Source organism: Helianthus annuus, chromosome 12, assembly GCF_002127325.2.
Source record: "Helianthus annuus cultivar XRQ/B chromosome 12, HanXRQr2.0-SUNRISE, whole genome shotgun sequence".
Classification (NCBI taxonomy): domain Eukaryota; kingdom Viridiplantae; phylum Streptophyta; class Magnoliopsida; order Asterales; family Asteraceae; genus Helianthus; species Helianthus annuus.
The window spans coordinates 117,674,753-117,746,841 of NC_035444.2; the positions used below are offsets into that span (position 1 = coordinate 117,674,753).

The following is a 72,089-nucleotide window of genomic DNA, read 5'->3' on the forward strand; positions in this document are numbered from 1 at the left end:
AAGATACTTTTTACTGGAAGCTATAAATCTGTATAGAAGGTTTAATTATCTATTAGGATGCTAATGGGTCTTTACTTAAGTCAAGGACTTAGACCGACTAGCTAGAAAGAAACCTTACGGTCCTAACCGGTAGATTAAACGGAAACCGGGATAGAATGTGATTTAGACCCGACAAGCTTAGATACTTGTATAATATGGGTAAACTAAACACATTCTGGAAAATGAGGTTTTAATGACTAGGTTAAGCCCGTTTCGGCTATTTTACGTAAACTAGTCACGTAAACCGATCCGAACGCGTAAATGCGTAATGGGTAACCGGACAAACTATAAATAGGTCTTAATCATTATTATGCTCATAATGTGTTAATATATCAGTAGTATATCAACATTTATGCCCAAAAACTATTTAAACCAAAATAGGTCCCGTAAGGGTATTTTGGTAATTTTGCATAGGCTTTTAAAGGTTAAAAATAGATTTCTGAGTTTAAAACATTAGCTTACTGTAATATTATGTAAATTAGTTTAAAACATCAGTAGGTTATGAGTTTTAAATGATAAATATAGTTTTGACCCAAACTAGGTGCTAAAAACGCTAAATATACGATTTGAAGGGCTAATATTATAAAAATAGGAAATCTGATATTTTAGTCAGTTTATAAGGCTCAAAATAATACATTTATCATTTATGGTTAGTAGTAAAAAGTTTGGCTTCAAAAAGTTATGTAAAACTCATTATATGTATGAAAAGGGTAAAATCGGTAATCACCGAAACTAGGCTATAATCCTATGTTAAGTTCAGCTTAAAAAAATAAATAAATAAAAATCTTTAAAAATCCCAAAATATTATTTAACATCAGTAGGTAGAAAGTTTGGTGACAAAAATCGGGTTTAGATAGGCCTTATGCTAATTACGCTTTCTAATTACTAAGAAGTCTCTTAATTACGCTATTGAACATAATTCCCATTCTAGACCTCAAACTGATGTCAAATTTTCGGGACATGTCTAAATATCAGTAGCAAAATGTGAGTTTTTGAAACTCAACTTCAAGACCTATTTATACTATCTCATGAACTCTTGGATCATTCCCAGCTGTTATGGAAGGCCCTAGGATCACCACAGGTGTCCTAGTGGTTTATTTTTACCGCTCAATCATCCATAGTATTGAATTTTACATGTTTAAGTCGGTTAACAGCTTAACTCACACCTATCCAAAATTTCTGCCCAGCGACGCTCTTACGGACCGTAAAGGAATCCTCTTGCGGTCCGTAACCATTGCTTACGGACCGTATGTCTAAACGCTTACGGTCCGTAACCGAACCTGGTTCGCATCGCCCAGATACGTCCTTGCGGACCGTAAGCCTAGGGCTATACGGTCCGTAACCGATGACCAGAGGACAAAATTTTTACAACTTTCACACACTTCATCATGCATTTCAATGTCTGAATCTTGACCCTTAATTCAGTACATTAGTCCAAATGACCAGTTCTGAATGCCCAATAATAATGCCATGCACTTGTGTTCCCTTGCTTTAAGAAAATTGTCCAAACATGAAGTTTTGTCGGCTCTTTGCATGAATTTCAATTTTCTTGAATTGAGTTTATAAACTATTATTTGCAGCCGAGGTTTAATCTCCATAATAGCCATGTATCAATGTGTTAATATAATTTTATAAAGCTTTCGGGAATTTATTCAGAATGGTCATTCAGAGGTAAGCTTAACATGTTGACACGTTTAATTCCCGTAGCCTTATTTTTCATATGTACACACGAAATGGCTTCTCGTATTCACTTAACCTTTCGATTAAAGACAAATCTTCCACAAAGTGTCAATCAGAGGCTCAAGTTTTGGCATGTTGACCTTTTAAGTCCTTCACGAGAATATACTTGTTTAAAGTTCGGGATACGTGTCTTTATATAATTGGACATGTTTTTACGTGGTGTTACATGTCATCATGGTGTTCTTGAAGAACATCAAACTTTGGCCTCATTCAACCATGAATAGCTTAGATCTAACCGATTTCCACATAAACAAGTTAAGATCTATCAAAGATCTAAACATCCACAAGTTGTGAAGGATTGAAAGAAGGAATCCCAACTTTCTTTCAACTCTTTTACACTCAATGCCTTCAAACCGGTAGAAACGGAGCCTGAGCCAACCCACCGATCATTCCAATGGTTGGATGGTTCAAGATCCGGGTTCTATCTACGAGGTTCACCGACAACGGGTTAAACTCTAAGCCGACGTTCCGAACCGCTCAACGGACGGATTTGGGTGATTCCTGTCCGAGCCGGAGAGACAAGTAAGAACGAAGGTATCATAGTTCAACTCGTTATCAAACTACCTCGATATAATGACAAGCAACCAAACAGCCAAGTGTTAGACGAAAGGCCGACCAGGTCAGAGATACTGGCCGAACGGCTAGGCTGTTCGAACAGCCCAGCCGATCGGACATACCAGCCGATCGACCGGGCCAGCCGGTCGGCTAGCACATGGTCCCACACTTTAAAATTTCATGAAGCATAGTATTGAGGAAGGGATGTTCGATCGAACTGCGTTTGGTGAACATTACTCTTCGGATCATGAGATACTACTCTTCAACACTTAATCGTTTTCACAACTCGTTCGTAGTAGGGAATGCCAGCCGATCGAACAGACTGTTCGATCAAGTGACATTCAGTTGAGGACTAATTCTGAAGTTCCTAGCCGATCGAGTGAGCTAGCCGATCGAGTGAGCTAGCCGATCGAACGAACAGTTCGATCGATCGACTTGAAAGGTAGGAACACTTCAGTGTTCTCAAATGCTGCAACGAAAACTTCAAAAGTTCAAATCCTCAAACACAAACACACCAGAGGAAGAAACAATCCACTCGAATGGCCCAGCCGATCGAGCCTACCGGCCGATCGAACAGGACTGTCCAACCGGACATACCAGCCGACCGAACAGCCCGTTCGATCGAACCTGTCGTTCGATCGACCAGCCCATTCGATCCATTCACACTTGTTTACTTTTCCGCGTTACTTATCGTTATGCTATCGAACTATTCAGGCTAATCTTACTCTCAGCGCTCCCTTCAATCCACAATCAATCACTGTGAGTATACTCGATCCCTTTTTGCTTTTAGCACTTCTGGGTGTTACATACGTTACCTATCAAATCACAATCAAACACAAACTATTTGAACGCTAACTATTTGCATGTGCTACTTGACTAAATGAATGCTGTTATTATGTTTACACGTGGAGTGCTATCTACCTGCCTTAGCAACATAGTACTATAGTTTGGACTCAGCACCCGTTCACACGGGGGTTGTTAAGGACAATTACTTGCATGGATTACGGTGGTAATCATGTATTGCGAACCGTCTCGGACGGTCAACCCGTGGTCGTTGGTATCGATGGTCCCATGTCGATAATTAACATGCATCGTTTTCCTCTGTGTACGTGCCTGGTTATGCGTAAACTATTCGAACTCTATATGCTATTATCAAACTTGTGTGCTCACTTTTACATTTTATGTATTGACTTTATTTTAACGTATGTGACAGGTGCTTAAGTTGCTAGGATGCTTAGGCGTGTGGTGATGAAATCGAGGCTAGGGAGTCTAGTAATAATAAACAATTGTCTGTAATAATAATTGAATCTGAGTTGTCGGAACGGAATTATTTGCCTAGTTGCTTTCTATGATAACTTGTTTATTTATTTGGGATACGGTATGGGACGTATCATTTAACTGAATTTGTAATAATAGTTGTTGTGGAAACTTCTAGACAATCTGTTTCGCTCAGTGCCGCGCCCCGATGATTCCGCCATCGGTTGGGGTGTGACAGATTGGTATCAGAGCCATAACTATAGGGAATTAGGCAGACACGACCTAGTCCGGGTCACTGTCTTAGAGACCTAGACTATAGTTAGGAACCAACAGACCGGGTTTATATGTTTATTCTGCAATCCTTCACTATCACTGCACTCGAAATTTTCAAATAAAGTCGGAAGATTTGGCTAGGAATAGGTGTGAAAGCCGCAAACTCCTGACCAAACTGCCTGACTTATGCTGATTTTATTCGTTTATTCATGCTTATCTCGTTATTTTCACCAACAAACAAGGGAGATTATACCAAATCAGGAGTGAAATCCATATTTTGATGAATAATCTCCCTTATTTTATTAAAAACAAGGAAGAAATTGCTAAGCCAAGGGGTGAAACCCTAACCTTGGAAGTTTGTTCTAGACTTTATTTATCTCACCAAGGCCTCGATGGTCTCCAATGACCTGAACTCACAAGTATGACCTAGGAAGCGTGTGTGGAATGCCCGAGAATCGAGGCAGAAACACGACCTCTAGAGTCGAAAATGATGACAAGCCTATTGTGAATAGTCGAGTTGCCTTGGGTAGTCGATGTCTAGTAGCCGTAGACAATCTATCCCTCGATTTTAAGTGTTTCGATTCTGAGAACCGCAACCGCGTACTCTGATGACTCGTTGATTTTTATGTGTTTATGTGTGCTTTCTCTGTTTTGTGCTTATGTTTTGGGATGTTATTCGATTTCGCTATCATTTCAATCGACACGCACGACTCGTACTGTTATTCTATCCCTAATCGATCCCCAGTTGCTGCAATCTAAATGATATTACGATATGATGTGCTATAAGACTAAGTAGGATGAATACGATATTATTCGATATGTTATACGAACGACACGCAAGCTTTGAATGATAGGATCTTGAGGCAGTTAGAATGCTATATGTGCTTATAGGGAAATTACGTGACATTACTTGCTTCTGTGATTAAATGGTTACGTGTTTTCGTGTTTATGTGACTTTGTGCTTATGTGCTTCTGTGCTTACGTGCATCTGTGGTTTTGTGCATATGTGTTTACGTGATATTGTTTCGACGTGATTCTAAGCTTAGATAATAGTAGACGTGTGAGGTGAGATTCGATTCTGTTGTGTCTGAGACCTACGACGATGTCTGTTGCAGACCATGTCGTCATCCAGATAGCAAACCCCACTTACCCGCCAGGAAAAGAGGGACAGACGCCTCGCTGCTATCATCTCCAAGCAAGTGGCGAAAACCGTAAGTGAGGTGTATGAAAATGCCAGCAAAACGTCTGAAGAATCCCGAGCTGAAAACCCTAAGGATTCAAGCAAGGCTGCTTTCAGCTTCAAGTAGTTCAAAGCATGCGGACCAAAAGAGTTCACTGGCGAAGATGGTCCTACAGCCATGTTTCACTGGTTCGACTCGGTCGAAGTCACTCTGCGCCAGAGCGGATGTCCTAAACATCTCCGCACTCTCAATGCTACAGGCGTCTTCCAGTCCCGTGCTCTAGACTGGTGGACGGCCGAACGAAACAAGCGCGGAAATGATGCAGCTTACGAGCTAACATGGGAGGAGTTGAAGGCAATTATGATCGACGAATTCTGCCCTCCTCATGAACGCCAAAAGCTGGAGGACGAGTTCTGGGGAATCAAGCAGAAGGATGGAGACAACGCTGCTCTCACTGCTCGCTTCAAGCAGCTTAGCATCATCTGTCCTGATCAAGTCAAGACCTCAGATCAAGCCATCAAGAAGTACATTCGAGCTCTACCCGACTGTGTAGCCGACTTTGTTCACGCCGCCAAGCCAGCAACGATCGAAGAAACCTACCTGCTAGCCGCTGAGATTAATGACAAGCGGGTAAAGTGTGGTTTCTGGGACAAGCAAACCAAGTCTCTGCACCAAGCCACCGCAGCACCCACCGACTCATCTGCTCAATCCTCCAAGTCATCAAGAAGGAAGAAGAAGAACAACAACAGCTCCAGCAACAAGAGCTGTGCTGCCGCGACAAACGCCACTCCTCTACAAGTTGTACCAGCTCAACAGCAGCAGCACCCTTGCTCAGCTCCAGTGATCAATGCACCGCCAGCAAAGCGTGCATACACAGGCCCTCACCCACTCTGCCCGACATGCTCGTATCATCATCCAGTGGGTCTAGCTTGTCGCTTTTGCGCTCACTGCAACCTTTACGGCCATTTCACTGCGAACTGTCACTATGGTCCCCGTCAAGCCCCAGTTCAAGCTACTGTCAACCAAGCTCTACTCCCCACCCCTCAAGGCCAACAAACAGCTCCAGCACCTGCAGTCAATGCTCGAGTCTGCTTTGCATGTGGTGACCCTAACCACTTTGCAAACAGGTGCCCGAACAGGGTGGTTAAGCAAGAGCCCCAGCAGCAACAGCAACAATAGCAGCCTCAGCAACAGCAGCAAGCAGCCCATGCCCGAACCTTCAACATCAATGCCCTCCAGGCTCAGGCGGATAACAACGTGGTTAATGGTACGTTCCTTGTGAATGGTATTTATGCATCATGTTTGTTTGATACTGGAGCCGATAACTGCTTTGTGTCGTTTGAATTCGAGAAGCTCCTTAGTCGTAAGCGCTCCTATCTATCCTCGTCATTCGAAGTCGAAGTTGCTACAGGAAGAACTATTGCTGTTAACTCTGTACTCCGTGATTGTACTCTCGAGCTCAACAATCACATCTTCCCGATCGACCTTATTCCAATGCAACTCGGAAGCTTTGATGTCATAATAGGCATGGACTTTCTTCGCGAAAACCATGCCGAAGTTGTATGCTTCGAGAAGATGATTCGATTCTCACTCGCGAATGGTGATTTATTGTGTGTGTACGGTGAAACAGCGTCGAAAGGTCTCAAGCTTATGTCGTGTATTCAAGCCAGCAAGTATCTCCGCAAGGAATACCGAGCTTTCTTGGCCAACATCGTAGTAGCGGAGAAGGGAAAGAAAAAGAAAGTTGAAGTTAAAGATGTTCCAGTGGTTCGTGAATTTCCTCAGGTGTTCCCTGACGATCTTCCCGGACTACCACCAAGTCGTGATATCGACTTCCGCATCGACCTCATTCCTGGAGCTAACCCCGTTGCCAAAGATCCTTATCGACTCGCTCCATCCGAAATGCGGGAACTCTCGAACCAACTCCAGGAATTACTCGAAAAAGGCTTTATTCGCCCAAGCACCTCTCCTTGGGGCGCGCCAGTCCTTTTTGTCAAAAAGAAGGATGGATCGTTCCGGATGTGCATCGACTATCGGGAATTGAATAAGCTAACCATCAAGAACCGATACCCCTTACCCCGAATTGACGATTTGTTTGATCAGCTACAAGGTGCAGCATGCTTCTCTAAGATCGATCTACGTTCAGGATATCATCAGCTACGAATTCAAGAGGAAGACATTCCTAAAACCGCTTTCCAAACCCGTTATGGCCATTACGAATTTGTAGTTATGCCCTTTGGTCTAACCAATGCACCTGCGGTTTTTATGGACCTGATGAATCGTGTGTGTAAGCCTTATCTTGACCGTTTCGTCATCGTGTTCATCGACGATGTCTTGATTTATTCCAAATCGAAAGCCGAACACGCGCAACATCGACGTTTGGTTCTCGAGTTACTCCAGGGGAACCAACTCTATGCCAAGTTCTCCAAGTGCGAATTCTGGTTGGAGGAGGTTCAATTTCTGGGTCACATAGTGAATAGTCGGGGTATCCATGTCGATCCTGCGAAGATTGAAGCTGTCAAAAGCTGGATTACACCTAAGAACCCGTCAGAAGTTCGTTCTTTTCTCGGACTAGCGGGCTATTATCGACGGTTCATTGAAGGATTCTCCAAATCCGTTAGAACAAAAAGAAGACGGCGCTTACTATGTAATCGGGCGCATATGGGTTCCCTTAGATCCGCGTTACTTATCGTTACTACTCAGGAATCACCCAAATCCGCGTTACTAGCCCATTCGATCCATTCACACTTGTTTACTTTTCCGCGTTACCTATCATTATGCTATCGAACTTTCAGGCTAATCTTACTCTCAGCGCTCCCTTCAATCCACAATCAATCACTGTGAGTATACTCGATCCCTTTTTGCTTTTAGCACTTTTGGGTGTTACATACGTTACCTATCAAATCACAATCAAACACAAACTATTTGAACGCTAACTATTTGCATGTGCTACTTGACTAAATGAATGCTGTTATTATGTTTACACGTGGAGTGCTATCTACCTGCCTTAGCAACATAGTACTATAGTTTGGACTCAGCACCCGTTCACACGGGGGTTGTTAAGGACAATTACTTGCATGGATTACGGTGGTAATCATGTATTGCGAACCGTCTCGGACGGTCAACCCGTGGTCGTTGGTATCGATGGTCCCATGTCGATAATTAACATGCATCGTTTTCCTCTGTGTACGTGCCTGGTTATGCGTAAACTATTCGAACTCTATATGCTATTATCAAACTTGTGTGCTCACCTTTACATTTTATGTATTGACTTTATTTTAACGTATGTGACAGGTGCTTAAGTTGCTAGGATGCTTAGGCGTGTGGTGATGAAATCGAGGCTAGGGAGTCTAGTAATAATAAACAATTGTCTGTAATAATAATTGAATCTGAGTTGTCGGAACGGAATTATTTGCCTAGTTGCTTTCTATGATAACTTGTTTATTTATTTGGGATACGGTATGGGACGTATCATTTAACTGAATTTGTAATAATAGTTGTTGTGGAAACTTCTAGACAATCTGTTTCGCTCAGTGCCGCACCCCGATGATTCCGCCATCGGTTGGGGTGTGACAGCTACAACTTACCATCCAGTCTAACCTCCCTACTCAGATTCAAAATGCTCAGGTTGAAGCATTGAAATCAGAGAACATCAGGGCTGAGTCCCTGCGAGGATCAAGGCAGGGGTTAGAACAAAAAGAAGACGGCGCTTACTATGTAACCGGGCGCATATGGGTTCCCCTTTATGGAAAGTTACGCGAGCTCGTGATGGACGAAGCACATAAGTCCCGTTACTCAGTACATCCTGGTTCGGACAAGATGTACCACGACCTCAAGACTACTTATTGGTGGCCTGGTATGAAGGCCAACATAGCCACTTATGTTAGTAAGTGCTTGACCTGTGCTAGAGTTAAGGCTGAATACCAGAAGCCGCCAGGCTTGTTACAACAACCAGAGATCCCGAAATGGAAATGGGAGCAAATTTCCATGGATTTCGTTACTAGCCTACCTAGATCTCAACACGGAAATGACACCATTTGGGTGATAGTGGATCGATTGACCAAGTCCGCACACTTTTTGGCTATTAAAGAAACAGACAGTTCTCTACCTTGGCAGACATTTACTTAAAGGAAGTTGTTTCGAGGCACGGAGTGCCAACCTCCATTATTTCTGATCGAGATGCACGTTTCACTTCTGAGTTGTGGCAAGCTATGCACAATTCCTTTGGCTCACGCTTGGACATGAGAACCGCTTATCATCCACAGACGGATGGGCAGTCTGAACGCACCATCCAAACTCTGGAAGACATGCTTAGGGCATGTGTGATCGATTTTGGTAAAAGTTGGGAGAAGCATCTACCTCTGGTGGAATTCTCGTATAATAACAGCTACCACACCAGCATTCAGGCAGCACCCTTTGAGGCATTGTACGGTCGTAAATGCCGATCACCTCTTTGCTGGGCGGAAGTTGGTGACAGCCAAATCACGGGCCCAGAACTGGTGATGGACACCACGGAGAAGATTGCCCAGATCAGACAACGCATGGCGGCAGCTCATGACCGTCAGAAAAGTTACGCTGATAAGCATAGGAAACCGCTAGAATTCCAGGTCGGTGACCGAGTTCTACTTAAAGTCTCACCCTGGAAGGGTGTGGTTCGTTTTGATAAATGGGGCAAGCTGAATCCGCGATATGTCGCACCATTCGAAATTACCGAGAGGATTGGTAAGGTGGCTTATAGATTGAATCTGCCTGAAGAACTGAGTGCGGTACACAACGTCTTTCACGTGTCTAATCTGAAGAAGTGTCTGTCAGATGAGACACTCGTAATTCCCTTCAAGGAATTCACTATTGACGAACAACTACACTTTACTGAGGAACCGGTTAAGATCACGGATCGAGAGATCAAAACCCTCAAACGTAGCCAGATACCTCTCGTGCGAGTTCGTTGGAACTCGCGCCGTGGCCCAGAGTTTACCTGGGAGCGGGAAGACCAGATGAAGCGCAAGTATCCCCAGTTGTTCCCAAATGAAACCCCCAGCACTGAAGCTACAACCGAATTTCGGGACGAAATTCCAAATTAACGGGGGGATGATGTGACACCCCGTTGAAACGTTCTCACTTATACTAGCTTGACAGGGGCTGCCTTAACTTTCGGGACGAAAGTTCTTAAAACTTGGGGATAATGTGACACTCTGGGTTTTCCCGAGCAACTATCTTGTATTGAAATTATGTGTACATATTTTTATTAAATGGAAATTTGTGAATTACCTTGGTATGCTATATGATCCTTGTATTAAGTTATATGTATGTAATAAATATATATATAGGTGTATAAGTTCTACTGAACCGAGACCATGACTCGAGACCACCCGGTCTCGAGTGAACAGTAAACAGTGGGCCGGTTGGGCCGTGGACCTCCTTTAGTCCACCCGAAAGCCCCTTTAGGGTGCATCATTTCATATAAAAACCCATCATCCACCTTTACCTTACATTCTCACACACTCTCCTACACTCTCTCTCCCTCACTAAAACCCTAGAACACCACCATAAACCCTCCTTCTCCACCTCTCGGATCCAACCGGTAGCGGCAAAGCTCTCGGAACAGCTTGTGTTCTTCACTCGAGGATTATCGGACAACAACCTACTCACTTCTACATTCAAAATCCTTAGCCGGTTAGTGTTTCTTTGTAAACACATGCAAATGCATGATAAAAATGTTGATTATGTGATAATGTGCATTGTGGCTAGTGTTTAAGTATGATGAAAGTGGTTGTTCGGTTTAATGGGTTCATGTTTGTTAATGATACATGTTTGGTTCCAACATCTAAGATGAACATGATCTCCTTTGTAAAAAGTGTGCACTTTTGTAGGGTAACATTTTGTTGAGATGTTTTGAATGGCAAAAGAATGATAGTTTAGGATTGTTCATGACCATCTGATTTATGCTAAATATTAGAGAACAAATGGTTTTGTTTGATGATGGTTTGCAAAATAATCTTGGTATCTAGTTTATGTGTTACGATTCTTGTCCATAAAATGCATGATTATGTAAGATGAACATGACTGATTTAATATGAAAACTTAAAAGATGAACTACTTGAAGAAATCATTTGAAAATGAAAAACATTTGAAAAATGCTTGTTTTGATCTGTTTTGATGAAGTGTTAGACAAGAAAACATGTTGGTGAAATGGTATTGGTTAGTACATAGGATCATGAAAATGAAATTCTATTGGATAGTACAAGTTGGACAGGTTCTAGAAGGAATCGGTCATCAGGGGTGCAAGTCGAGACCTCCGGTTTCGACTCGAGACCATCAAACTACAACTCGAGACCGCAGTGATTGCGACTCGAGACCTTGACCAAACAACTCAAAACAGACTTCAGGGACTCGAGACCATCAAGGTCTCGACTCGAAATCTCATGGTTTCGACTCGAGACTGGACTCGAGACCTCTGAAGTTACGACTCATGCCTGCACTACTCGAGACCAGAAATCCATGACTCGAGATCTCGTGGTTGCGACCCGAGACCGCGTGTTCTCGAGTCGAGACCACCTTGTCTCGACTGGGCTGCCTACTTTGGTTATTGGGCCACAACGTGTTTTTAGTTTGGGCTGACTGTTGACTGGACTATGTGTTAACTGCTATTGTTTGACTGTGCAATCGTTGGAATAGGCCCAATAACCCAACAATAACTGTATGTATGCTATATGTTAGATACGTGTAGGATATACGTGATTACTTGTATCCGAGCCTAACCCACACTGGTAACCATATTAGGACGTGGTGACCAGCATACTTAACCAAGTAAATTAAACTGCCGAGCAACCCAAGGTGAGTTCACAACTTAAAGCATGTGTTCCCGGTGGTTTGGGAAACGGAAACTTAAACAATGCTATCCCCCTCGTAAGGGATACAAACCTACTTTTCTCCCCTTTAACGGGACTCTTAGTTAATTACAGTTTATACGGAATGCAACGAGCAACACTAAACAAAACTCTATCACTCAAGTCCCTACTACTTAATACCGATTAGTCGCCAGGGCCAGGCGAACGGGTTATTAGTTGATAGCGCTATTTAGGTCTTATCAGCCTCACACCGTGCCCGTGTATGGGATCGGGAGTGAACTAATGTACTCTGGCAAACCATCAATGACGATAGAACATTGACAAACGGGGCACTGCGGAAACGTACGGTCACCTAGTATTCGGTATTGGAAAATAGTTTAGTCGCTTACTTATGGGGTAGCTCCCCACGGCATGTATAAACGGATAAATTAACTGGTGAAACAAGTTTTTGGAAATTAAAAACTGGACAACTCGTGAACTCGCCAACATTTTTGTTGATACCCTACTGCATGCTTTGCAGGTAACCAATGACTCAGGAGCTTGCAGCTTGGGGAGGTGTAGTGGTCGTCTAACCCTAGTGCTGGGTTCTAAATAAACATGAACTATGAACTGTTTTGTCTATGCTTCCGCTACTTATTTAAACTGTTATCTGAACTTAAACTTTTGAACTTTAAACTGTGTTATTTATTAACCATTACGGTTGGTGAATATTATCTCTACTAACCAATGATCAACATAATTGGTGGCTGGATCCTGGTCAGTCACGCCTCCAATCGGTGGTACTCCGCATGTGGATTTTTGGGGGTGTGGCATAACTAGTCATATGACAAGTATTATATGCCTTAACATGTCTAATAATGTTACCTAATCAGTTTAGATGTAAAAATTTAAGTTACATATGCTTAAAATGAATTTATGCGTGAAAAGGGCATTTTGGTCATTTTCCTAAGGCATATAAATTACCTATCATACAACTACTTAAACGAAGTGACCATAAGGTATAACCTCGGAATGTTATTCCCTATACAACTATGGTCACAAAATGTGTTTGGTCGGATCCTAATGATCGACCAAACGGGTCGGGTTCGAAAGTGTAAGCGGTTGTTTATATCGCTCATCTTACGACCCTATATAAGCACTAAACTAAAAGTGACGAGTTAAACATGTTAAAACATGCTTAACGAAGTTAGAAAACAACTTTGATATCAAAACAAAGGGTTTTGATACCCAAGAATAGTTTGGTTGTAAAATACGCATAAACGCGCATTTTGACCGAAACTATAACTCGTCACTATGCGTAAATAAAGTGGTAATCAGTAGGTATAGTCACAAGGGATTATAACCATTGTGATTACGCTCACGTTGCGAAGTTCAACCGAACTTAGTGGTAATCAGTAGGTATAGTCACAAGGGATTATAAACATTGTTTGACTTTCACGCTTAAAAACGCATAAAAGCATGAAAGAAACTTACAAAGTGTTAGGACCGGTTTCGATACCGTTCGATTGCGTAACGTACGTTCGACGTGCGGAATCCGTGAACGTATGTGATCGAACACACAATAACGTACAAGAAAACGTGATTCGATTAAGATGACGTCTTGTACAATGTCGAGAATCACTTGGAGAGACTTTCTCTCTCTAGACTTTCTCTCTCTACAACTAGATCTCTAATTCTCCAAATGAGCTCCAAGTCTTCCAAAAGTCTTCTAATTTACAACTTAATGAGCTATTTATAGGCACAAGGATTATAAGGATTTCTCCTTATTTACAAGTTTGCCACCTTGCCCTTTTTAACTAATTGTAACCTAAAAGCTTAAAACTCTTCGATTTCTTTGATTTCTGCTACGGAAGACCGGTTTCGATACCGTTCGATTGCGTAACGTACGTTCGACGTGCGGAATCCGTGAACGTATGTGATCGAACACTCAATAACGTACAAGAAAACGTGATTCTATATAGATGACGTCGTGTACAATGCCGTGAATCACTTAGAGAGACTTTCTCTCTCTAGACTTTCTCTCTCTACAACTAGATCTCTAATTCTCCAAATGAGCTCCAAGTCTTCCAAAAGTTTTAACCTATACAACTAAATGAGCTATTTATAGGCACAAGGATTATAAGGATTTCTCCTTATTTACAAGTTTGCCACCTTGCCCTTTTTAACTAATTGTAACCTAAAAGCTTAAAAACCTTCAGTTTCTTCTATTTCTGCTACGGAATAGATTGACGGAGGCGATAGACAGATATTGCACTAACACAAAGGGTCCAAGCTAGGAAGATCTTGATCCAAAATACTCAGGTATGAAATTTTGAACTTCAACTTAGAGCAATTCAGATCAAGTGTGAGAAATGAGAGCAAATCAAGTGGGTATTTATAGGATTTCAATAACCGCTAGGATCATTTCTTATAACCCGTGCTTTGATCAAGACCATACATGTGTTACCCACTAAAAAACAATACTATGGGTGCCCAAAACAAGCCCATAAAGTTGGAAAACCAAGTGCAAAACCAGAAACCAACTGCTGTAAATGAAAAAAACTGATTTTTGCTGTTCTGGGAGGCTCTCGCGCCCCGCGTAGGCTGAGCCTACTTCTTACGCGGCCCGCGACCGCCTGATAACTCAGCAACAGTTTCACAAATTACAAATACAGTCCCTGCAAGCTAAGCAGTTAAAGCGGTAAAATAGCGGATAGCGGTCAAGGTCCGCTATACGATATATAGATTATAGCGGTGGTATAGCGGTGATATAGCGGTAATTTTTATACCATGCATAATTTATGTATTTTTATATATATTATATACATATACCATTAATTTTATATTTTTTATAAATAAATTCACAAGTATGAGGACTAAATATAAACTAATGAAGATGGAGGGGGTTATATGTTAAAATACCCAAACTTAAATAACCCTAATCATCCCCACTTTCATTATACGCCGTTTTCCCACTCCCCTCCTCTTCTTCATCAGGCAGACTACCCAGTTATCTCTACAATGGTTCAAAATCATGGAGCAACAACTGATTTTTGTTCGAATGAAGGTAACAATTCGTTTCACTTAACCGATTTGGTCAAATTTTGACTAATATCTGATCTAATTTTGACCGATTTGGTCCGATTATAGGTGACTTTTGATCGATTGTTTCAAAATTTGACCTAATTTGACATTGACCGCTATACAGGTTTCCAAATAGCGGCCAAATAGCGGGCTATAGCGCTGCTAATAGAGGAACCACTATGAGCCACCGCTATTTGGACCGCTACAAACCCAGACGTCCGCTAACCGCTATAGCACCGCTATAGCGCCGCTATTAACTGCATAGCCTGCAAGCATATAAGGCCCTTTTTGACACGTTTAAGGCCCGATAAGTCATTTTCAAGGCACTACAATGATGCCAAAGTGTAGGGGACATGAAACATGCTCAGAAACATCTCGGATGTCGGTTCGTTTGGTCGTATGGTTGCGTTGTTCGGTTAATTACAACGAAACTCGAACGAACGCGAAAAACGATCCAAATTACGCGACGAATGGAATTTTAGCATGCCAATCACTAAAATAAAATATTTTAATGATTACATAAATTTTTTGATGTCCGGATATATTCAAAACGTAAGATATGCGCAAAAATGCAAACTTATGCACTTTTTGACACTTTTAGTCCCTGATTGACCAAAAAAGTTTATTTTAGCACACCGAACCCCTCAAAGCCTATTTCTAAGCTATGAAAAGGATATTTAGGGTATGTTTAACTTATGATCATATTCCAGAAGGTTCGATACCATACGAATCGGCAGACTTTCGCAGTTTGACGCAAATAGTCCCTACGATCGAATAAACTTGATTTCGACACACCAAACCTTCCAAAACTTATTTATAAGTTATGTAAAGGTTATTTAAGGTATGTTAAGCCTATTTCACTGTTCCGGAGTGTTTTTCGCATTAAATTGATTACGTTTACGCATCAGTTCGCGTATAACTTTCTAGAAAGTGATTTTGAGCTTGAAATCGAACAAGAATTGATATGTGCAAATGATACACATGTTTATACAAATCCCAAGTATGAAACACAATATTTCATTGATTTGGTATTTGTTTGATGGTCGCAGAGGCACAGATGTCACAAAGGGTGTTTTTAGTTTTAAGAATAGGTCCTTGAGAGTAACGGGTCGGGTCTGTTTATTGCTTTATGGATGATGGTGTATGGTGGTTGTGGTTTATGATGGTGGTCTAGTTGGGGATGTTTTAGACGGCAACAGCCCGGATCTATGGTTTCGGCGGTGGCGGTGGTAATAGGCGACAGTAGTGGCAGGTGGTGGGTTGTTGGTTGCTGGAGGTTAGAGGTGGCGGCGTTGGATTGTGGCTGGGATAAAGAGAGAGGGGTGAGATATGGTAGTGCTGGTTATTAAAGGGTTTTAAAAGGAGATAAAAGAAATAAGTTAAATGACATTTTTGCCCTCTCATGATGTGCACGTGACCACTTAGATATTGTTTATTATGTAGGAATGAGAGGTGGAATGGAATGGATGATTACGTGGGAATGAAGAAAAAGGTGTTTGGTTGTTAATGGAATGGAATCACCCATTCCAAAAGGCATTCCATTCCCTCAAAATCATTTCTTCCACCCCCATGTTTTTTTTCCATTCCATCCCTTCTTGCACCATTCGTCAACACCACAACCCACCACCTTCGCCACAACCTACCACCATCCACCACCGACGCCATCGCCGCCACCCGCCACCACATCACCCCGACAGCCATCGCCACCGCCACCCACTCGCCACCGTTATCACCCATAGCTGCGATGTCACACCCCGACCACGTAGAACATACAAAACGTGGCGGAAACGTCGGGGAGTGTTGCAACAGAATCAATTGTTTCAAATCCATGGCAATTAAAGTTTCGTTTTATTGATCAAATATGAAAGTATACATTGTTTAAACAAGAACCAAAGAGTACATAACATGAATTACTAGTTCTTGTCTCGTTTTAAGTCACTAAGGCACAGGTCCGCCTAAGTATGTCTTGATAAGTCCTACGCATCATCTCCTGAAAACACATGTGAAAATAGGTACGTCAGCATAAAAATGCCTGTGAGATACATTGGTTTTGTGAAAACAGGATTCATGACTTATGTTTGAGAAAATGTTTAGTCATGAACCTTGTAATTTGCTTTGTCTTGTAAATCATTTGAAAAATGGTAAGATCAGATGATATGTATAAATAAGGGAACACTGTATGGTTAAACGGATAACCATGTAAAATGAGTTTGTATAAGATAAGTCGTTTGTAAAACAATGTCTCGTGAAAAGTGTGTTATTTGTATAAAATGTCATATGTCTCAAATTGAAATGATTCAAATAACGTTACGATATGTAATACCATACAAACACTTATATATAGGAAGTACCAGCGGCGTATCCACCATGCTTGTATCATATTACACACGCCTCGTTACTTAATCACTTACTCAAACCGAACCATCAAGATGAAATGTTTAACAACGGTAGAAATGTTTATGTATAGTCAAATGTCTATTGTCAAATGTAAATCATGTCAACGGATACAACTGGTTCACACGGTTCAATGGTTACAAACGGTTCACATAGTCAACTGGTCACAACGGTTCAAAATGTAGCATAATGTGTTCATATGCTGGATGAGCATATGCAACAGAAATGCAATGTAAAACAATGTACTAAGTACGCACACAATGGGCATACATAGCATGTAATGTAAAGCAATGTACTAAGTACGCACACAATGGGCATACATAGCATGTAATGTAAAGTAATGTACTAAGTACGCACACAATGGGCATACATAGCATGTAATGTAAGGCAATGTACTAAGTACGCACACAATGGGCATACATAGCATGAAATGTATTGTAAAGTGATGTACTAAGTATGCACACAATGGACATACATAGCATAAACACAATGAAATCATGTACTATATGTGTACTATCGAGCATAGCAAGTATATGATGTGAAAACCGGAAAGCATGAAAGTAACAAGTAGGCACATGTGTTTCACCCCAAAACAGTTTGGAAAACAGTAAAAGAGGGGTTCAATGTACTCACCTGAGATTGCTTTGAATTCCTTGTATAATAACCAGATAATGCTAGAGATCACGGAATATCAAACGGCACCTAATAGGTAGCTATATTAATATACCGGACCAAAATCGGAAGGATCGGATAGTATGCGGGTTTGTAAACCAAACGAGTATGGAGACTCGTGTAATATGGTTTAACAAAGCCTACATACTAAATGAAACCTAACCTAAGTGCTTGCGACCCATTACGACCCGTTTAGGTAGCTTATGCTACCTTACGCGTCGTTCGCGTAGAACGCGTCTGGAACGCCTAACATCGTGACCACAAGGTATAACCTTGGAAGGTTATAGCTATGGTCACCTAATGTGTTTGGTCGGATCCTAATGATCGACCAAATGGGTCGGGTTCGAAAGTATAAGCGATGGTTTAGATCGTTTATCTTACGACCCTACATATGCACTAAACTAAAAGTGACGAGCTAAGCATGTTAGAACATGCTTAACTAAGTTTAGAAAACAGGTTTGGCATCAAAACAAACGGCTTTGATGCTCACGAGTAGTTTGGTTACAAAATACGCAAGAATGCGCATTTTGGCCGAAACTACGACTCGTCACTGAGCCTAGATAACGTGGTAATCAGTAGGTATAGTCACTACGGACTATAACCATCGTGATCACGCTCACGTTATGAAGTTCCAACGAACTTCGTGTTGACCATAGGCTGGTCAATGCAGAAAGTCAACAAAATGTTGACTTTCGAACTCGAAAAGCGAATAAAAGAACGAAAGAATACTTACGGAGGGTCCCCGAATGCTAATCTAGATCAAAATGGCTCAGGTATGAAACAATGGTTCCAACTTAGAGCCTTTAGATCAGATTGTGTGAGTTTTTAGCAAAATGGGGGGGGTATTTATAGGAAAAGCAAAACCGTTAGGATCATTTCTTGAATAACGTGCCATGATCTCGCCCGTACACTTGTCACAATGTTGTGGTACCTCTGTTCTTGCCCCTTATTGGCTGGAAGAGACAAGGGAGCTTTGATCTTTCACTACTTGAAGAGGCAACAACATTAAATGTTGAATCTGCTGTTCTGGGGAGGCCTTACGGACCGTATGGGTTTTGGCTTACGGTCCGTAAGCCCCTAGTTTGGCAGATTTACAGTTTTAGTCCCTGTTATGCCAAAACTTGGTATTTGATGCATTTTTGACATGTTTAAGCCCCGTTAACCCCATTTTAAAGCTCTAAAATGAAGTAGGGAACTTAAAATGTGCTCAAAAATATCTCGGATGTCGATTCGTTTGGTCGTACGGTCGCGATGTTCGGTTAATTACGACGGAATGCGCATAAGCGCGAAAGACGATCCAAATTGCGCGACGAATGGATTTTTCTCATGCCATACACTAAGGCATAATATAAGGATGTTTACATAAATTTTTGGATGTCCGGATGTATTCAGAACGTAAGTTATGCGTGAAAGTGCAAACTTGTGCACTTTTTGACACTTTTAGTCCCTGAATGACCCAAAAGTTTATTTTAGCACACCGAACACCTCAAAGCCTATTTCTAAGATTTTTAAAGGATATTTATGGTATGTTTAACTTATGGACATGTTCCGGAATGTTCGTTACAGTTCAAATTGGCATACTTTCGCAGTTTGTCAAGTTTAGTCCTTGTAAGCGAATTAACTTGTTTTTTCCATACCAAAGCCTTCAAAACTTATTTCTAAGTTATGTAAAGGTTATTTAAGGTATGTTAAGTATATGTTGATGTCCCGGAGTATTTGTCGCATTAAACTGGGTACGTTTTCGCACCAGTTTGCGTTTAATTCTCCAGAAAGCGATGTAAAGTTTGAAATTGAACAAGAACTGATATGTGCAAAAGATACACGTATTTATACAAGATCCCAAGTATGAAATACAATATTTCATTGGCTTGGTATTTGTTTGATGGTCGCGGTGGCACAGGTGTCACATGCGACCAACCGCCAACGCCACTCGTCGCCGCCGCACCACCACCATCGTCGACGCCGCCACCACCATCACCACCACCAACCGTCTTCGTCGCCACCCACCGCCACCTCTGCTGCCACCCACCACCAACGGCCACCTTGCCGCCATCACCACTCGTCGTCACCGCCGCACCGCCACTCGTCGCCACCACCACCACCACCACCCATCGCCGCCGCCAACACCCACCACTGCCACCTACAACCACCTACAATCACTAGCACCGACCACCACCACCACTCACCGCTGATTTTATTACTCCATTTTTCTTGCCTACCGAACAATACACAATAATAATAATCAGTGTTGTAAAAATCGCGACTAGGCGACGATTAGTCGGCGATTAATCGCTAGTCGTCCAGTTACTGAGTAAATTTCTTAAATCGGTCTATTACCCGACTAGGCACGACTAGGTCCGACTAGGCAAGCCAAAAGTCGACGATTCCAGCAAAAAACCTGTATATTCCGGCCAAAACCTCTAAATTCCGGTCAGTTTCCAACCAAATCATTTGAATTCCAACAATTAATCATGTATACTTAAATAAATGAGTTGAGTAAGATTTAAAACCTAGCTACTTAAAATATTTACCTATAAAAATGTATATATTTATACATAAAACTGAAAATTACATATAAAAAACCCGATCCGATTAATCCTGATTAATCCCGAGTAATCCCGAGTAGTCGCTAGTCCCCACTTCACCGGCCGACTAGCGACTAGCGAGTTCTCCAACCTTGATAATAATAATAATAATAATAATAATAATAATAATAATAATAATAATAATAATAATAATAATAATAATAATAATAATAATAATAATAATAATAATAATAATTCATTCCATTCACACATGGTAACCAAACAAGACATGAAATGGTAATCATCCATTACATTCCCTCGTCCATTCCATTACCTCGTCCATTCTATTCCTTCGTCCATTCCACTACCCCATACCAAACAGACCCTTAACGTTTAAAGCTAACCTGGTTAGTACTAAAAATGATTGTGACTGTAATTATTGAACACAGGACGAAAAATGTACCCAATAAATTAATTCAATACGGAGATATGGGTTATCCTGACGGACTTAATAATTTTATGAAATGAAGCCGAGCTAAATGAATTCGAGTTTTTAACAACTAGTTGATAGGGAAACTCGGGAGTAGCCAAAAGTTGGAACATATAATTTATCTAACGTCGTTAAACGAAGAATCCACATCGGAACGAAACTAAAAATGAAGTAAAAAGCAAAATTGAAAAGAAAACGATAGTAACGAGAGGGATGTTGGTGAAAACTTGGAATAGATCTACAGTATTGACCACCTTTTGTCTGCTTTCTTGACTTCCATCCTCTCCATACACCAGCAGTCAGTCAGTCATTATAGCTAATCTGTAAGTTCCAGTTCCACCCTTACTTACTTTTATGGTAGATTTCCACTTGATTTCTCTGATTGGATTCAAAGGGTGGTTGTTGATTTCAGTCTGTTAGCAGTTGAAAATGTCTGTTAGCTGAAGCTTTGATCAATGCTAGTGAATGTAGATTAGAGGGTTTTTGGTTAGAATTTAGAAATCATGAGGAGAACATTGTCCCCCGTGCCTAGACCAGGGACTTCATTAGGAGGAGGAGGAGAATCAACTTCAGTTGCAGTTGCAATTGGTTCTCCACTCTCCAAGTGCAATCATGACCCTTCTTCATCTTTTGCATCAACACAATACGGTTTCTTCGTGCTAAATCTTTTCCCCAAAACTAGTTCCAGATCTTTAGAGAAGCAAAAGCCCAAAGGGAATGCTTGGAGGAGGCCATTTTTCCATTTCTTTTTATGTTTTCTTGTTGGGGTTTTTCTTGGATTTACGCCTATTGTTTCATTAACAACGTCCACCTATGTCCACTCCAGAAGCCAAGCGTTTTCGTTTCAGCAACTTGGGAAGGTTCAGTTGTATGATGTTGTTAATCATGTCATGTCTGCAAACATGTTGAAGAATGATTCTGTGAAGCAAGAAAGCCAGACGCTTGAGACGGGTTTTGGAAAGTTTTTGATAATTGTGACCACTACCCCGACGAGGGGGTATTACCTTCATCGTTTGGCGCATACGTTGAAGACGGTAGAGCCGCCTTTGTTGTGGGTGGTTGTGGAAATGACGAGGCAGTCAAGGGAAACGTCTGAAATTTTGAGGAAAAGTGGTGTTATGTATAGGCATCTTGTATGCACAAAGAACGCAACAGAGGTTAAAGATCCGAGGGTCCACCAGAGGAATGTGGCTCTTTCTCATATTGAAACACACCGGCTTGATGGCATCGTCTACTTTGCAGATGATACTAATATCTACTCCACTCAACTTTTCCAACATTTGAGGCAGATCAGGTACATTGCTTGCTTTGCTTTAATTGCTTAGTGTGAAATATGAACAAGAACTTTGAAAATGATGTGCCAAATGAGTGTTTTTAATAGGGCTGTCCAAAAAGCTCGTGGCTCGGAGCTTGCTCGAAGCTCGCTCGGATTTAGCTCGGAAAAAGCTTGCCCGATATGGCTTGGTTTGAAAGTGAGCCGAGCCGGCTCGGCTCGGTTAGAAAGTGAGCCCAGCTCGGCTCGGCAATTGGCTCGGTTTGGCTCGCTTGGTAGCTCGAATTATTTTACTTATAATATATTTTATTTTAATATACATATAATATATTACAAAAAGTTGATTATTATTTACATGTATTTAGGCTTGTAGTTTGATATCTATGACATATTTAAAGGTTGATTGTCGTGCTAATGAACAAATATTGTATTTACTTGAAATATAAAACTTATTTTGCGTTGTTAAACGTGATTTTGACTTATAATGTATTAGGTTGGACTTATTTTGAATATGTTCTTTTGAAGTATTGGATAATATTTTAGAATACTGAATTTTGAGAGCTATATATTAGTTTTTATTTTTAAAATCGAGCCAAACCAAGCCGAGCTGAGCCAGCTCGGTTTAAAACCAAGCCGAGCCCGAGCTTGCCCTAGCTCGGCTTGGCTCGACTCATGAACATCCCTAGTTTTTAATAGTGTAATGATAGAATAGAACTTGTTTTATGTTACACGATTCATTTTTGAGATAATATAAACTTTTAAGAAACAATTGTATTTTGGGTTGAAGGCGTTTCGGTACTTGGCAAGTAGCCAAACTAAAGAAGAGCACACGGGTAGCTGCTACTTTTGTGGGACCTATCTGTAACGGGACGCAAGTGATTGGATGGCATACAACTAATGTCATGAGAAGATATCACGCAGAGTTATCAGGCTTTGCTTTCAACAGCACTATCCTTTGGGATCCAAAACAATGGCACCGCCCTTCGACTCAACGTATCCGGCACCTTGATACTGTCAAGGACTTGTTCCAAGTTAGTCTGTTATATTCTGAAAACTGGTTATTTATTTTTGAGCAGAATATAAAATGATTTTAGTTGTGCTTGACAGGCAAGCGCGTTCATTGAACAAGTTGTGGAGGGCGAGACAGAAATGGAAGGGATACCAGAGGAGTGCTCAGAGGTATTAGTTTGGTATGTTCCTATGGAAATCGATCAACTATCCTCATCCAACGCTACTATTCTTGATCCCCTTTCAATATCAATGTGATGCCACAGCCCGGCTTCTTTTCTAAGGTACATTCATAATTTGTTCCTTTGTAGATTTTATGTGTTAGATTATAAACTTAATTATGTATGTTTATTATGTATTTTAGGATAAATTAAACTTATAATTATACGTGTATGTAAGAATATTAGGGAAGGGTTACGTCGGTTGGCAGACACCGTTTCATAATGACGGTTACTCCCGCCAATTATAACCGTTCATCAATGTATATAAGTGAGACCTCCTGTAACAATGGAGATCACCAAGACAATTTCATTTTCCTTTTGAATTGTCCAGAATCGTTTTTCTTCTTGTTCCCATATTTCATACTTTGTTTTGTGTGTTTAATCATAACACAATGAAAACCAATTCTTCGAACACCGGTAATGCTTCCGCTGATATGAAACCGGATGTCCAACATAGTGGTATCAGAGCCACGGTGGGAAATCGAAGAAAATCGGTCGATGTTATACGATTCCGGGCACAACCGGATGATGAACAAAACAGAGTATACGGAGACGAAAGAGGAAGGAGGCTGCGCGTGGAACAAGATGTTGTTCCAATGATGAATTACGTCTGCAAGAACCGTGAATCAGATGACGGAATCGATAAGGATTCCCAGAAGTTAATATACGGACAAATAAGTGTCCCTAGTTTCAGCCATGAAAGGGTTGAAGACGGCTATGGTATGGGCCGTAGTATTCACGAAGACGGGGAACAATTCAAGAGACGTTCAGATGACGAAGAAGACGTTTCGATATTGAATCTGGCAAGTACAGATGTTCACGATGGGGCATGCTTCACCCCGAACATCCATATGATTGGTTACGATCGGGAAGATCAGGAAGAACCAATCGGTGATCAGAAGGATCACAATGATTCAATCGAACAAACGGAATACTACGATTCCGGTGGTGACTGCAACGATAAAGAAGATGAAGACTCGTATATCTTCGTAACTGAAAGCGATATGCAAGATGATGTTCCGATGACCGGAACCGTTCATGAAGACAAGAATATTATGAAAAGAACCGTTCGTTCGAAGGAAGATGAATCAGGAATGAAAGACAAACAAAAACGTAATGCAGGGTATAAGATTATGTCGACCAACGACCGCAGGGCAGTAGTGGAAAACGATATGGGTTTTGAATATGATGTTGGTGAACTGATGAGGACATTGTATGCCATGTATCTGAACATGTTAGTCTATTATTACAAGTTCAAGGCTGTGCAAGGAAAAGCCATAGATAAGGAAATGGTGGAACAAGACAAAGGCTCATCGGATCTCTGCCATGAAAGAAGGAAAAGGGACGGAAATATTCAAGATGAAGAGACGATCCATCACTATGCTTACTTTGCCGGTAATGACTGGGAAGGGATGAAGACGACGAAGGCAAAACGACCCGGAGTGTCCTCGTACATGCTTCTAAACATAATCAAGTTTAGGGGAGTATGTTAGATTATAAACTTAATTATGTATGTTTATTATGTATTTTAGGATAAATTAAACTTATAATTATACGTGTATGTAAGAATATTAGGGAAGGGTTACGTCGGTTGGCAGACACCGTTTCATAATGACGGTTACTCCCGCCAATTATAACCGTTCATCAATGTATATAAGTGAGACCTCCTGTAACAATGGAGATCACCAAGACAATTTCATTTTCCTTTTGAATTGTCCAGAATCGTTTTTCTTCTTGTTCCCATATTTCATACTTTGTTTTGTGTGTTTAATCATAACACAATGAAAACCAATTCTTCGAACACCGGTAATGCTTCCGCTGATATGAAACCGGATGTCCAACATTATGAACCCACTGTTCCATAGATGGGAATTTACGTATAAATTGGCCCATTTGAGTTATTTCTTTTTATCTTGAAATGGTGAAATAAAAAAAAAAATTAGCTAAAAAGGAATGGGTTAGACGAGTCTAATGCATACCGCCTCCCTATTTTATATGATAATTATTGCAACAATAGTCCCCCGTAAAAAAAAAACTTAACTGAGTTAAGCTTTTTTCCAAATTACAAACAGATTTTTAGGGCTTTTGATTAGAACGACGATACGAGTCCATTGATGTAAAACTTGCCTCGAAACGGTGCTCCAAACGATGAAAACGGCGCTTCAATTCTGGTGTTTAAATTTCCAATTAACCAAAATCAAGTCACTTGGAGCACTATTTCGAAGTAAGTTTTACATCAATGGACTCGTATCATCGTTCTGATCAAAAGCCCAAAAAATATGTTTCTAATTTGGAAAAAAGCTTAACTCCGTTAAGTTTTTCTAACGGGGGACCATTGTAGGAAAAATAGGTGAAAGGTGGGACTGGTGGGAGGAATATTCTGAGGTGGGATTATTAATGGCCAATAAGGTCTAGGCGGGATTATTACAGGCCAATTCCCCGCAGAACTATTGGTAGGGTCAGGGGGGGCACCTTACCTCCCACTAAGACCCCAACTCTGAAAATCTTTTTTTTTTCTTATTTATCTTACAGTATATGAATTCAAATAATGTAAAATGAAGCTAAAAGAATAAGATCAGACAACCATACAAAAGTACTAATATTATTGCAAGAATCTAGTATCTACAAAATGTTTAGGACTTTAGGCTATTATGGAAAAAAGATTTACAAAAAAGTAGCCATTTCCACATGTGACCTATTTTGACTATGATGCAGATTTTGTGTAGGCTTATTGTCAAGGTTTACATGCCTAGCTTGGTCCCTTCTCTGAGTTAATAGTCCCTAAATCACTGACTGCAGGCAACACTTCATTTTTCTTGGTGACGGACAGCTTTATCAAAAGTTACCATTTTATACCAAGATATCTAAATCTGGATCATAATCGGTTTACCCAACTAACCAATACTCATTATTGTCAAGGTTTAAAAAACGGAAACAAGTTTCGAGGCGTTTTCCCTTCGCCTCACGAGGCGTAAGCCTCGAGGCGTAAGCCCGAGGCGGAGTTAAAAAATAAATATAAATATTATATATCTTATAAAAATAGTAATACACTAATACTAACTAAATTCATCATCAAATTCATCAAAATAATCAAAAACACACATAAAAAAGACATAAATTGCTTGAAATTGACGCAAAAACTCAAAAACAAATATCAAAAACCCCTGAGGCGCATCCTTTTTAGCGCCTCAGCCCCTCTGAGGCACACATACAGTATCAACCCCCTGAGGCGCGCCTCGAAGCGCACGCCTCAACCGTTTTTAAAACCATGATTATTGTTACTTCTAATATCAATGACAATTGAAATGCTTTAGGGATTTAAACAAATTATGTTTCATGTCAAACTTGACAATTAGTTTTGGGATAATCACTTTTGTGGGTTCATGAGGGAATCTTTTGAACAATACTAGGGTTTTTTTTTACAATACTAAGTTTATTTAAATATCTTATGGCTTACAAAATGGGCTGGCTGCGCGTGTTGGCTAATGCGTCAAACGGGTGGGTCAAGCAGCCTCCTTTTTTATGAGTCAAAGCACAAACCTTTGTTATTTGTCTCAATTTATAAATAATCCATATGTTAAGTGAGTTTGATTACATAACTTTATTATTATTATTATTAGATTTTGTATCATCTAGCAATTTAGTTGCGCATCTGGCTGGACCCATTCCGAGTGACTTTATACCCATCTCATCTGTTTCATTTATAGCTTCACCTATTTGACTAGTTAGAAACACTTGCAACTCAAAAGGGTAGTTGCATTTTTTGTTCTATTTTGATTATCTTACCTTTTATTGTTCTGGTTTGGTCAATAAAAGCATGATTTATTTGTATATGAACGGTTTAAACGTATCTCTATTTTTTACGTGTATGTATTGCAGGGAATTCGGATTTAGTGGAGTGTTGCTCTAGATGTATAGAAACATCATCATTGTCTGTATCCTAGACGTAAATATTTGATTTTGTTTTGTTTTGTTTTGTTTTGTTGTTAAGGTTATGTAAGATTTGAGGCTTGTACAGTTGCTGCTGTTTTTTTGTTTTGCAAAGAAGCGGTAGAATGTTGTGTTTGGAATGATAGGATTTGGTACATACTGAAAAAATACATCTTTAGAGACCTGTGTAGTGCTCAATACAGCCGCATCTCAGAGACAACCCAGAAGTCTCTAAATAGTAAACAGTGAAGACTTTGTCTTCTCAGCCAGCTGAAGAACGATAATCACTGTCACAACCAGGAGTAGGCAACTTGCTGAGAATGCTCAAAACCAATATGCATAAACTCGACCGACTCCTATAGTTACAACAACCAATAAAACACCAACTAGACAAATGGATTTGCCAATGTAAACCAATGATCATTCTCGAGGACAACGATTTGTACATTCCTTTGAGTGAGATTGTTGTTTAAATCGTCTGTCTATAAGCGTAAAACTTCTATTCTTGATTTGGTACATCACGCATGTTTTGCTTTCTCAGTTATATGTTGTGTAATAGTTTTGATTATTGTTGAGATCAATGAACAATCCAAGGAAAACAAGACGGTAAATATATTATTTTTTGATAAGATGTGGTTTGTTTCATAAGTTGAGTGAACTAGTAGATATTTCCGCGCGTTGCATCGGATATTCAGTCAGTATCAGTTCGGTTCATTATAGTATATGTATGATACCGGCACTCGATAACCGAAAGACATATGTGCAGGAAGATATCAACACTTGTTTTATGTCAATAAAATAAGCGAAAAAAAAAAAACAAATGGCGGTACCGGTACCATGTTATATGTGTACGGTTCCTTACGGTAGATAACCAAAAAATTGTTTATATTTGACAAATAAAACTTTGATCGAAACATCGATAAGTGTAAGAACGTCGCAGCGTTAAATTTGAAGTTTTGCGAAGCATTATATCATATTATTAAAATAATTAAAATGCTAAACGACGTTACTTTATGTAAAAACACTAATGCAAGAGAGTTGAGATAACTTTGATGACATATACGTTGTTTGGCTCACTTGCACATTTCTATTCACAACTCAGCTTTGAGTAAAATTTCTATAAAGATGCAGATAAAATAAGCTAGTTACAACGACATATTCGAAATTTTACCGAACATAGTTATTTAAAAGTTAAAAAAAACAAAATATGCTTAAAATAATATAATAGTAAAATAATATGAAATTTTGTTAATGTTCATGGCCCATGAACTTTAATATATAGATAATTATAAAATAAACTAAAAAAGTATGAAAGAGAATGAAAATCAAGAGATAGATATAGAGAAAATAATAAAAGAGAGAACAACTTTACCCATCAAGTGGAAGTGCAGCAAACCATCATTTCATGAAACCTTTAAACTAAATACCAATCATTTACATTCCTTAGTTTTTTAAAACGTAGATTGAAAATTCCATTATAACTCTTTCACTGAAATATGAATTTCAACTGGAATTCAAATCCCATCCATGAATCTAAATATGATGACTCGTTTAGTAATTATGTACAAGATTTATCATTTAATTGAGACAGAAATAATGATGTTTAAAATGAATTTGTAAATAGTGATATACTTATATTATATATACTAATTAAATTTCCGCCCGCGCGTTGCGGCGGGGACCCAATGATTGCAAAACGCGTGTTAGTAACGGCAAGCAGATACCGAATATCAAAACATAAATAAAAATGTCGTGAAAAGGATAGTCAATCCGTCCTAAAAAACGATTTTAAATAACCTAATATATAATAATAGGACCCACACGTCCTACACGTTGGAAATTCGGTTGTTTTCAGTTCAATTATTACGGTGCTAACACGTTAAAATATGGATGAGCTCGGTACCTGTAACGGCACCAAAAGTACCGATCCGGAAAACCATCGAAATTAGGTACCGGCACCGAAAATGCTCGGTACAATACGGTATGGTATTTGAAGGTAAAAATCAATAAATATAGGTATGGTGCTAGACCGGTGTCGAACCGAAAGTAACGATTCTGAAAACGCCAAAAGGTGGGTACCAAATTGGTACCGAAAATGATTTGGTATAGTAAATTTGGTACCGATACGATACCGGTTTGATCACAGGATTTGATACGATTTGCTCATCAATAATCTAAATATCCAAGTTAATTTTACATGCTACAATTCATTCATTACGTAAAAAGACAAAAAATAAAGCAAAATAAGTTCTTGTGTATATAAAACCTCATTCAAACGAAATACAGTTTACTTACTGTGTGTATGAAAAGTAATTTAAACTGTGCAATTATTTGCATTGCTACGTTGCTACAGGATTTGATAAGCTCGATACCAACCGGTACCGAAAATACCGTTACCGAAATCCCCAAAAGTGGGTACCGGTACCGAATATACCTGGTACAGTACTGCTTGATACGGTTGGTACTGGCACAACACCGGTATTTGAGGGTAAAACCCGATGAATACCGGTGTCGAACGGATACCGAAAATACACTCAGTTTGGTAAATTTGATACCGGTACTGGTACCCGATACTATTCATTCATTTCTATTTTTATTACTTTTCATTCACTTCTCTTTTTAATATTTATTTATTATTACTGTTCATTCACTTCTCTTTTTAATATATAGATAAATATATAGATAAATTGTGAAAAGTTATAAAGTTGAAATATCTAAGATAACAATTTTACACACAATAGTTGCAATAAGTGTATTAGCTTAACATGGTAATGTTGTTTTACTCCTAGTGTTGGTATTAAATAATTGATTTTAGAAAACTGTAACACCTCAAAACCCGAATGTTTATATTGTTGTATGTTCCTTTTAGGATATATTATGAAATAAGTAACTAGGCTAATTAACCTAGTTAAGGGAAAGGTAAAAACCTAAGGAAATATGAAAATGGTGCCAATTATGTTTAATTATCAAACATGAGGGACTAAAGTGAGGTAAAATGAAAGTTGAGGTTATACATATGAAACATACACACAAACACACACACGTACGTGTGTTCTGGAAGGAGCCAGGAAGCTCCATGAGAGCTCAAGAACCCTAATCAAGAAATCATCAAATTGAAAGGTTAAATGAAGCTTAAACTCATAACCGAGCACGGATTATTGATCACCTTCACAAGGGGATCGCAAGGTATGTCTTAAAAGTTAGATTTGTGATTATGCCCGAAGTGGGTTATGTTGTAAATTGCAAAATTGTATGAAATTGAGTATGAGTATGTGTTAGAATCCTCATTTGGAACATGAATTATGCATGGTTTGGGTTAATTTGATGTTTATATGTGAAACCCATTTAGTTATGGTGATGATGACAACTTGAATGATCACCCATGTCCAACTCTTGCTTAATATTGATGTATTTTGGCATGCATGATAGATTCTTGTTAGAGGAATTGAAAGAAATGTGATACTAGTATGTTTAATGATTATGTAGAAATGATTCATGATGATTAGAAGGAGGAATTTTAGTGAATTATGTATGAGGTTAGAAGGATATGCATGAATTAGTTGTACATTAAGCTTAGATGGTAGTACGCACACAAGGTGTTTGATGAAATGCCTAAACGACAATAATATGTGAAATCCGTACCATACACTTGAATGATGTGATGAATATATATGGATTGTTTGATCGTATTAGTTTCAACTTAAGAATAGTTATGGAACGAATGAGAATCCTAGAAAAGAGTAAACTTAAATGATATTGGCGTTAACTATGAAGATGTTGTTATGAACGGAATGGTATGTATATGTGTAACTATTTGATTATGCGGCCAAATATGTCCTACAAAATGAGTATGAAGCATAGATGGCATAATGACTATGTTCTAACATGTTAATTTGTGAATGAATGTGTGTCTAAGTTGGAAATTGAAATGCTTGATGGTTGACTTTATGGAAAGTCAACAATGGTAGGAATGTTGTGAGGTGGATCTCTTATCGTAAATGTATGGTTTAGGAAATCAAGTGATGTACGATATATTCATAGCGAGATATGTAATGGCGTGTTTATATTATGCGAGTAAAAAGGATCTCATTGTTAATCTATGCTATGAGTTGCAAGAAATCCACTAATAAAAGTCAATTGTTAAGCATAGATTTATCGTGATTGATGCTATGTGTGGCCTTGTTTACTAACAAGGGTATTAATGTATGGTCATGTAAGGATAGATAGCATGTCTACGGGCTCAAGTACGGAGGCTAACGGGTCAAAAGAAAGCATGGGACCTATGCTTGAACTTGGACGCTCAAGGTAAGTGACATCCAACTCACTTCTTAGTATATATACATAAGAACTTTCTTGTTTATAAATGAAGGGAAGTCATGTATGGTGTGAAACGATTGAAGGTATTAAGATAAGTATTGATCTAGATAGTCGAAGGTAGTTTGTGGGACCAAACGGGTCGAATAAATAAGAGTAAGTGAGGTAATGGTAATAAAATTGGTAATGATTAAGGACCCGGGGTAAGGATTCTTAGTCTAGTATGTAAGGAATTGTTTTACGGATGTTTAGGAACAAGTTTCAAGTGAAACGGATGCAAAACGAGCAAGTTATGCGAATTTTAGTTTTAAAATGGAAGGCTGATCTGGGCTTCACCGTAGCTTACGGTGCCCACCGTAAGCTACGGTGGGAGCTGGGGCTTTATTTCTGCCGTAAGGCAGTTTAAGGCTGCCGTAGGACTTTTGGGGGCCACCATAAGCTACGGTAGCCACCGTAGCTTACGGTGGAGGGCTGATGCAAATGTGTAGTTTATGAAGTTCCTTGTTTTTCCTTCGATTTCGGACCCCGTGAACCCATTCCAAGCCTCGTTAAGCATTTATAATGTTCCTCAACCCTATCAAACGGCTAGGTAAGTTACGGGTGAGCATGGAACTCATTCTTAAGACCCGAAACATACCCAAATGACACTTAAATAGCGTTTATGATGGGAGAGTAAGATAGGGATGTGGGAACGAGTATGCGGGGTAATGAACTAAGTATTGGATATGCATGTAAAGATTTAACTTTCTTCCAATACGCTTAAACTAATAAATAATCAGGAATAAGAGTGAGTATGAATATAAGTTTGTTCATACATGTTATATTATACGAAGGTTTGTATTTAAGATACGACAGTAATTCGTGGGGAATTAGGTAAGTGTATGTACGAGTTAGTAGGTATGAATGAATGTATTTATGTATTTATGTAAGTATATGTACATGTGAGTGAGGGTATACACGTGAGTAGTTATGATTCGTTTTATGTATGCATGCAAGTGTGTATGTATATCTGTATGCCAGTAGGTAAGTTCGTATGCTCGTATGTTTTCAATATGATTGAGTATTGACGTTAATGATAGTGTACCTTGAGAATGTAGAATAATGCAGGTACAATGTTGAAGTCTCACAAGGGAGTGGATACTCAGACGGAAATGCCTAAATGCAAAGGATTACTGAATGGAAAGTGAAAGTGTATGAATATTGTTATATTCATAATGTGTACTAACGTTTGAAATTGTATGGTAAGTGTAGGTTGCACGAGTCACGAAGGATCACCGAGGCGTGGAGATCGAAGACCGAGACACAAGTTAGATTGTACGGGAATGCTTGGATAACTAATTTAGTAAACATAGTTTATGTTTTTATTTTGTAAATGAGTTGATTGTTGTATTCATTGTAAATGTGTCACCTTAAAAATGAACTTCAAGTATGTTAAGACATTCATAATGAAAGAAATTTTATGGTACGTATTTCCGCTGCGTCTTTTTAGTTAAAGCGTGTTAGGGTGTTACAAAAACAAATCCAAATGCATGCTCTCCACCCACCTAAACGACTTTGTCTATGGGGAGGGATTAGGTTTGGGGCATTGCTTGACACATAACGAAGGTAGGATCTACAAGCTTATGGCGAAAAATGAGGGGTGTGATGTGGCGTGACTTAACTTGACGTGGCCATATGAATTTTTTTTTTTATTAAAGTAGCCAACCAAAGTCAGCCTTTTTATTTTTAATTGAAGGGCATCCCCGCCCCAACCAACGCCCCACTCCCCACAGCGTAGGATGTTACTTTTATGTTGGTGGAATCTTCAATATAAAGAGATAGAATTGCGTTATTTACTTTCACCAAAATACCTTTTAAACTGTAAAATTTATATTATTTATAGAACAACTAGTTTATGCCTCTCTGCGTTACGGGGCGATAAACGGAATATTTCTCAGTTTAATAAAATGAAGGTCTATATTTCGATTACTTGTACATGCTACTTATAACACAATCTCAATAAAAATTACACCGATACATAGATAAAAATACGCATGCCAAATAATTTTTGTTTTAATAAAGTTTAGGAATTATAAAGTAACTTTATTAAAGTCCAAGAGTAGTAGCGGTGCCCACCAACAGCTAACGGTCACTATTCCCCTGAGTTGATTCATTGCGGTAGCAAGGGAAAAAAGCTAAATGATGAAACACTAAAAGGAATAAAAGTAGAAGGACTAAACATGTACATTACCAAAGTTAAAGTAGAGAGACTAAACACGAACATAAACAAAGTTAACAAATAAAAAAAGAACTTTTTTAGAAAAACGGAGAGGCTAAACACGTATGCTAGCAAATATGAAGGTTTGAAAGTTAAATCCAAAAAGAATCGACCAATGAAAGGGCGTCACCCGTATATAGTAAATTATACAAAAAAATAGGGTACAATTCTTCAAATATTAGAGAATTATCTTATTATCGGTGTATTCATTTGTGAATACTATTAGTGTTTATGTAAAAACAATAATACATACATTCCTAATGATCAGGGCCGGCCCTAGAGGTGGGCGTGGAGGACCACCGGCCAAGGCCCGTGATTTCGTAGGGTACGTAATTTAAAAAAAAAATCCAATATTATATGTAAAAAAATTAATAGGGTATAGCCAAACAAATACTAACACAACATAGGCCCATTTACAAAAAAAAATAAAAAAAAAATAAAAAAAAATCATATGGTTTTGATTAGTTAGCCTATTAGGTTAGTGAGCCCAATACCCAAATGATTGTTGATGACTAAATTGTTGGTAATTTATACAAAAACGATCATCAAATTCAGACCCGTATTCTTTATTTTTTTTATTTTTTGTCAAATTAAGGTATGATTTAAACTGTTAAAAGTTGATTCATCAATTTGCTATCAAGAAAGCAAGGAGGGCTTCACGAATCATTAGTTAGCTATTAGCTTATTAGTAATGATGCATGTGTGAACTTGTCGATTTTCATTTGAATCCACTAGAGTAGGAAGTATATTTGGATGTTTGTTAGTTGAGAATTAAAATAAAGTTTTGACGAAGATGATGTTTGCTGTAAGTGATAAGGTTTTAAATATATATAAAATTAGTCATGGAGTATTAAGGAGGGACCTCTACCAAACATCCCCTAAATTCAGTAGTTTGTAATCATGAGGTCTGCCGCTCCCCATATAAACAAACCACCTCTTCATGTTCATTCTTGCAGTCACTACAATTCTAAGAAGTAAGTAATGCCTTTGAATGCTAATAATATCTTCATTTTTAATTAATTTAGTTTTGTTGTGTTGTTGTTGTTGTTGTGCAGTGTCCACAAGTAAGCTGGAAAACATAGAGGAGGAAAAGCCATGTCCATGTCCAAGTCGATTGCCGGAAACGCCAACCGAATCTATGGAGTTCCTTGGGAGGTCATGGAGTGTTTCGTCTGTGGAACTCTCAAAAGCCATTTCCCATAATTATCTTCAACATAAAAACCCAAACTTATTCTGCTCACCCCAAGATGTAAGGAACATTTACTAGAGGAGATACTAAGTAAGCTTATGTATTTATGTATTTATTTGGTTTCATTGGATTGTAGGAACCTCAACCATCAGAAAAGGCAGATACCCCTCCTAGAAAAAGTGATGAATTCAAGGTAACTAACTATATCTTAAGTAACTATCTAACTGAAAGGTCACCCTGACCAGTTTAATCCGAACTTATAACCACGTTATAAAAGGTTTGGTTTTCCTGGTTAAAAGAGGAAGCGGTTCAGTTGATTTGTTAACCACGGCTCAACTCATTTCAAACAAAAAGTTCGATTGGGTTGTATGATATTGTGAAAAATGGTGAAAACATATCGAATGATACGGCAAAAAAAATTAAAATATGGGTCGTATTGGGGCCAAATTATACGGGCTATATGACTTTTTATTAAAGAGTAAATTGCCAAAATTGTCCTTTAGGTTTAGGCCTGTTTGCCAGTTTCATCCAGAATGATTTTTTTTTGCCAAACAGCCCTTCACTTTTGACATTTTTTGTCATTTACATCCAAACCACGAAGTTAATTTACTTTTTATGTTAAGTTAAAGAATATTTTGATGAAACTGACAAATATAAAACATCAGGGACGATTTTGGTAATTTACTCAAAACTCTTTTTAATTTCTTTTATTTAACTAATTTTGTCACGTATATATAAAATAGAATATACATGCAATTTTTATAAAAAAAAAAAAAGTTTTCCACATAATTTTTATAAATTTTCATTCAAACCACTAACTCAGTTTATTTTTTCTGTTAAGGTGAAGGATGTTTTAAATGTTATAAATTAAGGTAGAAATTAATATCTAGTTTTTTTATATAGATCGGTTTTTTTATAAAACTGATGTATATAAACAAATTGGAAAATAATTTTTTTCTTATTTTATAAAATTTAAAAGATCCTTCATCTTAATAGAAAAAATAACTGACTTAGTGGTCGGATGAAAATTTATTATAACTACGTGACAAAACTATTAAATTTTTTATAAGAACTGCATGTATATTCTGTTTTATATATATGTGACAAAATTAATTAAATAAAAGAAATTAAAAAGAATTTAAGTAAATTGCCACAATTGTCCCTAAGGTTTTATATTTGTCAGTTTCATCTAAATATCCTTCAACTTAACAAAAAAAGTAAACTAAGTTAGTGGTTTGATGAAAATGGCAAAAAAAATGCCAAAGGTGAAAGGCTATTTGGCAAAAAAAAAAAGTCATTTTGGATAAAACTGGCAGACTACAAATTCCAGAATAGTGACTTGTATCTCAAGCAGTGAAACTTATATTTCAGCATTTATTAAGAAAAGTAGGCGACGGATCTAGATTGTTTTAATGAAAGAAAACAACAGGATTTTAACTAAATGGAAGCATAAAGTCTCGTCTACCAAAAGATGGTCTTTTCATGCGCCTTTGAATTTGAACACTTGCATGTGGGTGAGCCAAGTTGAGACGGTCGAGCTCGAGCTCAATTTGGCTTAGATTGTAAACCTAATTGAAAACTTGACTCAACTCGGGCTAAAAAAAATAAGAAACTGGCTCAATTTGGTTTTGGCGTAGTTTAACTTGCTTGGACCGTATAATGAAAGTCTTGGGGCTTAAAAGATTGAATGTCTTATACTTGGGCTACAAAGTGAGTTAATTTAAGTGAACCAATGAACGAGCCAACCTTGGATCAAGCTCAGCTCGTTTACAAACTGAGCCAACTCAGGGTGCCTCGTTTACAACCAAGCCAGCTTCGAGCAAGCTCCAAGCCACGAGCTATTTGGTCAGTCCTATGTGTAACGGGTCGTTTTTTATGTGGGTTGAATCGAACTCGACAGGCTAACCTGTAAACACCGCATGATTTATGTTTATAAAAACAAATAAGGTGTTACTCATGATTAGAAAACACTAATAATATCTATCGATAGAATGACTAAAATTGAGACCTTTAATAAAGGTCACAAAAAAAGATGGCTATGAGTATAAATGAACACATACTCTCATCTACAGCATATGCATATCGTTCGTGTTTTGAGCTTTATTCAGTAACAATTTAACCTGATGCAGGAGTTATATCTAATTCATCACGCCCTCAACCAAGATTTTGTGTCTAGCCATCAATTGCTCAGAAATGGGGTATGTATATAGCCTAGTTTGACTATTAACATTTTGAGTGAATTGCACTATATACCACATTTCAGGCGGTGCCCTTTGCCTTTAAAATTGATAAGTTTTGTACTTAATGTTTCAAAATCTTACATGCTACGTCCTTTTGCCCTAACCCAGTTAATTTTTAACGTTAGATTTTAGTAGAGATGAGATTTTTTACTGAAATACCGGTACCGTACCGGTACCATACCGGTACCGTACCGATGCCGTACCATGATCATAAACGGTACCGGTATCGGTAATAGATTTTTCAAAATTCGGTATCGGTAAAAAAACGGTATCGGTACCGGTATTTTTCGGTAAATACCGGTATTAATACCGAATTTAATAATGACTTATGTATTTTGCTATTATATTAGATCACACTATGAAGTTGTATTTTCTTGAACATTGTTTTACAAAAACCAATATCAACTTTCTTTTGTTTGGTTATTTTTAATCAATTATGATGATGTCTTATGTTGGAATTTGGACATTAAAAGACAAAAGTCGAACACATGGATGTTTACCTTTTGATTTTTTTTTACTACTTAATATGTTTACCCTTTGTTTACATTCCTCTATATATTACTCTAGTTCAATTAATAATGGATGGATGGGTTGCACATGAAATTTTTTAGGTAAAACAAAAATAAAATTTAAATACTAAATATACCCTTTTCTCACCACCCTTTCTCTCTTTAACCCCTCTTTCTCTACCTATTATCCTCCGCCACCGGCCACCAACCGCCTTTTCTCCTCTACCTATTCTCCCTATATTCCTTACTCAATCAGTCAATCCTAATGCATATTTGGTCTTACTATAAACCCAGATCCAAATCAGGATGAACATGTTTAAATAGTAAATCAGAACTTAAAAAAGTCAAACAGAACTGATCTGATCTAAAAAAAAAAAAAAAAAAAAAAACAGAGAAACGATATGTATATTGTATACAACAAATAGCAACTTCGTAAAATCACAAAACATATCAAATTATCAATAACACTAATACAGCAAAACACAACTATGACAAAACGAATAATAAACTTGTAATAATCAAATCTACGTAGTCGATTTGAATCTAATAACAGATAAACACGTTGAGAAAGTATATCAGAACATAAACGAAGTCAAACGAAACAGATCTAAACAAACATTAAAGCAAAAACGATAAAATATACACCGAAACCCCTGTATTTTACCCGCGACGTCCTGGTGTAGATCATATTCTGTAAAGACGGTTTGGTTTTGCGATGTTGCATCAGATCGGGTTGGTGATATTTTGATTATCAAGGGTGATGTGGTTCTGATTTTAGTGGTTGCCGGCAATTTGTTTAAGGTTTGGTCGGTAATACCCTAAGAGACCAACCTTTTTTCTTTGGCAACACTTTCTTCTCCCGAGCAGATCTGGCTCAGATCGAACTTGTGAGCAGGTGTGGTGGGGCGGTGGTAGTGGTTCAGATGGTGGGGTGGTGCTCTTGGTTTTAAAAAGCGAGAGGCGCACAAAAGCGACGAGGTCTAAAAATGAGGCGCAAAAGCGGTGGGCTTTTCGTACCCAAGGCGCAAGAAGATTATATAAACTTTTATATATATCCCATAGGTTTTTAGCAGCCCTTATCGAAAATATAGTTATAACTAAGATTTCTATATGATTTTACCTACATGTACAAGCCAATTAAAACCTATTGTTCAACATTTTCATGCATAAAAACACCCAAAATACAAAAGGCGCGCGCCTCAAACCTCAAAAAACCCAAAAAAAATGTGCTTTTCTTGAGCTTTGTGGAAAAAGCGAGCCTCATGCGCTTTTTTTTAAAACCAAGGTGGTGCTTCACCCGAGACGGTGAGGGGGTGCGGTGGTAGGGGTTCAGATGATAGGGTGTGGCCATGCCAATTGGTGTCTCTATGGCAGGGGTGGTTCACCGGAAAAAAACCCGTGTTTAGAGAGAGGGGGCAAAGAGAGTTGAGAGAGAGAAAGGTTTTAGGATTTTTATATATCTTATTATTTTGTTTTATCTTCATGTGCCTTGCACATGACCCAAGTTAACGTTAAAAATTAACTGGGTTAGAGCTAAAGGACGTAACATGCAAGTTTTTGAAACATAAACTACAAAACTCATCAATTTTAAAGGCAAAGGACACCGCCTGAAATGTGCTATATAGATAAAGGACAAAACTTGCAATTCACTATTAATTATAATAATGACATAACAATTTAGTATTTTTATTTTTTTTGTGTAGCTTTACAGGAACATAATGAGAGGAAGGACAATGGGTAGATGGATAAAAGATCAGAAAGAAAGGAGAAAGCATGAGGTGAGAACACACATAGCTCAACTGCATGCAGCAGTATCGGTGGCAGGAGTTGCCGCTGCTGTGGCCGCTCTTACTGCCACATCAGCAACATCATCATTAGTCAATGATAATAATAACAGTAATGATAAGGAAGAAAAAGGGTGTTCAAAAGCATCAAATGCAATAGCATCAGCAGCAGCTCTAGTGGCATCACATTGCATAGAGATTGCAGAGGATATGGGAGCTGATCATGAGCAAATATTATCAGCCATCAATTCTGCAACTACTGCAAGGACTAACGGAGACATAATGACCCTAACTGCAGGAGCTGCCACAGGTACCGTTTTTTTTTCCCAAAGTAGCCAGCCATTGTGTCATGCAATCTCAACAATGTCACACATGTTAGCCATGAGATACACAATTTAATAGTCGGCTGCGTATATATGCTTTTACCCGCGTGTTCATAAGAAACGGTTTCATCTGCCCATGATAAACGCTACGCGAATTGAATTCGAGCAGCATTAAAAAAATACCTTTCCGACTGTCAATAATAAATGCTACGAGAATCAAATTCAAGTAGCATTACCAAAATACCTTTTTGTCTACCAATAATAAATGTTATGTGAAACAAATTCATATCTAATTCGCATAGCAGTAAAAAATGCCTTTTTGTCTTCCTATATAAACTGTCACGCGAAACAAATTTGAGTATCTGCTTTTTTTCACTCATGTAACTCATGGTTAGGTGTGAAACTGTTTTGCCGTGACCAACACACTAGAAAAAATGGCTACTTTCATGATTTTCTCCTTCTAAAATATTGTTGAACTAACCTTCTATTAGTTCTAATTATGATAAGAATAACAGTACTACTACTGCTACTACTAATAATTATAATAATAATTACTACAGCGTTGAGAGGAGCTGCCACATTAAGAGCAAGGCTGCAAAAGGGAGCTGAAACCATGGCTTTGGGTGAGGAACAGGGGGAAGAAGGCAAAGAATCGCACGTATTGGCAACCTTGAATTTTGTTTCTAAAGGGGGACAACTTTTAAAGCTTACCAGAAAAGGTAATTCCATCGAAACTAAATGTCAAACAGACATGAGGTTTAAGAAGGGATATTAACATCATTTAATTTGCTAATTCAGGAGACCATCACTGGAAGGAAGTTTCTTTCAAGGTCAACACAAAATGGCAGGTAAGCATATCAAGATTCTTCTAAAGATATAGTAATACATATATATATTTCATTAACAATAAGCCGTGTTTATGGAGGGGCAACAGGTGGTAGCAAAACTGAAAAGCAAGCATATCGCAGGAACTTTTACAAAGAAAAAGAAGTGTAAGATATGATACCGTATTGTAGTCATAAGACTTGTTGTGTTTATCTGAAATTAGCATTGACGATATATATACTCCTGCTGCAGATGTAGTCTCTGGCGTATATGTTGGAAGAGAGATGGATGAAGAGCGGCAGTATTTCGGGATAGAAACGTCTGAAAGAATAATACAATTTGAATGCACCACTAAAGAAGAAAAACATAAATGGATAGAGGGCCTCCAGCATTTGCTGAATTGCAGAGCTAATATGGCAAGGTTTACACAGCAGCACTAATCCCAAGTCACTGGGAATTAAGAATGTGTAGTGTCTTTTGGATTTATATCTATTGTGATTGATTGATCGATTGTGTTTATCAATAAGAGTGAGAGTGGAATGATTTATCAGTTTAAGGAATTGGCAAGACATCGATTTTCAATATAAACTCTATAGATAACTGCTCAGCTCCTCCATCAATCATGTTTCCTTTCCTCACTCTAGTTCTTTCATGAAATCAATGTTATCGACAAATACCTGCAATATGGAAATATGAGCAAAATTAGAAGTGTTAAAGAACCAGAAAACAGTTTGTCGAAAACTTGCCGATTTCCATCCATCTGGATCCAAACAGGCTGTTATCTTTGTGTTTAAGAACGGCAAGGGCCCAGGTTGAAGCACTATCTCCCCACCAAACAGTTTTACAACTTGTGCAGTCTTATACACATCATCGGTTCCTATTGCAATCTGAAATTGTTAATAAAATACACTTGTTTAAGACATTGGATTGTTGAAAGCTATGTAGTTAATATCAACCGATATATCAATGATATACCGGTTATCGTCCCCTGCCGAGATATCGGTACAAAATATCGGTCAGAATATCGGTACCGATAATATCAGCGATATTGACTAATATTGGACCGAGATTTGACCAATATATCACCGATTTTCCCGATATCAGTACCTTTCTTCTTAGTTCTACTATCTGTCTTTTTTCTTATCGTTGCTATTAGTGTTTTAAGTCTTAATTATTAGTTGTTATTGTTAAATGTTAGTGTTTTAAGTCTTAGTAAGTTCCTACTTACTACAATTGTTAATGTTTTGCAAGTTGCAAAAGGTTAATTTGTTAATGGTAGGAGAGTATACTGAATTGTTAGTGTTAAATTGCTATATATATAAATTTAGCATGATATTAAAATTGCCGATATCTCAAATATCGGTCCTTGGCCGATATCCAATATTTTACCGCATTAACTACTTAGGTTGAAAGAAGTGAATAATACATAGGGGTTTAGCGATTCACCTGCCCATAACCATTTCCTTTGTCATATTCCGTGATGCCATAGTTGTATGTCAATTCCAACACTGCACTTGCATCTTCAGACCCATACCCCATTCTGGCTTTTGTGCACTGAAAAACCATTACATGACAAACTATTTGTATATGAGAGAAGACTAGAGAGTGCTACAATAGAATCACCTTGTTTTCAGGTTCATCACTTTTCCGGAGGAGTTTCATTCCATATGCCTGCAAGCAAATATAAGAGAGGGTAACTCTACACAAGAAGAACATGTAGCTATAATTTAATTGCGTGTGGGTGGTTGACCTGCTGATAGAAGTTAATGGAGCGATTCATATCTCCTACTCTTAACATCACTTGACATAGAGGCTCAGAAACACGGCCCTTCCTCTCAATGAGCTCAAACGTGTAGCCATCTGGATCTTCAATCAGCGCCTTTACTGGGCTAGCTTCACTCGTAACTTTTCCACCCTTGGCTTTTACAAGATCCACAGTTTTAGCAACCTAAACACAGATGATTCATGCACTTGCCATTTTCATACAAAGGAAAGGAAGAGACCGCATTTTAAAAATACAGGACGTCATTTCTAATCTGAAATATAGCTAGATCAAACCAACTTACGTCCTCAACTGCTATACCGAAATGTCCAAAACCATTTCCAATGTCATACTTGTCAACTCCGTAATCTGCATGAACATTGTTAGAAAATGAAAGCCAGGATCAGTAAGAAGCAATGATGTATGTAACTCAATAAAACTGAAGTTAAGTTAGTTATATGGACCAAAGGGATTCTAGATTAAATAAATATCCATGTTAATCAAGGTGACGACATACTGTAAGTAAGTTCAATAACAAAATTAGTCTCTTCAGGTCCATATCCCACAAAAGCATTTGCGTATCTTTCTTCTGGTATGTTGCGTTGCCTTAACACTTTCATACCCAAGCACTCGGTATAAAACCTAGAAAAATAAACATGTAGTATTATTATTATTAAACTTCCAAGAAGAGCATACAAGAAGAGCACAAGGGCCGTACTTTATAGTTTTCTCCAAATCCCCAACACGATATACAACATGTAACATTTTTCTATTATCCTTTCTTGGCCAATCTATTGCATTTTCCTCAGTGATAGTAGTTTTAGCTGTGCTAACATCAGATTTGAGTAATGTGGATGCACCCACACCAAATAACTGTGTCTGAGGTATAGCTGTAGGATTCAGTAACTAAATAAGATTAGTTATCAACGCATTGTCATATGAAGCTAACACATAATGTACGAGTAAGCTAACATTACTAAATTTGTTCATAAAAGGCTCAATTCGCGTGAAAAATAAAATTAAATTACACAGTGTGGCACTCAATTCCATGGAACAAGTACAACACAAAAAGCTTTCAACAATTTCCAATTTGTTATTTTTGAGTTAAAAAGATAAACTTTGTTGCAACAGCATCCATCTATGGTTTTGAATATTGGTAGGATTCGATGAGACATAACAAATTGAAGGCACAAAACAAGTTTTGTTTTTTTCCTTGAGAAATCCAGTGTAACGGTCGATTGAATAAGCAAAAAGAAATACAGTTGAAGGAAGGAAGAGTAGGGTTGGGTTACCGGCTCCAAGCTGGATGAGAGCAAGCCTGCGGGAAGTAGCAGGAAGAGATACGTCGCGCCGTGAAGAAGAATATGGAGGTTGACAAACAACACGAAGAGACCAACACGCCATTGTTGGCAGATCATTATCCTTCCCATTCAGATAACAACTTATTTTTATATGCTCTCAAATTCATAGATATATAGACAGATAGAGGGTTTCTTTTTCACACACAAAATAGTTTTACAAACATTTTTTAAGGGGTAATCACGAAAATAGCCATTGACTGACTGGTCAATTTTTCAAAAATAGCCAGTTAACACGGCTTCACAAGCCGTTTCAAGAATTCTGACACGGCATAAAAGGGCTTTCCACAACATCCACTCAGCTTTTGACACGTGAGGACACCCTTTCTCTCTCCTTTTTTTTTTCTTTTTTTATTTTGTCATCAGACAATGTGGCAGTGGTTCTATTTTGTCATCATAAATGCAAAGAAAAGTGTGTCATCTCTATCCTCTTTCTCTCTCTCTCCTATTTGAAACGACCCCTCCCACTCCCTCTTCTTCAACCTTCTCCTCCACCGTTCCATCCATATCCACACACACAACATGAGCAAAGACAACAGTTTAGCCGAAATCCTGCCGTTACCCGGATCATTAAACCCACCCCACGGCTTCGCTGACGACGTCGACACCCTCGGCCCATACTCCGGCGACCTCCCACCGCCCCCGACGGCGTAGATTTGGTTCCCTTTGCCGCTCACAATCACCAGCAGCCGGTCTCTTTGATAGCTGAAATTGCTTGGCCTGTTATAGATTCCATCAATTTTTGTGATAAGTTTATAATAAAATTAATGGAAGTTGAGGTTGAAAATTTCTGATATCTGCCAGAACCATTGAAACATCAATTTTTGTGATAAGTTTCACATATTAAAGGCTTTGGCAAAATGAGGAAGTTCCATCAATTTTTTGGTACAGTTCCATCATTTTTTTGAAATGAGGAAGTTGATGGTGGTTTACGGTGGTAGTGGTCGGTGAGAGTGATGGTGGTTTACGGTGGTGGTTGGTTGCAGGGTGGTGGTGCTCGGTGAGGGTGGTGGTTTACGGTGGTGCTCGGTGAGGGTTGTGGTTAGTTGTAGGGTGGTGGTGCTCGGTGAGGGCGGTGGGAGGTTGCAGGGTGGTGGTAGGAGGTGAGGGCGGTGATGGTGCTCGGTGAAGAAGATGGAGACAGGGAGAAGAAGACTGGAGATGATGATGTAGACTGGAGACGATGTTCTTAGGGAAGAAGACTGGAGACGATGATGTAGCAGATGGTGGAGAAGACGACGGATGATGAAATGATGTCGTGAATGATGAAAATTGGTGGTTGGTGACCGAAATGACAAAGGATGTCAGATGACAAGGACCAAAACAGCCAAATTGGGGAAGAAGACAAGGACTGAACAGAGGTGCCACGTGGCAAAAGATGAGTGGCTGATGAGGAAAGCTCTTTTGAGCCGTGTCGGAATTCGTGTAAAGGCTTGGGGAGCCGTTTCAATTGGCCATTTTGGAAAAATTGACCAGTCAATGGCTATTTTGGTGATTTCCCCATTTTTTAACTTTTCAAAAAGTCAATAACCTATAAGCTATAAGGCCGAAGGGTGTGGGGGCTCCCTTATGCCACCTCATCACCTGTAGCGCCATACACCTATACCCACCAATTCAACAATGGGCACTATAGGAGGGGGCTCCATCATGTTAACGCCAAGAATGAGATGTTCAGGTGGGGCTCACTTGGTTTAATCCAATGAAATCTTTTTTTTTTATTTTGTTTAATAAGGGGCTCCATCCCACAATAAAGCCTCCTGGCTGACGTGGATCCTACATGTCGCTTACGTGTCCTGATAAAGCTCCTAGGGGCTCCATCCCACACCCTCCAGCCTAAGAGCATTCACATCCATTCTATCAAATTCTGTGTGTGGAGTTTTTATAATATAAAGAGTATAAAAAGTGGTTCTGAGTGCAGGAGAGAGAAAATGTTACTGTTCATCTGTATATTTGGGGGGGGGGGACGCTATTCACCTCCTATATTTTTTTAATATATTTTGAAAGTGGTTGTGAGTGGAGGAGAGAGAAAAGATAATAACAAAGGTATAAAAATATTATTTAATTAAAAAGGAGAGAGAAAATGTAGTGTTTTTTAGTGTAATTTAGGATGAAAATATGGTAGAATGGATGTGAATGCTCTAAGTCTCTAAAATAAGCACTCCCAAACACCCCCTAAAAGTCAAAAGTTACAAATTCTAACTTCTCATTTTCTTTTTTTTCAAGCATAAAACTCCTTCTCAACCTTTATCCAAACAGTGTCAAAAGAACTTATTAACTTTTTATAAGTCAACAAGTTAAAAGTAGCTCCAAAATAAGCTAACCCAAATACCCACATAGATAAGAGCATATGTGAATGTTATCCACTTATGCTTATGTTAGGCCAAATTATAAAATTGTACCATTTTCTTCTCTGATATCTACACCCCAACCGATGGCGAAACATAGTAAGAAGAAAACGAGATTGCAACAGACTTCATAACACTATTTTGCGACAATATTTAATAAAACAAAATTTTATTTCATTTCTAATATTTCAAGTACAACATTTGAAGCAAAGGACAATAAAAGAACATGAAACAATTACAACAATAATACTAAAGCTTTAGAATGCGTTTCTAATCAATCCTACTAGATTTCGTCGTCATCAAATTCCTGCAACACGTTTCAAAGTATAGTTTAATACAAAAGTATTGGCGAGTATACAAGTTTAACTACTAGCATAAGTATAAAAAGTTTAAAAAATTCCACATGCATAATCGTTGACTTAAACTAACATAATATACTAGCATGCAACTATACAAGTCAAACCAAAGATTCCCGCTAGCGTAATCTAATCGTAGCAATGAATAGACCGTTCTGTTTAACTTAACATGACCTCAAGAATACGGGCAGTGTGTTACTCCTATAGCGCTATACATGTTAAAGGAGGCTTGTACGAAGTTAATGACAAGTATAAAGCATAAGAATAGTCTAGCATATATGTGTTCACGTATAACGTATAAGCATGTATGTTGGAATGTTTGTTTGAGATTTTAAGCATAAAGTATGTGTGTTTCGTGTGAGTTTAATAGCCTGAACGTGTGCAACCATGTCACACCCCAACCGATGGTGGAAACATCGGGGTGCGGCACTAAGCGTTCAGATTGCTCATGAGATTCCATAACACTATCGTTTCATTATAGATTAAGTAGATTTCATGCAACAAATTATCTAATACATCAAACGTCACAACCATAGACTATCAAATACAACCATTTCAAATAATGTTCAAAAGGTTCTAGATTATCTATGCGTGTGTTTCTAGCAGCGACCTAGCTTGTTTCTTGATCATAGCATCCTATTAATGTCACACCCCGACCACGTTAAAACAACAAACCGCGGCGGAAACGTCGGGGAGTGTCGTAACAGAATCATTGTTTCACAACACATGGATAAAAATTCTGTTTTATTGAATTAAGTTTATTACATTGTATTGAAATTAGATACAAAACATGAACAAATTAACTTCCATTGTTATTAAGTCACTAAGGCCTCGTCCATTCCTATGTGAGCATGCATCAATCATCATCAACTATGGTACCTGAAACATATGTGAAAATACGTCAGCATAAAAATGCCGGCAAGTACATAGGTTTTATGTGAGTGTCAGATTCATGGCTCGTTTACATTTTGAAATAACTTGAAAAACTTCAATAATTGATATTAGAAAACCTAGTTTTGTAAAATGTTTATATTGTGAATCGAAATAACCAAGTTAAAACAGATTTGTTATAATTTATAAAACCTCGATGCCATGAATCTTAACTCCAAAACATTTGTTTATGTAGACCCAGATCGAAAATCGTTTTTGTAATAAAACTCGAATGGTTTATATTGTTAGAAAAACCTTGTAATATAACTTTGTTTTGATAACTTTTGCCCAAGTGATCTAGATAACGCAACGATATATAATGTGTTAAAAGCACTTATATATAGGAAGTACCAGCGGCGTATCCACCATGCTTTTAACACATTACACCCGCCCCGTTACCTAATCACTTCCCTAACCCAACAGTTCAAACAGTTCCAAACGGTTCACATCAATCAATCAGTTCCAAACGGTTCACATAAATCAAACAGTTCCAAACGGTTCACATAAATCAAACAGTTCCAAACGGTTCACAAGGATCAAACAGTTCCAAACGGTTCCAACAGTTCAAATAATTCACATAGATCAAACAGCTCCAAACGGTTCAAACAGTTTAAAATGTAAAACAATGTGTCCATATGCTGGATGAGCATATGCAACAAAATGTAATATATGAAAATCAATGTGCTAGCATGCTAAGTGAACTAATGAAATCATGTACTATATGCTTACTAATGAACATAGCAAGTATATGATATAAAAGCATGAAAAGCATGAAAGTAACAAGTAGGCACATATGTTTCACCCCAAAATGTTTGAAAAAAGTAAAAGAGGGGACTATGTACTCACTTGAGGATGCTTAGAAGTCTTGAATAACAACCAAGCAAAGCTAGAGGGATCACAGAAATCAAACGGCACCTAATATAGGTAACTATGTTAATAAACCGGACCTAAATCAGAAGATCGGATAGAATGAGGTTTCGTAAACCAAATGAGTATAGGAACTCATGTAATATGGTTTAACAAAGCCTACATACTAAAACGAAACCTAACCTAAGTGCTTACGATCCATTACGACTCGTTTAGTACCGCTCACGCTACTTTAACGTGTCGTTCGCGTAAAACGTGTTCGGACCGCCTAACTAGTCCTATGACAAGTATTATATGCCTTAACAAGTCTAATAATGTTGCCTAATCAATTTAGATGTCAAAATTTAGGTTACATATGCTTAAAATGAAATTATGTGTGAAAAGGGCATTTTGGTCATTTTCCTAAGGCATATAAATTACCTATCATACAACTAACTAAACGAAGTGACCATAAGGTATAACCTCGGAAGGTTATTCCCTATACAACTATGGTCACAAAACATGTTTGGTCAGATCCTAATGATCGACCAAACGGGTCGGGTTCGAAAGTCTAAGTGGTTGTTTAGACCGCTTATCTTACGACCCTATATAAGCACTAATCTAAAAGTGACGAGTTAAACATGTTTAACGAAGTTAGAAAACAAGTTTGATATCAAAACAAAGGGTTTTGATACCCAAGAATAGTTTGGTTGCAAAATACGCATGAACGCGTACTTTGACCGAAACTATGACTCGTCACTACACCTAATCAACGTGGTAATCAGTTGGTATAGTCACAAGGGACTATGACCATCGTGATTACGCTCACGTTGCGAAGTTCAAACGAACTTCGTGTTGACCATTGACTGGTCAAAGCTGAAAGTCAAACACTGTTTGACTTTCATGCTTAAAAACGCATAAAAGCATGAAAGAATACTTACAAAGGGTCCAAGCAAGGAAACCTTGATTCAAATTGCTCAGGTATGAAGTGCTAAACCCCAACTTAGAGCAATTGAATCAGATTTGTGAGTTGCAAGAATGAAAGTGTTGGGTATTTATAGAAATTCCACAACCGTTAGGATTGTTCCTCGTAATTCGTGCTTCGATCTTGGCCATACATGTGGGCATAAGGTTTTAAAAACAATGGGGACATGAAATACCATCAAATGGTATTGCAAATCTATGATTAAAACCGTCAAAAACAGGCTGGAAAGCCAGATTCAATGTTTCTGATATGGGCTGCTGACGCAGGCCGCGTAAGAATAAGCTTAGGCTTACGCCCCAAGCCTAGCAAGTTTCACAGATTTACAATTTTAGTCCCTGAATGCCCAAAACTTGGTTTTTGATGCATTTTTGACACGTTTAAGCCCCGTTAACCCCATTTCAAAGCTCTAAAATGAAGTTAAAGTATAGGGAACTTAAAATATGCTCAAAAACATCTCGGATGTCGGTTCGTTTGGTCGTACGGTTGCGTTATTCGGTTAATTACGACGGAAGTCGTAGCGGACGCAAAAACGATCCAAATTGCGCGACGAATGGAATTTTATCATGCCAATCACTAAAATAAAATATTTTAATGATTACATAAATTTTTGGAAGTCCGGATATATTCAGAACATAAGATATGCGCGAAAATGCATACTTATGCACTTTTTGACGCTTTTAGTCCCTATTGATCAAATAAGTTTATTTTTGCGCACCGAACACCTCAAAGCCTATTTCTAAGCTATGTAAAGGATATTTAGGGCATGTTTAACTTATGATCAAGTTCCAGAATGTTCGTTACCATTCGATTCGGTATACTTTTGCAGTTTGACGCAGATAGTCCCTGTGATCGAATAAACTTGATTTCGACACACCAAACCCTCCAAAACTTATTTCTAAGTTATGTAACGGTTATTTAAGGTATGTTAAGCCTATGTCACTGTTCCGGAGTGTTTGTCGCATTAAACTGATTACGTTTACACATCAGTTCGCGTATAACCTTCCAGAAAGCGATTTAAAGCTCGAAATCGAACAAGAATTGATATGTGCAAATGATACACATATTTATACAAATCCCAAGTATGAAACACAATATTTCATTGATTTGGTATTTGTTTGATGGTTGAAGTGACACGGATGTCACAGTCTCCCCTACTTTAGGAAATTTCGTCCCGAAATTTTATTCGTAGGAGTCTGTCTGTGACGTTTGTGTTAAATAATTGTCTTGCATGGAATCTAGGGTGTCATCTATTTGCGTAGAGTAACCCATCAAAGATTTTTATGCAAGGCATATCCTTTCATTCCCCAGTGGATATACTTCGAAGTGAAAATGAATGGATGATTCACTTTCTCCAATGGGTTCTTTGTCAGGTGTCGAAAGGATATTCATTTCCCTTGACGGATATTCTTCAGAAGCGAAAATGAATGAACGATTCATTTTCCTCAACGGGTTCTTCATCAGAAATGGAAATGAAGGAATAATCAAAAGGATATTCATTTCCCCCAACGGATATTCTTCAGAAACGAAAATAAACGGAATGAGTCATTTTCCTCAACGGGTATTCTTCTGAAATGAAAATGAAGGGATAATCAAAAGGATATTCATTTCCCTCAACGGATATTCTTTCAGAAGTGAAAAATGAATAGCTAGTTCATTTTTCCTCAATGAGTGCTTCATCAGAAATGGAAATGAATAGAATTAACTCTAGACACATGACAAAACTTGTTGTGGTTTCTGTGCACTAAATTCCATAATTATGTATGCATGCATAATTACGTAATTCCTTGCATAGTAATCACAATTTGTTTTATAATGTGAAGGGGATAGAATTTGAACAAGCTTGAGATAACTTTGATTAGGTCAACACATAAACACATAAGCACATTGTAGGAACGTTTGTCGACCTGACGAGTCGTTCAGAAGAGTGCTTAGACTAATTCAGAGGCGGAATTCATTGAAATAGTCTTCGTAAAGCTTGATTTCACTACTTAACGTCTCCTGTATTGATTAACTGTCAAATTACAAGCTTTTGGAGACAAACGGGCAGAGCTTCGCTGTTACACCATGAAAAACACACACATATGCTACTACTTGAACCGCTTATATGACTCCATATATATAGACCCTCTGGATCGCTTATATGGACATGTCCATATAAGCGATCCACTCATCATGTCACATAAGCGATCCACCTAGGTGACAGATAAGCGATCCTATATATACATTGACAAATAAGCGGTCCACACTATATACCCTATAAGCGACCCTATTCAATACAAGATTTCTCGTTTACTGTTCACAATACAATCAGCCCTACCCTAAGACTCGAACGAAGATGTAGTCGACAGACAACTGCACCAACAGACTCCCCCTTGAATGTTGACAGAATCTTTAGTGAGAGTCTTCAATCATTCACAGCTCATCAATCTTGTTCGGTCTTCTTCAGGAACTCTGCCTGGAATCAAACCTTCTTCAGAAATTCCTTCCTGAAACCATATGCCTGGATCTTTCTCTGGTTTTAACTTTCGTCAGACTCCCCCTATCATCATGCTGGGATCTCTGTCTGGAAATCGTTATCACCATTGAAATCAACTCCTGGCTTTCTCTGTTTAAGCTCTTCTCTGGTTCTGATGTGTCTCCTGGCTATCTGTAGCAACAGGATCAAAAACCTGCAAGACTCAGACACACTATCTCAATACAAAAACAATTATGATTCAACTTAATGAATCAACTAATCATCTGATACTTTTACAATTAAACACTGATTACAAATTTGAAACATTCCAATTTCTAATTCAAATTAATGAATTATCTTAAACATTTTAAACCATTAACAAACCTGTCTGTTCATCATGTTTAGCCTTTGAGATTTTGAAAATCAGCTCTCCAACATCAGTTGTCGAAAATCTTTTTGGATTTTTGAAAATAAGAAACATGAATGCAAAGACAGAAATTAAATGCAGAAATGAAATATGTACAAACATATTTTTGTGAGTTTGTGTAAGAGGATCATATCAGTTTTTGAGACACATCACTAGCACCGTTAAGCTTTTAATCATTTTAAGTTCTAAACGATTCACGTAGATTGACGATATAGTTGTCCTCTTAAATTTTCATACAATTTTCAATCTATTCAGGATACTATTTAAGTGTTTTATGAACTTAGTTCGATTCATGTGTCCCACCTCTTGAATATATTCCCGTATCCAGAATCCCAATATTCAGTCTTACAGGCAAGAATACTACAATGATATCTGTACATAAATTAGGGGTTAAATGCGAGAAGTGAGGGATCTCAGGTCAGAACTTCCGTTCAGCAGAGAGATATCAGCTTCGACTTAGCAGTGTGTCCCCTTTAGAGGATCTTTTCAGCTACAACAGATGATTATCAATTTTATTGTCTAATCAGCTGAGGGCTTTATGCTATGTTTCAAGCATTTTGCGGAAAGTATTAGCCAAGGACTAGGTCAGAACTACCGTTCAGCAGAAGTCCCGGAATAATACCCCAGACATCATAGAGTATAAACACCTAGTATATCAGAATACGAGACCTTTCAAACGAAATTTCAGGGGTTACCTATATATCCAAGTAGTGTTCCCCACGAATTTCACAAGTTTGAAATTTTAGGTTTATATCCCGAATAACTCTACTAAATGTATAAAAACCTATCGTCACATCATCAGTGAGACCGTTTATTACATTTGACATTACATTTCTTTAGCGTGCTGTGATAGTCCACTGATTTACTATCATTTCCTCTTTTTCGCAACAAAATTCATTTTTTAAATTTTTCAATGTTTTTGACATTTTTAAATTTTCTAATTTTTTTTTAAAATTTTCTCCCCCTAAAATCAAAATATGTTTCAATTTTGATTTTCTAGGAAAATTTGAAAACAAACTATACAGATAAAGTGACAACATGATATCGAATCGCTTTAATTCGCCATCCACTTGGCGTAAACAATTAGAACTCCCCCTCACAACAAACTATTTTCCCATTATGATTTCAAAACACTTAAGTTTGTTTTAATCAAAATGGTTTTTCCGGAAAATTAGTTTTGTGTGACATTTCATAAACACGGGGTTTCATCACCTTGTTCTCTACACAAAAGTAGGAAAATCCAAGTACAAGTTAATGTCCTTGATTTACCATTTGCAGTTCAGAATCCTTTGTACCACTTGCAAAACATAAACTCGTCTAATACCACTTGAAAAAATATAAACAAACCTTTTTACCGTTTGTTTGATTGACGTTACCGATTAGAATTTTAGACAGATGCCGATTCATGATCCACGATACCATCTTGGGATCTCCGGCAATTCCTGCAAAAACCTTCAAACACCGATTTAAAAGATGCCGATTCATGCTCCACGCTTACAAACCTGGGAGCTCCGGCAAGTCAGGTTTTTCATTTAAAAAGATCCACCCAAGCCCGACCAGCCTTGGGTGTTTTCGACAATTTTACCTCAACCAATGGCTCCTCTGGCTTTGACGAACCAGAATCATTGCCTGAATGTGGCTTGTCTGACTTTAATGAGTCAGATTCATCGCCGACATGTGGCTCCTTTGTTTCCGAAGAAACAAATTCATCGCCACAGAATGTTACCTTCTTCTTTTCCTTTTTCGTCCTCAGATTTGTATCTGATGAATTCTTTTTGCTTGTCTTTACAGCTGAGGAAGTAGATTCATCAGAACTTTTATCCGATCTGTCGGTTGAACCCGAGGACAATATCTTCTCGAGATATTCTCTTGCCTTCTTCCTCTTTTTCCTCAGTCTGTCTTTCTGCCCCTGTGAAAGTTTAACTTTCTTTTCCTGAATTGACTGTTCTTGAATTTTAGGTTTCAGAACCTTCTGTTCCTGGGGCTTGACTTTGACTGGAATCTTTGCCGATTTTTGAGAATTAGCCCTCAATCTTTCATTCGATCTCCTTGGGCAATCTCTGGCAATGTGACCTTTGATGTTGAAGTTAAAGCACCTCCTGGTCTCATAATTCCAATACTGGCAGTTAACAGCAATGTGTCCGTGATATCCGCAGCTGTAACACACTCTGTTATCGTACCAATCACCATTTTGAGTCCAAACGCTCAGATCAAAGCATTGTTTGGCTTGGTGATATTCTTTCCTCAAGTTTGCTGGATTTTGCTTTAAAGCACTGTGGTCCGACCTGCACCACTTATTACCAACAATTTTTGAATTTTCATTTTTTACTTTTTGTAATTTTTTCTTTTGATTGGATGATCGATCTGATGAACTTTTCTTATCTTTTTGAACAATTTTCTCATTTTTAAATTTTTGTTTCTATTCTGCTTTCTTCTTCAAAGGTTTTTGCTTCGAGCATTCACCCTTTTCAGTTGATTGCAGAACAGTTTTCTGAAACTTTTCCCTTTTATCATCAGATTTTTCATCACAATCTTTAACTTTGACTTTGTCAAAGTTTGTGACATTGTCACTCATTGGAACAGAATTGATTGGTTTTGGACAGGGAAACTTCAAATTGTCTGATGAAGTCACAAAACCTATCAATTTTTTCTCAAGTTCATCAATCTTGCTTCTGGAATTCTCAGCTTCTTTTTCAAACTGAGATATTTTTTCAAGATGAGACTTGATTGTATTTTCATTTTCATTTTTCAAATTTTCAAGAACAGATTTTTCATTTTCCAAAATTTTTATCTGTTCTTGGAATTTTGATTCATTTGCTTTCAAATTCTTGTTTTCAAGCTTAATCCAGAAATCCTCTTCTTCTGACGATTTCTTTTTGCTTTCAAACTCTTTTTCTAACTCCTTGATTTTCTTTCGAGCACTTTCACATTCCTTTTCCAAATTTATAATTTTCTGAAGATGTGAATTGATCAATTTTTGCTTCTCAATATTGTTTTGGCTAAAAACATTTCTCCCATCTTCAAGAATTTTCAGTTGATTTTGAAATTCTTTTTCACTTTTTGTTTTTTCAATTTCAAAATCCTTAATTTTCTCTTCAAAAACCTTTTCTTTGTCCTTCAACTTTTTGTTTTCAAATGTCAGACTGTTCAAATTACTTAACAGTTTGTCATTTTCAGCTTTCAACTTCTCACAATTTTCCTTCAAAATAAGAATCTGATTATCATCAGCTTGCTTCACATCTTCTAACTTCTTGACTTCCGATGTCAAACTTTCCGCATCCTTCAAGAGTTTGTCATTTTCAGTCTTGAAGCGGTTACATTTTGAGCATGCTGATGCAGAACTTGAAGATTCAAACTCTACAGATTCTTCATCTTTTGGAGCATCCTTCGTTTCCATCTTGTCGATTCCTGCACGAAAGAGTTTAACAAAATCAAAAGGATTCATATTATCATCAATATAACATTTCCTTTTGATATCATATTTCAGAGTACTCTTTGTTGCAAGAAAACCACAAACTCTTCTATCAACTTCAATGAGTACATCCAGCTCCAATCTATCTAAATTCTTTTCCATCTCAGACAAGAATTCCCTCCTTTTCTTTTCTTCCTTATACCACTCTGCTCTAACTTCATTAAAGAACTGATATGGAAAAAGCCCTGGAAAGAAATCTCTCTGTTTTAGTTCAACCATAAACTCATCCCATTTAGCAGGTAATGCTGTTGTCAATTTTGATAGATATTCATCATTAGACATCTTAATACCCCTCCGCCACATATTGTCCGTTAAAATTTTAAATCGGTTTTCTATTTCTTTCAACGTTTCCTCCTTTTGACATATGAATAGTTCAAAACTTTCAGTCCAAATATCCAAGCTCACATTTCTATAATCGGTATCCATATTTCTCATATACCAATTATTAAAATCCTCAAGCTTATTGTTTTCTTGTTCATCGAATAACATCGTCATTTTCACAAAATCCCAGCACTTGTTTGTTGACTAAAAAGCGAATCAGAACAGCAATCGGACACAAAAGCGAACCAGACACAACCCTTGGAGCGAACCAGGAGATGTCACTAAAAGCGATCCAATGAGAATCCTTTGAGCGGACCAGAGGATGTTCGAACGAGCGGACCAAGAATTGTCCGTTCGAGCGGTTCCAGAACTGTCCGTTCGAGCGGTTCACAAGTGTGTTGTACGAGTGATTCATAACACTGCATTACGAGTGGTCCTGAAACTTTGACGCGAATCGGACCCGAAAAACCACGATTACTCCTAAACGGCTTGGAATTTCGAGCTGAAACTTGGTAGGGTTGTAGATCGGGTCTATACGCACAACATATCCAAAAATCAGACGAAACGGACCGTATTTACCTGTACAATTTGATGAAAAACGATGAAAAACGTGAAAAGTAGGTAGAAGATGAAGAAATAGGTGAAATCGGATCTGAATCGGCTCAAATCTGGTACGAAAACGATGTGTTTGATCTTGCAATCGAGCTCCTAGCTCTGATACCACTTGTAGGAACGTTTGTCGACCTGACGAGTCGTTCAGAAGAGTGCTTAGACTAATTCAGAGGCGGAATTCATTGAAATAGTCTTCGTAATGCTTGATTTCACTACTTAACGTCTCCTGTATTGATTAACTGTCAAATTACAAGCTTTTGGAGACAAACGGGCAGAGCTTCGCTGTTACACCATGAAAAACACACACATATGCTACTACTTGAACCGCTTATATGACTCCATATATATAGACCCTCTGGATCGCTTATATGGACATGTCCATATAAGCGATCCACTCATCATGTCACATAAGCGATCCACCTAGGTGACAGATAAGCGATCCTATATATACATTGACAAATAAGCGGTCCACACTATATACCCTATAAGCGACCCTATTCAATACAAGATTTCTCGTTTACTGTTCACAATACAATCAGCCCTACCCTAAGACTCGAACGAAGATGTAGTCGACAGACAACTGCACCAACACACATACTTGTTTTCTTGGTTATTAATTTTGTTATTAGTTTGTTATTAATTGTTATCGATTTGAACATGGGTATCCAAGGTACACCAGGAACCCAGTCTATGGACTTCAACGTCCTCAAGAATCCATCTGAAAAGATAGGATGATCTTTAAAAAGCAAATTCGATTTCGATTACAAGGAATCGTAACATTCGAATTAAGGTACACAGTACGGTTGCGTTATTTGGTTAATTACGACGGAAGTCGTTACGGACGCAAAAACGATCCAAATTGCGCGACGAATGGAATTTTATCATGCCAATCACTAAAATAAAATATTTTAATGATTACATAAATTTTTGGAAGTCCGGATATATTCAGAACGTAAGATATGCGCGAAAATGCATACTTATGCCCTTTTTGACGCTTTTAGTCCCTATTGATCAAATAAGTTTATTTTTGCGCACCAAACACCTCAAAGCCTATTTCTAAGCTATGTAAAGGATATTTAGGGCATGTTTAACTTATGATCAAGTTCTGGAATGTTCGTTACCAATCGATTCGGTATACTTTTGCAGTTTGATGCAAATAGTCCCTGTGATCGAATAAACTTGATTTCGACACACCAAACCCTCCAAAACTTATTTTTAAGTTATGTAAAGGTTATTTAAGGTATGTTAAGTCTATGTCACTGTTCCGGAGTGTTTGTCGCATTAAACTGATTACGTTTACGCATCAGTTCGCGTATAACCTTACAGAAAGCGATTTAAAGCTCGAAATCAAACAAGAATTGATATGTGCAAATGATACACATATATATACAAATCCCAAGTATGAAACACAATATTTCATTGATTTGGTATTTGTTTGATGGTTGAAGTGACACGGATGTCACAGTCTCCCCTACTTTAGAAAATTCCGTCCCGAAATTTTATTCTGTGACGTTTGTGTTAAATAATTGTCTTGCATGGAATCTAGGGTGTCATCTATTTGCGTAGAGTAACCCATCAAAGATTTTTATGCAAGGCATAACCCTGTCATTCCCCAGTGGATATACTTCGAAGTGAAAATGAATGGATGATTCACTTTCTCCAATGGGTTCTTTGTCAGGTGTCGAAAGGATATTCATTTCCCTTGACGGATATTCTTCAGAAGCGAAAATGAATGGAAGATTCATTTTCCTCAACGGGTTCTTCGTCAGAAATGGAAATGAAGGACTAATCAAAAGGATATTCATTTCCCCCAACGGATATTCTCCAGAAACGAAAATGAACGGAATGAGTCATTTTCCTGAACGGGTATTCTTCAGAAATGAAAATGAAGGGATAATCAAAAGGATATTCATTTCCCTCAACGGGTATTCTTTCAGAAGTGAAAAATGAATAGCTAGTTCATTTCTCCTCAACGAGTGCTTCATCAAAAATGGAAATGAATAGAATTAACTCTATACACATAACAAAACTTGCTGTGGTTTCTGTGTACTAAATTTCATAATTATGTATGCATCCATAATTACGTAATTCCTTGCATAGTAATCACAGTTTGTCTTATAATGTGAAGGGGATAGAATTTGAACAAGCTTGAGATAACTTTGATTAGGTCAACACATAAACACATAAGCACATAATTGTTTTCTTGGTTATTAATTTTGTTATTAGTTTGTTATTAATTGTTGTTAACTTGTTATCGATTTGAACATGGGTATTCAAGGTACACCAGGAACCCAGTCGATGGACTTCAACGTCCTCAAGAATCCATCTGAAAAGATAGGATGATCTTTAAAAAGAAAATTTGATTTCGATTACAAGGAATCGTAACATTTGAATTAAGGTACACAACAATTAAGGACTTACGAAAGTACCCTTAGGTACCCTATTAAGGATTTATAGTGGTACTTTGGGTATTCGTCCAGAGTTGTAACTTGCGCCTTGTACTTCGTTTCCTTGGAAGAAACGGGTACTGTGGAAATCGCAAGAAATCATAAGATGGAGGAATTTTGGGAGTAGGTTGTTTTACAAGGAATACAGTTCCTTGATTGTCGGTATCGTAGGGGATATGTTGTTTATACATGCAACCACATTTGTACATTGCAATGTAAATAAAAGATTTATTTATAGACAACAACAACTGTTTCATAGACCTTGACAACAAAAGGAAATAATACATAAGGCTTGATTATTTTTAAACAACGTCGTCTTCTAGTCGGTCCGATGCTCATCCCTGCGCTGGATTTGCATTAGCAAGCTTTGGGCAATTCTTTCGGAAATGGCCCATTTCACCACAGTTGTAGCAAGAACCTGGTGGAAAACGAGCTTGAGCAGGATTGTTGTCAGCTTGATTGGGTGCAGCTGCAGCTGGGCAAACTCTTGCTGTATGACCTATAAGTCCACAAATTAGGCATTTGCGGCACTTCACACTAGCATGATGATGAAGGTTACATTGGTTGCATGAAGGTGCAGTTCCGTTGTATGGCTTCCTAGCAGGGGGTTGAGCTGGTTGGTTGGGGACAATTTGATCATTGTGGGCAACCACGGCGAAGTTCTGAGAAGCCTTTCGCTTCTTTGACTTCTTGGAGGATTCAGTCTGCTCATCCTTTGGTTTCGCTTCTTCGATCGATTTCTTGTCGCTCTTTTGGAAAAGTTTACCTTTCCTGATCTGAGATTCAGTCAAGGTAGCGGATAGCTCAATGGCCTGTCTAACTGTAGTGAGGTTGCTACCAGTAACAATGTCTTGTACTGAGTCAGGGAGGCCATCAATGTACTTTTCGATTGCCTTATCCAAAGGCGTAACCATGTTAGTGCATAACAGACTTAACTCCTCATAAGGGTCCGTGTAAGCTCGATGCTCACCACTATCTTGCTTAAGATCGTCGAATTCTCTTTCCAATGCCCTAATCTCATGACGAGGACAGAATTCCCTTATCATTAGAGCTCGAAGCTCTTCCCAGGTTTGAGCCAGTGCCACGTCGACACCCCTATCTCTCATCACACCATTCCACCATGTTAAAGCTCGCTTCTCAAAGACACTAGATGCGAATTCAACCTTTCGCTTGTTTGGACATTGAACATGTCTGAAGGTGCTCTCTAGACTCTCGAACCATTGCAGAAGTGCAGTCGCTCCTTAAGACCCAGAAAATTTTGATGGCTTGGCAGAGTTGAATGTCTTGAAGTTACAGGGAGCATTATTGTTGTTATTGAAGGCTTGGTTACATTGAGCAATGATGTTTGGGAGTGCAACAGCCATTTGCTGCGTAATGATAGCTGCCAGTTCTTCATTAGGTATCTGATTGTCACGTCGAGTGTGACATCTGTGTATTTTAATCCCTGTACAATTCCGAACAACTTTGTATTTAATGAAAAATGATATTTTAATTTTAGTATTTGCTTAATTATTTGTGACATTTGTACGTTTTAATCATTGTTCAATTTCGAACTCTCAAACCTGTTCTGGAAGTGAAATCGTAAACTGTTACGTAAACGTAATCAGTTTAATGCGACGTACACTCTGGAACAATGACACAAGCTAAACATACCCTAAATACCCTTTACATAACTTAGAAATAAGTTTCGAAGGATTCGGTACGGCAAAAGCATGTTTGTTTGAACTTAAGAACTATTTGCGACAAAACTGCGAAATGAACGTTGGTGACAGCCCGGATAATATTTAAATCCTAAAAATATTCTATTATGATTAAAATTTTACTTTTAATCATGTTCGTGTTGAAAAATAAATTAAAATGCTTAAAAACGTTATTTTTCAAGTTTAAGCGTGTACCGCGTGTTATTGCGTAACACAGTGCTTATACTGCAAAACGCGGACAACGCAGCCAGCCTTGGCAATTGATATTTATTTCAGTAATATTTTGACGAGTTTATTTTTATAGAATAATAAAATAATTTAAAACGACATAAACCAGGATTAAAACGCTAGATAAAATACCTGGTATCCAGTTAAATACCAGTTTTAGCCTACATATAATATATCTATATAAAAATGCATGTATATATGAGAGAGTGTGTGTAGGTGGCGGCCTAAGATGCCACCATTTTGCCAACTTTTTCTTCCTTTGACAAGTGTAGTCCATGCATTCTCTTGGAAGCTTACAAATCTTGATAAATCCAAGTATCTTCACAAACCAAGATTCAAATTTCACTCCCCTTTCTCTCTCTTAAAGCAATCGGCCGAACACCCCCCCTTCTATCCTTCCATTTTTGTTTTTCAACTTTCCTTGAAGATCCAAGCCCTTTCCAAGCTAGTTTCTAAGGTGTTTGAAGAACCTAAGGTGTTTTCAAGGTGTTTTTAGCAAGAACCAAGCTCCATATCATCACATTTTGTCAAAAACCCATCAAATTCGTGAAGGTATAAAAAAATTATTTTGAAATCCTTGTTCTTGATTCTTGATGATTTTGATGATGATAGAAGTTTCTCAAGGTTCTTGGATTTTTCACAAACTTGAAACTAAAAGGAAATGGATTTTTTACACAAAATAAAAATGGAAGTATATGTGTGTATATATATATAACCGTATGTATGTATGTATGTATGTGTGTATGTATTTGAGATTTAGTTTGATTTTTAATAAATACTTGTTTGGGATATTTGCTTGCATGAACAAGATTATGTGCAAATATGTTAGAGATATAAAGAAATGATTGAATCATGAGTTATAATTTGAAATAATGTTGGTATATTGACATGTAAATGACCAAAAATTTATTAGACATGTTTAAGAATTTTTAAGTTGTTGCATGTTCTTGAAAGATAGTTAAAATGCAAGTGTTTGATGATTTGTACATGATATGATGAATGTTCAATCAAATCAGTAAGTAAACATGAATAAATTACATGTTTTATACATTTAAATTCATATGAAATGATGATGACATGATAATGTGCTTTAGATACTTGTACATAAGCATGCATCTTGATTTAAAGCTCAAGAAATAATAAAAAAATGATTGTATGACAAAAATGTTTTAGAACAGATTATAAACATTAAAAATAACATTATTTGGTATATTATAATGGCATGAAACTTTGTCATAAGTTTGGTAGCTTCGCATGTTGTACATGTAGCTTAGAAAGTTATAAAATATGTGAAATTTCCATGATTTGTGTGGTATATGTGAGACCTGCACTATCATGAGTATAACCACTATTTTATTCAGTAAATAACATGGGTTATGTTAAAATATCAAGTCGTTACGATTTGGGATGGTTATGGTAACGTTTGATGAAAAACTATGCGGTAAAACGGTTAAAAATCGGCTTTTCGGAGGATTTTTATAAAACTGTTTTAGATCAGTAACCAAACTGATATTTTTGACATAAAAATAAGTATTTTAACTTATATTAAGTTTACTTGGAGTTTGGTTAGTCATACGTGACTTCCGACGCCCAAAAACGTTACCGAATCGCTAAAATACGTGTTTTTCAATGTACACTAGAATGGGTTATTCATGGGTAAACTTTATGTGTTACAATGTGTTATGTGTTTTATTATATGTGTATGATGACATGTTAATACTTGACAAGATTATGTGTATTACGTTATTATTGTATGTCACGTTTGAGTATATATATTACGACGCGCAAATCATAGATATATTGCGTATAACGTGATGAGGGTCACCAATAAAATCGTTCAAGTCACAAAATTCTTAAAATATATATATATATATATATATACACACATAGATAAATACACCAATATAATCAAAAATAATAACTTTTCGAGAAAATCTCAAAGTTATGTGAAAATTCTAAGTATCGGAGAAACTTAGGTATTTTGTGAGTTTTTGATTATTAAATCGTTCTTACTTAATTTAGGACGAATAAACAATTTAAGAGGTTGTGTTAACACATAAAAACGCACCCAAAGGTGAGTACATAGTTCCCCTATTTTACATTTTCAAATGTTTTTGGGGTAAAGCATATGTGCATAACCTTACTTTTCGTTTTCATGACATTATACATGTTTTATTACATATTACATATAATACATTATTTCAAAGACATTTCTTATGGAATATTGACTTAGTATACCTAACATTTGGTTTCAAAGACATTTTACTTGGCATATTGACTTAGTATGCCTATTACATGGTTTTACAAAGACATTTTCATGACATGCTTACATTGAAAAGGACATTTGGTATGTTTAACGGAGTAGTACATTCATTAACATTGATCATGCCGCTCAGTAGTATGTAATAGCGCTATAGGACTTGACAAATCCCGTTCCCGCTTTCTAGGAATTTCGGAAGGGGAATGACAGAATCCGAATACATTTTTGATAAACCTTGATCCTGATAAGGGTTTATCCGACAGTCTCAAGGCTTGAGTGTATGCGATAGACAAACAGTATAAATGTTCATATCGATAAAAGCAATGGTTTTCAAAATCATTCTTACTGTTTCCAAGATTTTTAAGTTATTATTTTGAGAAAAAATTCAGTAAGAATGATATTGCGGTAATAAATCAAGGTGACTCTTTTCAAATAAAAAGCTTAACGTCTGAAACATTTACAAGAATGTCAACGCCTTGCAAAACACAAGCAGAGGTGCCTGAGCAGATTTTAGCACCAAACACTGCTCCTCAGGTATCTGCTGCTGAGCCTACTGCTCAAGGTGATCAAGGTAGCCAAACAACTGCTTTGAAACCCACACCTAAAATTACCAAAAAGCCACAGAAAAAGAAAACACAAAAAACCCCCCAAACCTATCAAAAAGGCAACTCTGGAGGATGAGATACCAGAGCAACTGCCTGTGACAGCACAAAAGTCACAACAAACCACTGCTGCTACTTCCTCACAGCAGTTGGTAGAAATATCTCAACCCATACCTGAAACTCCTCCTGTCTCTTCACAAAAAGAACAGGTTGTACAAACAGGGTCACCACATCATGAGGCTCTGGAAGCACTCGTTTCCATCCTCCACAGCCCAATACCCGGGGTAATTTCGCTTTCTAAACCTACCTTCACATCCCCAATTCCACCAAATACCAAACTACTGTTGGATGCAATTGATCTGAACCTGGCACAAACCAGTCCTTCTCAATCACCTGTCCATGAGAATATACCTCAACAAAAGACTGGGCCTGATGTATCAATCTTTGCTAACCCACCAACACAACCTGAGGAGGTTACACCCCTTGAGTTACAAGTAACTCTTGGTGGTATTCCAAGTGAAGCAGCCACTACAAGTGTTGAACCTACAGGTTTACACTTGGACAGTGGTTACATCCATAAGACTTCCTTGGAGGCAATTCCTTCTATAACACCTCTGTTATCTGCTAGTGAGTTTGTATTAACCACTGGTTCCATCAAAAGATTATCAAGCGTTGAAGGAAGAAGACCCCAGTACCAAGAAAAAGGGGCATCGGTTGTTGATGTTTGGAGTACACTCCCTACCTCAACTTCTGATAAAACCACTGCTAGTGGGAAATCAGATGATCCCATTAAATTGGGTGATGGTTTAAAGTACCAAGAATTAACGGACATAGTTGAAAAACTGGATACCACTGTTGCAGAAATCAAAGACATGCTGCATCAGTTGTTGACAGTTCAAATGGTACACTCCACTGCTGTTCCACCTCAAGCACCTGCTCCACCACCAGCAGATGCTACAAATGAGCTCTGGAATCTCTTTCAACCATTTCTCCACTAACAACACCAGATGGCTGAGCAGCAGCATGAAAAACATGTTCAAGAGCTCAAAAATGTAATGGAGTCTAGATACAAGGATACAAAAGATGACATCTTGGCTCTCAAGGCCCATTTGTTGACAACCTCTGGCACTGCTCCTCCGACTATGCTTTATATTGATGAACTCCCTGCAGATAATGCCAAAAAGGGGGAGAAAGTTAAGGAGTGGATAAAGAAAGGGATTGATAATGGGCTATATCTTGATACAGTAACAGGTGCAATGCTCAGAGAAATTCCCTTGCCAGATGGTAGTAAGAAGGTTGATGTTACCCAGAATGCACTTGATGATGCTGTCATAAGTGTAAAAAGGGATAGAGCGGCAAAGGCCTTGTCAAGGTGGAATGAGGAGAAGAAGACTTTCATGAAGCTGAATGCGCAGGGTTATTCTGGTGAAAAGGATGATCAAAATCCTGCTCCTAAAAGAAATCTTACTAGAAAAGTAAGGAAACCCAAATCCACACCATCCAGTTTTCCAAAGCATTCCTCAAAACCACTGCCCAAAAGCCACCAACATCAAACCTCCATCCAAACAGTTGCTGAAACTTCTGTTGTATCAACATCTGCTGGTACCTCAGTTGTTACAACAACTGCTCCCACTTTAACACACACCACTTCAACACACACCACTACCACTGCCTTACCTCCACCATCAGTTCCTGCCCTAAAGCAGAAGACAGCAGATGTTAAAACATCTGTTGTAATGACAACAGTGGTTGAAACACTAGTTGTTTCAACAACTGTTAGTCAGTCACAAATCACTACCACTCAAACCACTTCTACTATTCCACCCCAAACATCATCTGCCTCTCCTAAAATAAAAAGGAGAAGGGTTATCATATCAGATGATGATTCCCCATCACCACCATCAACAGCTTCAAAATCCCAAGCACTTGTCACAATTCCAAAACCCATTCCTCTCTCTTCAGCTCAAATTTACAAACCCTTACCTCCTGCGGGTGTTCAATTTTGTCTTGAACTCATAACAGTCAGAGATGAAATTAAGTCTTTCTATTATGAGGATGACCCTGCCAAAAGGAGCTTGCTATCGATTGAAGGATATCCCAGGCCAACTAATATTGAAGAATACTTGAAAATCAAGGCCAAGCAAGCAGAGGATATCTCAATAAAAAACAAACAAGGGAAATCTGATAGAGAGTATCAACAAAACTATCAGTTTCTACTCACACAGGTCAGAACTTTGGAACAATTTGCAAAAAATGTATGTCAGCAAATCTTTGAAAAGGCAGATGAGTCCTTGAGAAAAGACTACATTGAAAACATCATGACCTACAAGACATACAAGGGGGAGAAACACATGTACAGGAACTGGACCATTCCTGAGCTTGAAAAAGAAGTAGCCAGGATTCATGAAATGATCAAGAATAAGGTCAAGCAGACTCCCCCTGAAAAATTCAAGAAGGTTGAAGCTGATAAGGCCCTAGAGTTGAAGAGAATGAAAGAGGAGCTGATAGTTGCTGAATATGGGTCAAGAAATTCGGTGTCAAAGTGGGGAGAAGCGAGGGTCAGGGCCACCTATAAAAGGTTGGAGGAACTTAGGAAGAAAGATCCAACAGCTCCACAAAAACCTGATTACTCCAAAGCAGAGGTTTCAAAAAGATCACCAAAGCTGCAACCCAAAAGAACCACTGCTCCTGCTGGTACTGCTATCTACAAAAGAAGGAGACAAAACCAGTTGGGTGCTGAAACAGTTCAAGATTTAATTACTGGAAATGCCATTGTGAAAAAGGGCATTTTGTTAATGTTGAAAGAAGAATCTGAACTGGAAAAATCTGCAAGTACTGTTCAGCCAGTCATGAACAGGCCAGCATCACCAAATTCCTCAACAAATAAAAATCTCCCAAGAAACCCATCAGGCTCAAAAATACTAAAGTGGAAAACTGATAAACAGACCCACGTATTGACATTGCTCAGGACTGATGGAGAAGTGAAGAAACTAACAAGGGAACAAGCTCTTGGCCTGAGTCTTGAAGATTTGCAGGATCTCCTTGATCTTCCACTTAGCAGGGATGATGATGATACAGATGCGTTAACTTTTGAACTGCAATTCAAAGGGCAAATAAGGGAACTGTTGTTGAGGCAATAAAAATCTACAATAATGAAGAGTTTTGGCATTATCTGTTCCAGGGGTAGATTGTTGGGATTGAACCCTACCAAAGGAACAGATAATGAAAGCCAAAACTGGATCACAGCAGTAGATTCAGAATAAGCAGATGTTTGGTTGCAAGTCTCTCCCCTTGAAAGTGGTTTCAACATCTGCTGACCTCCTATCTGCTGATCATGCAAACTGCTGATCAAGACAAAGTCTGATAGAAGAACTAAAGCTTTGCTGCTCAATCTACTGCCATACTTCAAGTACTGCTGATCATGACAAGTACTGCTGGGATTACAGCAGTGGAAGGATGCAGCAGCAGTTTATACTAGTTTATGTAATGAAATGTAATATCAGTAGTTAGCATAGCAGTGTTTGTATAGACCAGAGGTTAGAGTTTGTTAGGAGGTTAGATGTCACTTTCATGGTGACGTCAGCTTAGATGCTCAGTGGTTTGCAAGTGCCTATAAATAGAACAGTACTCTGTACTGTTCTGTTTAGCTCTTTCACCATCTTCTTTCTGCACGAACAAACACTGAGCTCAGGCTGAGGGGGAGTTTGCATATCATACTTGCATTGTAATCAAAGTTTAAAAATAAATTTAATCATTTGATTCATTGTTGAAAATGTATGATTGAAAGCATTTCTTCTGTTTGATTGTGAAAAGTTTGCTTCCATATAATTTCCGCTGCACTACTCTTTCATTTGTTCATCTAATTTCAAACACAAATCACAATCAATCCAAACTCAGATCCTAACAATTGGTATCAGAGCCTGGACAGTCAAATTTGATTTAACAATCATTTTGACGTAAATAGTTCGGCTCAAAATTGTTGATACTGATCATTTGTTTGTATTGTTGAAAAACAGAGTAAGGTTTAATCACCGATAAAGTTGATTAATCCGTACCTGTAAAACAACCAGAAAGATGTCGCAATCACAAGATGATAAAAATAACATTGGCTCTTTGTTTAAACCACCTATGCTTAAAAGAAATGAGTACAACATCTGGGAGCGAAGGATTTGTCACATCCTCGCTCAACAAAACATTGGATGTTGGAGGTCTGTCGTTTTCGGTCCTCATGTTCCTATGGTGCCAAGCGCAGAGGACGCCAAAAAGTCCGTTCCTAAACCAACTGAAAATTACACAGAATTGGATTTTCAGAAGTTCAAACTTGATGCCAAAGCATTTAGCATCATAGCCTCTGCACTCCCCAACGAAATCTATGCTGGACTGTTACATTGTAACAGTGCAAAAGAATTGTGGGATGCATTGAAAGAATAGTTAGGAGGAACGAAAGAGGTTATCGAAAACAATAGGGAAATTCTGAATCAGCAGTATGAAACATTTTGTCATATCAAAGGGGAGGGAGTCACTAACCCAACAATTCGAACGTTTCAGTTGTCTCATCAGTGAACTAAGGCTTGTTAAGGTTACATTTCCGAATGCAACTCAAAATAGCAGGTTCCTTAGATCACTGCCAGAAAAATGGGACACAGTTGCTTTTGTCACCAGAAATTCAGCTGAATTCAAAGATCTGACCCTGACCCAACTCCATGGTAGACTCCTGACCTATGAAAGGGAGTTAAACCAGAAAAGGAAGTTGCAAGAGTCTGGTAAGGTTGCTGATGACTATTCATTTGGCAGCACAGCTCTGTTTGGTCAGGAAGAATCTGGCAGCAGTAGTAAGGATCAGAGTTATGATCACTTTATTGACATAACTGCTGGGGGTAACTTTGCCAACTCTGATTCTCACTCTGCAAATTATGCTTTCACTGCAAATACTGAAAATCAGATGTCAGATAATTTGTGTTTTGAGCTGAATGATTTGCAACATTTTGATCCCACTGACTTAGAAGAGATGGACATCTTGCATCAATTGGCTTTGCTTAGTGTTAGAACAAGCAAATTCTACAAAAGAACAGGGAGAAAATTCCCAGGGCTTCATGGGAATTTAAGGGTGGGGTTGGATAAGTCGAAAATCAAGTGTTACAAGTGTAATAGGCTGGGTCACTTTGCTAGGGAATGTAGGAGTCAAACCACTGGTCCCATAATTACTCACCCTGGCTCAAACCCTAGACCACAACAACAAAACACTGTGCACTATACCCAATATGTCCCTACAGCACATGTTAACACTGCTCATTATGCTACAACCCCTGTGCCTGTGCATTATGTTCAAACCACTGTTCCACAAATTCAGTATGTTCAAACCCCTGTTCCTTAGGCACAAGTGCAACCTGTTGCACCTCAACCAGCTGCTCCAACAGTGACACAACCAGATCAGCAAAGCTTCTTCACACAAGGCTTTGTTGATTGGAGCAGCATGCCTGATGAACTTGGTGATGAAAATTTTGCTCTCTATGCTTCTAATGATGCTTTTGATGATGAATTTTGTTTGATGGCATTAGAGTCAATACCAGAAGGGGTTGAAACTGAAGGTGAACAGCTAAGTGCTGAAACAGTGGATGAAGTTGCTGAAGCAGTGGTTACTGCAGTTGCTGGTGAACTACTGCTGGAAGAAAATTCAGAAACCCTGATTGAACCACTGACCGACCCTTGGTCCAAAGATGACAAAGAAAAAGAAGATTTGAAGAAAGCTGGTGAGGAAGAAGAAAGAGCTGATATTGTGCCATGATGGCTGCTGCTAAGGTATCACCTCAAGTTCTTGAAAAACTATGTTCAGACAAATGTATTATTGCATTTGCTAACATCAAAGAGGTAAATGAAAATCATAGGAATAAAATATTGTTTGATGAGGTCAAATTTGAAAAGTCATTAAAAGAACTTAGAAACAAATTGGCTGAAAAGGATAAAGAAATCAGCAGCTTAAAAGAAGAACAAAGCATAACCAAAACTCAACTCCAAACTATGGTAGAAACATACCAAGTTTGCAAAAAGGAGTTAGAGTCTACACAGATCACCTGTGAAAGATGGGTAGAATCTTGTAAAGGGTATGAGGTTATGCTTGAGAAACAACTTAAAAGCAATGTCAAGTTTGGTATAGGACATAGAAAATATGATGATCTTGTAAACACTGCTGCAATACAAGCTGTTTCTTCTGAAATCATACCAACCAACAAAAATGGCCAAGAAGTTAAAATAACTGACAAACATGGTAACAAAATTACTCTGGAAAGATCTGTGGGATCTTCAACTTTTGAAGAAATTGAGAAATACCAATTTAAACCCACATGGTCTGATGAGTGTGATATCCTTGAAAATTTCAAACCAATGGATTTCACAACCACTGATGGTGTAAAAGCTCCAAAAGCAAAGGTCATTCCTATCAAAGATATCCCAACAGAGGTTCAAAACTCTGTTGCAAAGGAATCTGAGAAAAGGAAGAAAAGAGAAAAAAATCAAAAACTTGTTTTGTGAATTCTGTGAAAAGAAGAATCATCTAACAAAAGATTGTTTTCATCTAAAAGCATATGATATCAACAAAACAAGCATCATTTTACCTGCTGAAAGCTGCACCATCTGTGGTAAAGATAATCACAAAACTCAAGAATGTGTGTATCTCAAAAACTTTGACATAAAAAAGAATGAATACACTGCAAAAACATCCTTGAGTCCATCAACATCATCTGTCAAGTTCACCAAGAAACAACCACTGTTTGTCCCTGTCCAAACAGCTGTCACAAAACAGCTGAACCAAAAGTCTGTCCAAAGAGATGTACAGGTGACTGATGCACCCCCTGCCAATCAATTCAGAAAAGGCAAGGAAAAAGCATCATACCAAAGGATTCCACATGTTTATGAGGCTTACAAAAAGCCCTCTAAACCAAGAGTGAACAGACATCCTTTTGGTTATCAACAGATGATGGGTCAAGACCCCCAACAGTGGTTAGAGAAAAACATTCCCAAAAATGTTCAAACCCCTGTGCTAACCACTGTCCATACAACTGCCTCCATCCCAGACATTGTTGAGACCCCATCCAAAGCCCTGTTGGCTTTGGAGACTTTTATGAACTAATCCTTTTACTTCATGTGCAGGGAGCTTCTGCATGCTTAGATAGTCTTTGGTATGTAGATAGTGGAGGCTCCAGGCACATGACAGGATGTAAAGCCCTTCTTCAAGATTTTAAAACTCATGGAGGGGGTGATATATCCTTTGGTAATAATAGTAAAGGAAAAGTTCTGGGGTCTGGTACAGTAAAGTCTGGAAATGTAAAATTTGAAAATGTCAATCTTATAGACAATCTAAAATTCAACCTCCTGAGTGTGTCTCAAATGAGTGATAAAGGGTTTGGCTCATTCTTCACAAAGGACTGTTGTAGGATTGTTGGACCAGAAATGGTTAGTTAGATTGAAGCAATAATCAAGAAAGGCTCAACAAAACTTGTTGCTCAAAGAAGTGGCAATGTTTATGTTGTTGACATGTCAAGAGAGTGTCCCAGAGCTGATGCCTGTCTGTTCTCAGCTGCCTCTAACAAAGAGACAGAGCTATGGCACAAAAGACTGGGACACACAAATCTCAAAACAATCAATGAAATTTCAAAAATTGGCTTAGTAAGAGGCTTACCACAAAAAATGTTTTCATGTCCTGAACACTGTGTTTCCTGTTTAAAAGGAAAACAACACAAGAGCTCTTTTAAGTCCATTGAAGAGTCCAAAACAACCCAGTGTTTGCAAATGCTGCACATGGATTTGTTTGGCCCAGTGCAAGTCATGAGTCTCAAAAAGAAAAGATATTGCTTGGTTATTGTTGATGACTTCTCTAGGTTTACATGGACCTTCTTTTTACACTCAAAAGATGAGACTGCAGGCATTTTACAAGACTTTGTGATACAGGTTGAAAAGCAATTTGACCTTCCAGTAAAAGTCTTCAGGAGTGACAATGGCACAAAATTCAAAAATAAGGAGTTGGATGCCTTCTGTGTGAAGAAAGGGATTGTAAGGCAGTACAGCATCCCTAGAACA

At 38.1% G+C, this 72,089-nt stretch overlaps 3 protein-coding genes across 6 annotated transcripts; 2 read left to right on the forward strand and 1 right to left on the reverse strand.

Annotated features, from left to right (window-relative positions):
• Window positions 1–21,184: 21,184 nt before the first annotated feature.
• LOC110895739 (probable beta-1,4-xylosyltransferase IRX9H) lies at window positions 21,185–28,037 on the forward strand. 3 transcript variants are annotated; one of them, XM_022143095.2, is made up of 5 exons: window positions 21,186–21,360; window positions 21,450–22,331; window positions 23,098–23,341; window positions 23,418–23,602; window positions 27,419–28,037. In XM_022143095.2, exons 2-4 carry the CDS (start codon window positions 21,541–21,543, stop codon window positions 23,574–23,576), a joined length of 1,194 nt encoding a protein of 397 aa, XP_021998787.1. In that variant the 5' UTR covers window positions 21,186–21,360; window positions 21,450–21,540; the 3' UTR covers window positions 23,577–23,602; window positions 27,419–28,037. The 3 variants fall into 3 exon arrangements, with proteins under 3 accessions (XP_021998788.1, XP_021998787.1, XP_021998789.1); XM_022143097.2 differs by having other exon boundaries at window positions 21,192–21,360; window positions 21,864–22,331; XM_022143096.2 differs by having other exon boundaries at window positions 21,185–22,331; window positions 27,531–28,037.
• A 6,875-nt stretch (window positions 28,038–34,912) lies between these two features.
• Window positions 34,913–41,470, forward strand: LOC110895741 (VAN3-binding protein). 2 transcript variants are annotated; one of them, XM_022143098.2, is made up of 9 exons: window positions 34,913–35,014; window positions 35,096–35,289; window positions 35,366–35,422; window positions 37,359–37,427; window positions 39,682–40,072; window positions 40,646–40,804; window positions 40,884–40,933; window positions 41,011–41,077; window positions 41,163–41,470. In XM_022143098.2, exons 1-9 carry the CDS (start codon window positions 34,981–34,983, stop codon window positions 41,348–41,350), a joined length of 1,209 nt encoding a protein of 402 aa, XP_021998790.1. In that variant the 5' UTR covers window positions 34,913–34,980; the 3' UTR covers window positions 41,351–41,470. The 2 variants fall into 2 exon arrangements, with proteins under 2 accessions (XP_021998790.1, XP_021998791.1); XM_022143099.2 differs by having other exon boundaries at window positions 41,020–41,077.
• LOC110895742 (probable lactoylglutathione lyase, chloroplastic) lies at window positions 41,365–44,120 on the reverse strand. Its single transcript, XM_022143100.2, has 9 exons — window positions 43,965–44,120; window positions 43,391–43,562; window positions 43,190–43,314; window positions 42,977–43,041; window positions 42,661–42,858; window positions 42,534–42,581; window positions 42,357–42,464; window positions 41,657–41,797; window positions 41,365–41,587 (listed from the first exon to the last, which is right to left on the reverse strand). The coding sequence occupies exons 1-9, from the start codon at window positions 44,074–44,076 to the stop codon at window positions 41,546–41,548; spliced, it is 1,011 nt and encodes a 336-aa protein (XP_021998792.1). The 5' UTR covers window positions 44,077–44,120; the 3' UTR covers window positions 41,365–41,545.
• Between the last annotated feature and the right edge of the window lie 27,969 nt (window positions 44,121–72,089).

Coding starts and splice junctions, on each gene's coding strand:
- LOC110895742 (XM_022143100.2), bottom strand. CDS start 44,076: ATGGCGTGTTGGTCTCTTCGTGTTGTTTGTCAACCTCCATATTCTTCT. Junction 42,465..42,533: donor GTGATGAACCTGAAAACAAG/GTGATTCTATTG, acceptor ATGGTTTTTCAG/TGCACAAAAGCCAGAATGGG. Junction 41,798..42,356: donor AAGGAAATGGTTATGGGCAG/GTGAATCGCTAA, acceptor TAACAATTTCAG/ATTGCAATAGGAACCGATGA.
- LOC110895739 (XM_022143096.2), top strand. CDS start 21,541: ATGAGGAGAACATTGTCCCCCGTGCCTAGACCAGGGACTTCATTAGGA. Junction 22,332..23,097: donor CAACATTTGAGGCAGATCAG/GTACATTGCTTG, acceptor TTTGGGTTGAAG/GCGTTTCGGTACTTGGCAAG. Junction 23,342..23,417: donor CTGTCAAGGACTTGTTCCAA/GTTAGTCTGTTA, acceptor TGTGCTTGACAG/GCAAGCGCGTTCATTGAACA.
- LOC110895741 (XM_022143098.2), top strand. CDS start 34,981: ATGTTCATTCTTGCAGTCACTACAATTCTAAGAA. Junction 40,073..40,645: donor AACTGCAGGAGCTGCCACAG/GTACCGTTTTTT, acceptor TAATTACTACAG/CGTTGAGAGGAGCTGCCACA. Junction 40,805..40,883: donor TTTAAAGCTTACCAGAAAAG/GTAATTCCATCG, acceptor TTGCTAATTCAG/GAGACCATCACTGGAAGGAA.